Here is a 60,948-nt window from a genome sequence, read left to right on the forward strand (position 1 = left end):
TCTAAGCTAGGTCTGTTCATGGCCAGGGACCGCATAGGACAGCGCAATCATATGTTGTGAAGATGGCGTATGGCGCTATAGATATCGCGTCAGAGTGCCTACGAGAGAGTTCAACTAGACAAAAAATATGGAGGCTTCATAGTTTTGAAGAGATGTCAAATAAATTAGATTCGTTTAATGTAAAATGCCAGTCTGTAGTAAGTGCCACTAAGTCGTTTTGAAGAATGTAAAACGATGGTAAAAGTAACTCAAGTCATGCTACCAGTTTCATGTCTCTTGGCAAAATAAAAGACTTCGAAAAAGTGTAAACGCCATGTTCATCCCCAATCTTGAACCCCAATCTTGATTTCATTTTACATCACGGAAACATTACCAATTTTAGCCAAAAAAGTTAAGGAAACAGACCAAACGTCTGTATGTCAGTTGCTAAGACAACGACAAATGTTGTATACACATAAAGAAGTACTTCCTTGCACGAACAAGGAAATGTTACACAGTTTATCTGTTGTCGTCGCACGTGAGTAGTTGCAGGTTGTACGGCTATTGAACACACTGGAGTACGAGGTACTTTCAAGGGGTAAGCTGATCAGTAGATTTACTTTGTTTTTACACAGTAAGCGGTTTTATTTTACCTTCGGATACAGAATGAATCGCTCCCACTTTCTTGTTCGTTTGGCGGAGCCTGATGAGATTAATTGTGCCCACGAGCAAATATCGCATAGATAGATAGGACAGAAAGCGGATATGGAAAATGTTTGAATTTTATGCATTAGCAGTAGGCATGCCTTTGTTCTCCCTTGGATCGATTTCACCCTGAAAAGAAAATGCAAACTTGCATGTACAGAATGTGTATGCTTCGACCAAACGCTTTTTTATTTTCTATTTCTCCGTCTGCTAATACTGGCTGTTGTATGTATATATATATCTAATACTGGCTGTTATATATATATATATATATATATATATATATATATATATATATATATATATATATATATATTGAAGCGACATAAATTTGTTCTATAAATGAGGCAACACGACCCGCGAACTATTGTGCTATAGAACACCGCCTCCCTTTCGGTTCAGGAATATCAGACACCAAGCTTTATTGGTGTTATATTATAGAACGTTTTTTCATTTCGACTATTGCTGCCAGGTTATGTTACAAGTTTTGGAATTATTTGTGTTTTTGGCGAGATGGACTGTGAGTCAGTGTGAGTGGGAGCGGCACCGCCCATCAAGGCCATTTCCAGACGATGACTTCACCTATAAGGCTGTCCTGGAAGCATGGTTCGCACACACGGTGAAAGTTTGCAAATCACTGAATATTGCGACACTTGAATGGGTTGTCAGAGCTATGTTCATCAGCCTTGCGTCACTTAGGCCGCGATTGCAACACAGCTGGTTGCGTGTCCGAGCAGGTTCAGGAAACTAGAATCCCGTCTGCGGCGCAGGCATGTTCTGATCATGCAAGATTGGAACACAATGACGCAATAAAGACTGATGATTTGCAAATCAAGTTAGACACATTGAGGATAAGTCTGATTTATCAGTGTATAATTCCGAGAGAGTTTTTCCGTGTTCTTCGTGATCGGAGCGATCTTGCACCTATTGTCTTCAGTAGGCAAATATATCAAAGTCCACGCCCCTAATAATGAACTTTGGGTATAAATCCATCAACTTTGAAACGCGAGACCTTGTTTGTCAGCTACCCAGAGTAGCTTAAAATGCTGTGAAAATGTAAACTCCAATATTTCGGTTAGTTTTATTCACACTAAAACATTGTGCGTGTTTCTTTTTGGAACGCAAAGAGCAGTTTATTTTTGCTTTTTTTGCCTTTTTCATCGCCATCAAACCGATGGGCCAATCATATCACGGCCTTGTCTTTGAGGACCAACCACATGTAAGGAAACCGACATCCGTTTGTGCGGCTCCCTGGGTCACGTCAACACCGCTCGGGGCGTTGCATATAAGTCCTTCAATATCCTGTTCTTCCCAAACGTCATCCGCCAAGTACCAGCCAGGTAGAGCGCCTAACAATTTAAATCAACATGGTAACTCGAACCAAAGAAACAACCACGTGCCCATTAGTAAAAACCGCACAGTGTAACAAAATAATAGTTTCCTGGTATTTTACGGACGCACTGCGATCTAGTGCGACGTTAATCTAAATCAATAATATTGACCATAATAATATTGTTAGAAAACGTTTCCTGGTCAGTGATGACAATAAATATGTTAAAGTGATCGATGTACTTACTTAAATGACCTTTGACCCGACAAGCCAATTGTTGATTCATGATATTTGGTTCGAAAATAGTCATGACTGTCGAGGATATTATTTATAGGCTTTATTATAGGCCTCTCAATCTGCAATTTTGTTTGAATAAGAAACGGTCGTTAAATTAATCCAGTGAGTGAATGGCATTCTTCCTGCAGAAATTATAATCATGATGATAATGGCGATGCTGCTGATGCTAATGATGATGATGATGATGATGATGATGATGATGATGATGATGATGATGATGATGTTTATGATGATGATGATGATGATGATGATGATAATAATAATAATAATAATAATGATAGTGATAATAATAATAAGTAATATTATCGTTGTTGTTGTTGTTGTTGCTGCTGTTGTTGTTGTTTTTGTTCATGTTCTTGTTCTTGCTGCTGTTGCTGCCACCGTTGTTGTTATTGTCGTCGTTGTACTGCGACAGTTTGAAAAGACTTTGGGAACTGATTTCGTAAGACCGTCACGTGATTAAAAACTCTCTGTTCATTGCTTCATTTCCTTAGCTTTCTAAAAGCATTAACATTAAACGACAGTTTACCCATAAAGACTTGATGTTCCTCCTTTGTAAGATACCATTTGTAAGATACCATTTGTAAGATACCGTTTCAAGTCCCGGATCCTTAAAGTCGTGTTATACCCGGACTATTTTAGGTGTAACAATGAGTGACAATCGACACGTCACTTATACTTGTGTAATATGCAATCTATTTACAGTGACTTTGTCAATGTATGACTTACGCCTTATGGTTATAAATGCTTGTAAAGATATCACGAAAGAAAACACAAAAAAACAACGCCCTGTTTTATTTATTTATTATCATTGCCAAACGGTAAAGTACTGGGCGTATCCCTCGCTTCAATGGCGGGTCCCTTGGCAAAGTAACTTTCACGTAACGTAACGTCTGTATTTAGCCATGCGTGGCGTCAACACGTCAGAATAGAGCGATCGCCGCGACCATGTTTTGATTTTGCGTATTTCAAAAACATCACGCAAATGTCTGACAAATTGCGAAAAGACGGGAAAACGGAACTCAACTTTTAAAGGCACACAACAAATCAAGAGAACTCAAAACACTATAAAAAGAGTTAAAACAGATTATAAAACATATAAAATAAACGTAATTAGGAAAGTACCGTAAAAACCTTGGCAAATTCGATTTAGAACTGTTAGTCCGGTAAAGTTTCCATACAACGTTTGGAAATATTACCCGAGGGAGTTTATCCGCTCGAACGATCAGAGGTTCTGATAATTACTTTCGTAAAATTTTAAAACTATGAAGTTTGGGAAATTTACATGTTAACTCTTCGCAAGATAGAGAATAGCGTGATCATGTATGTTAGTTGTCCATTTCAGACATGCAGACAGTGTGCTTTCAGTAAGGAACTTATACTTAAAATTTTCAAAATTATCGGATTTAAAGAATGCATTTATGTCGGACAGAATAATAAATTATGATTTTGAGAGTAAAATATGATGTAAATATGTGAAGAACGATCTATTAGATTGTAAAAATCCCCGTTGGTACAAAAAAGGATTGGTACAAACTATTTTGGGGTAATTATTAATTAGAATATACGATGAATGCCCATTCGACTTGTCACACTAAAATGTCACATGATTCTGGGATTTACTGACAGTTTAAATATGTAAAATAAATATTAGAATTATCAAATTATACGACTCTATTTTCCTACAGTCGTTTCCTCGTTGAAACACAGGTCGTCGGCCCCTTTCACGCACAGAGGGCGTTGTTTTTGTACGCCCTCAAACGACATCATAGTGCCGCTCTTTTCACGAGCAGGTCCTGGAGCCATACACTGAAGGTACGCAGCTCCGTGTGTGCAGACATGTATTTAAAAATGCATAAAATACGCCTCGAAACAGTCAGATTTTAATTTTTGCTCAACCACTCCCTCAAAATAAAATTAAACAACTTTCTTTTGATAATCAAGAGTGGAATCAGGGTCACCGTTAAAATGTTTGGAGACACAAAACACCGCGTCGGCCGATATTTGTCATTCAAACCTACCGCTAACTCGTCTAGTAGAGAAACCAAATCATCGACTTTCAATTCAGCGGTGATGATAGGTCAATTTAAAGAGGTTTCAAAATGGGTTCACGCAAGCACTTTCATGAATTATTTTAAAACTATTGAGAGCCCTAATAATTGCCCCTATAGGTGCATTCTACGTTTCGGACTTAATATGGCAAAAGTAGCGGCTGCGGAGAATTTAATACTAATAGAGCGTTCAATAAAAATGGGCCCTTAGGTCATATAATGCCAACAGTGATTATCAAGTATAATCTCAGAGAAGGGCTTTCATCAGTCTGACAGAAGACTCTGTAGCTCGTCACTTTTCCTCTTTGGTAGAAGCCAGTTTTTATGTTTCAGAATTATGTTTCACTGCCTTTATCGATTCTGTCTGTAAGCGGGGCCGAAGCAATGTTTTATCGATAAAGGCTTTTAAAATGGCTCTAAATACCAATCATTGATAAAGACTTGTAAACTCCTCACAAAACTTGATTTCTAGGAAAGTGACTTTATCCATTTTTAAATCCGATAAATGGACCTTATAAACCGTCATTAGTATGTTGAACCGATTTTTGTCCCTAAAACCAAGAAGAGGTAAAGGGCTCACACTTTAGAAAGATCGCCAGAAAGTGCTTATGGTCAAGCGTACATGGAGATCTCTTTGTGCATAGAAAAATCAAATGCTCTCCAGGAAAGAAAACCCTCCATTAAACAGCGTGACTTTGTGTTTGGAGCTTAAACGCCCTTGAAAGGATGATTTAAGTTATGCAATCCTGGTTTTGTACATTTAGAGAAGCCCACATTCATCCCCTCTTGTTCTTCAAAGGGAAGAACAATTAGATAGTTGGAATATTGGTCAGGATGCTGGCAAGCAATTTATTTTTTCTAACTTTGTGAGGCATGCATATTTCTTTTCAAAAGATACACATTGTTAGTGGCCAACCTCTATATGTAAACATGTTTTTAATAAGCGTGACTGCTAAAAACAATTTGTAGCAATTTTCGCTCTACAGATGTGTCTACAATTCTTTGACCATCCCTCCCAATGACCACCCCTAACCCCCCCCCCCCCCCGGATCTAATAGTCCATATTCCTACCCTGCGTCACTTTAGGAATGGCGCTATTCTAAATGTAGATGGTGTGCATATCCCCGTAGATTTTAAAGGACCAGCCGTTGAACACGGCCAATGGTACGGCATACATGGCGTGGATAATGCTTCATCCTGATTCATCCTCATTTGACTTAAATCTGTCGTTTTGAGAGAAGTAACTATTGTGTGTAGGTGTCAACTGATCAATCCGTCAACCTTTAGCGGGAAAAAATCTGTCATTTTCGATGGCAGAACTTGCACTAAATATTTACTTCCTCCAAAGTCAGATTTGTCTGTGCGAAGCCATGCTGGGCGCGGGCGGCCTCTTCAGAGACCACTGGAGAAGTAGCCATTATGTTTTCATACTGGTCATGACAATTGCACTTGAACGCATAGCGAAACGCACATTTCATCTTCTCGTCTTAAGGAATGTTCTTCGTCATAACGATAAACAGCGTTATGAGGGGTTTGGACTATACCTAAACATAAACTTTAAGTAAGTCAGGACACAAGGCATCGTGACTTAGGGTGGAAAGCATCGATGATATATTAATGACTTATCCCCTGGTTCACACAGATAGCACCAGCTATAGTACCGCCAAGCTTCACATTCTATAATGGTGGTGAAAAAATTATTTATTGATCTTTATCTAAATATGATGTCATGTTAGAAAATTTTTGAACACTTTTACATGACCATAATGAAGAAAAAGGGGCTTACGGGCTTCAGGTCCGCAAAAGATTCAGAATCAGATTTGCCAGGACATGAGAATACTAGTCGTAAAATTATTTATGTTCGTTCTTCGTTCTTCGTTCTCTTTCACTATTTTTTTACAGAATTTACAAAACCCTATACACTACAGTGCTGATAGCATATGCATCCTAGACACCGATTTTACGAAACGGGGTAATTTCTGAAAGGTATCTACCCACAGTGTAAAAAAATTAATTTGTAGATTGAACAATATGTTTCACACAGGTTTCTTGCCAATACTCTCGTACAATGCTTTATGTATACAATATTTACTTAAAAATAGTATCTAGACGATAATATATACATATATATATGTATGTATGTATGTATGTATGTATGTCTGTCTGTCTGTCTGTCTGTCTGTCTGTCTGTCTGTCTGTCTGTCTGTCTGTCTGTCTGTCTGTCTGTCTGTCTGTATGTATGTATGTATGTATGTATGTATGTATGTATGTATGTATGTATGTATGTATGTATGTATGTATGTATGTATGTATGTATGTATGTATGTATGTATGTATGTATGTATGTATGTATGTATGTATGTATGTATGTATGTATGTATGTATGTATGTATGCATGCATGCATGCATGCATGCATGCATGCATGCATGCATGCATGCATGCATGCATGCATGCATGCATGCATGCATGCATGCATGCATGCATGCATGCATGTCTGTATGTATGTATGTATGTATGTATGTATGTATGTATGTATGTATGTATGTATGTATGTATGTATGTATGTATGTATGTATGTATGTATGTATGTATGTATGTATTACTGCGCGTTTGGTCAAAACTATTCCATAAATGGTATCAGGATCAGGGTGTTTATTGACTTAGGTGTGCATGTCATACACTGTGATGTTTGTGTGAATCGTTGATAAAATTACGATGATTATGTACAATATAACTTAGGGTTACTTGAACAGTCAAGCAGCTTTCTTTGTATTTCTCTTACGACGTCACAACTACAACTCTTCAAATTATACGTACATTTTAACTCACACCCCAATACTAATTTTGTCCGTTATTATAGTAATCCTTTTTAACGGTCATTTTAAGTATATGGATGACTCGAAACCGCGTAATTTGCTTTCAGTAGTATTGAATATATATGATTCAAGCCGAGTACGGTACTCACTTGCAGCTACGTCACTGTTTAATCTGATCTATTGAGGAAGACCGCCTACATTTGTAATAAGACACTCTGGTTTCTGTAGAGATCCCGTTTTGAAAGTAAAACGCAGGTCTCAGAACGAGGTCACTGAACTTTCGGGGAGCGCAACACATCGCCTGCGCCTTCACCACGCATAGCAATGACGCTCACGGTTTCTGGCCCTGATTTGGGGATGCAAAATTCTCGATCTTCAAAATCACCTGATCTACTTGTGTTACCATGCACCCACTCACTCCATATCGTCACGGGATACCACCAACCGTCTCTAAAACTTCAAGGGGTGAGCTTCGACACGACTAAATCATTATACGGGAACCTATCAGAATATTAAAGGTTATTTTGCATACAAAAATCCTTACCGTTGACGCGACCTATCAAAGTTTACGTCATTTCTAAAGCCAAGAACGTAATTACATGTAACAAAATTAAAACAAACTTTAAAATGAAGAGGCTTTGAAGGAACGAAGGTAGGAAAAAGAATATGTACACCCCCGCAGTGACTCTTCTCCGTGCCGTTTTGAATTGTAATATATTTAACATTTTGTGGGGTGTTACAAGAAATCTATTACATGTCCAAATATAGAATGGTTTATTTATTCCATTTTTGTCATATCCAATCAACTGCGGTGAAAATATGTGTTAACGGACAAAGTCGATCTGTTCTCGGAATCAAATTCCTATAGGGGCATGTTTTGAGCCGGTCGGATTAAAAACTTGAATAATCTTGTTATAAATAATACATTACGAATAATTCAGTAAAAAGTAATGAATTATGGCCGAGCTTGCTTTAAAAGACCCTCGCCTTTCTATCCAATGCGATGCTATTCTTTTGGAACCGGTGAGAGTGACCCGTAAGAACTGTGTTTTGAATCAAGCATTGAGGAGTGTAAGCTGGTGTACTATTGAAACCCCAACACACACTTGATCGTGCGTATACACCCATCGCCTTGAAGGTAAGAAGTTAAACTCCATGCAGAAATAACAATGTATCTGGGAAGTTCGACTAGTATCGTCGAACAAAACAGCAAAAAAACCACACAAAAGTAACCTTGATACCATTTTTAGGTAACGCGTTCCTCTAACTTCTGCTCAGACTTTTCCAAGGGAAATTTTAAACTCTTCCATTTCCTAATCAAGAATAAAAAGCAGGGGTCATCGTGAAAATTCGGTGATTAAATGAATCAATTATTATAAATTCACAAACAGTTGAACTTCAAAAATGGCCGCTAAATCGCCTGTCAACTCCACAGGGAAAATTATTCTAGATTTTCACGAGAACAGAGTTGAAAAAACATTATGACATCTAGTTCACAGGTTTCACAATGGATTCCCACAAGCAGCAGACCAGTTTAGTATTGTAAAAATATATAACTGAAGCGGCGATTTCGGCCAACAGGTAAAAGTTCCGCGCTCGGTGAAAAGGCCAGAATTTTTCCTCAGACAAATGCAAACAAAGGCGTCACACTTGAAATTCAAACACTGTATATAGATCATCTTTAACAAAAGTCTTTTTTGTAATCTTGGAACTCAAATGCAAAGTTAACTTAGCAATGACATGTTTTCGTTCATCGTTCGTTATCCAGTCTTCCAAACCCAGGCATATCAACCTATCCTTTCCTCGCAACAGTATCTATATTGTCTTCCTTTACGGAAAAGGGAACAAAGTTTCGAATTTAAATGACCTTTGCTCAAGACATCATGGCTGATATGGTTATATATCACGCAACAACTTGAATGCCATCATTAACTTGACAAGGACAGGTCCCGCGTACTTTTTAAGGTGTCTGTCCATCTAACAATGCAAAAGTGTGATGCATCGGTATTTATTTGGCCTTTTGAACACATTAATGAAGGCGTTTCAGTCATATATAAGAACAAAGTGCGTCAACACATCATAAACTTTATTCCAAGCGTATAGCTGTGACGCAGCTAAATTGACGTCAACCTATACCGGATGCTCATAATGTCATTATGGTGACTCTCTAAACGGATCGGGTCAAGACAGAACTGAACATTTTACCGTCTGTAAGTTCCATAAACATAGTTGTCGTTTTCTGTTTTTGTTTTACTTGATCTTAGTCTTGATTAGGTATTTTGCCCACAAATCGATCAGCGAGTAGAGGCGCTCTGGGTTTGGTCCACCGCCCCGCCACAAGCCGTGGTTGGTCCGACAGCGCCGATCACCATGTTTTCAGCGGTGAGCAGGACAGCGTAAATTTCTTTTCCTCGGGAAAGCGAGGGTGCAACGTCGAGGTTGTGCGTTATTTCATGATCATGAAGTGCTTCATCACTTAATCGTCATTTTCTATCTAGAGGTGGTTGAGCCTTCTGAAGGTCAAGTACAGCAAGCTTTCTCTCCTTCGTCCTTACCGTTGTCATGTGATCGTAATGTTGACAAAATTGAGTCTGGATGGTTCACGCATGCTACTTAACGTACCTAGTTTCAAATGTCGTATAAAAATCAATTGCTGAAAATAAAATTACATTCACTGGACCAGTTCGCAACAATTAAAGAAATGAAGCCAAAGTATACTTCATGTTAGAAGCCAAAAACTTTAAAGCGAATAGCGATTTGGTTTAAGTGCCGGGGAATAACTCGAACCATTGATAATATTTTCGTCATTTTTGTTCTACATTACAAATACATGTCCTTATTCACCTTCCAAAAGTATGTTGACATGCGAAGTGTTAGCCTTGCAAAGACAATTCATTTATTTTGTACGATACACCGTGTTGTTGTTGTTGACAATTGTGTAGGTAATGACTAGAATGTAGTTGTAAACAACAACGTTGGATATTAGACATGTATTTCTACATGACTCTTGCCTTGAAAAAGAAACGGTATTTCACAAGCTGAGAACCAAAATAGTGAACAATGTGTAAAAAGGTACAGCTAATACAATAGCGATCGGCAGAACACACACCATTCATACATGCTGATGAGATCTTGCGTCCCGGGAGGGAGATAATACATGTTCATAAAATGCTATGTGTTTGCGTGACGTGGCTGTACTTTGTTGTTGTATGGTTAACTCGAAAATCGACAACTGAAAACTTTCACAGTTTCTTTGTCCAAGTGGAACGTCACCAAGACTGGCCAAGGCTGGAACGTCACCCTGACTCAGTGTTCTGGAAATTCCACCATCCACAACTGATTCGTTCAATGCAAATCCTGCACATGGGAGACATGTTGCCCAGACCTGTACGTGCACCTACTGCCAAATCAAAAGGTGGAAATAAAAATTCATCAAAAAAAATGATTTTAACCGTTACTTATGGAGAATAAAACCGCCAATATTTGTATTTTTTCCTTCGAAGCCAAAGTCGGCAGGTTACAGCACTCATGAGAAACTTATTAATATCAAAATTTCACATTCTTAAATCAAATTCTTCAATCTAACTTTTTGTATGGAAAATTTCGTCCAGTCATCGTTACATATAATTTGTGTAGATGACTGTTTTGTAGAGCGGAAGATCGACAGTTGATCAGCAATGTATACGATATGCATCCCTGGAAGTGTGTATTTTATTGCCCGTAGACTGTCCAAAAAAAACCGAATTCACAATTTTGTCATCTCTCACACCCAGCTCTAATTTAAAACACTACGCAACGACCCGCCCAGTACTGCGTCGTGATCGAATTGCTTCCATTCAACAGACTTAGTCAGGACACTCATTTGGCGCATTTGTTTTTTTTAATTGGGCGTGGCGTTGTTATGGTGGCAAACAACGGGAGACGCATTCACTGTAGATAATAGCAACGATGGTATGTAACTGCTTGTGTACGCCATCGCTTAGCAGTTGGCGTATTCTGAGTTCAAGGCTAGTTATTATTCATCTCTCAAGGGCATCCCGAAGTATTGCGTCAACACCTTCAGAATGCAAAGGGAAGCAGAAGGTGTTTTACTTTTGACCAGTACCGTTGTATCCCGAAGGATGTCAGCGCAGTTTCTTTCAACCCTGATTTAGAACATTTTCAAAGATGTGCAATATCATGAACTTCTTAGAAATCGACCAGGCGCTATGATCCCACTCACACACACAGTGGAGCAGAGATCTTCAGTACTACCATGGAGATAGCCTTGAGAGGCGAAATCCAACATTGTATACCCGATTTTAATTCGTTAACACTATACATTTAAATTTTGTCAGTTTGTTTGAGATGCTCGGAAAACACGAACGTCCGCAGCTGTTTATCCTTCTTCCGTTGATGCAAGTAAATACACTCCAGCTATACATCTCGATCCATAAAAAGCATGAACCAAAGATCAACTATATCAACTCGAAAATATTGCACAATGAAAGTCTTAATGACGTGGGTTACGACAAAAACAGAAGAGTGAGAAATCTGTGACCAAGACAAGACAAACTCTATGAAGTAAGCAGGTTCTAGCGGATACTTGACTTTTTCACTTTTCAAATTACCGTGCCATGTTTTTGGTTGGAGTACACGTAACAGAGTAACGACTGTACACTCATGGACGTAGTCAGGGCTACGGCAATAATCGTATGATTGTGCCGGAAGTTAGTTTTGGTTTGTCGTGACAAGGTTCATTTTGTGAGTGATCGATGCTCACCGTTAAAACAAAAACAACACCAAAATTTACTTTATGACTCAGGCAGGATAAAGTCGTACGAGCATCGTCCGATGGTCACGTGTCATCGTAGAGACGCTGATTCACTGATTTTCGTGGTTTTCAATAAGTAATCCCCTTTCAATCGTTACCTGTAGACCTTTCCTTCTCACTCCGTTACAGAACAGTTTATGCATGTTCTGCGTAATATCAACGTTGCTGTTGTTGTTTGAGTGTATTTTGACCTTTGTGGTTTCTGGGTCGTCGTCGAAAGATATAACTCTATTGCTCATAAAATCTACCCACCTGTTGCAGTGTAAATTGACAGTTTGGCCTGAAAAAGAAGTGTAAAGATAAGTTCAAATCACCGACAACTAATGCGAGACCGATTCAGGCCCTATCTTGAACTTGAATTAGTGACGTCACGGCGCTACGGTCATGTGATTTCGTGTCATTGTCCCAGAAACTTTCATATTGTCCGTGGGAGTAACCACCATGCTTCATTACGTGTCCGACATTAACGCGTGGGAAAGAGCTTTCGATTAAAAAACGATCTACAAAGTTCACCGGGGTCAACAGTGTCTATATATGTAGGCGACCTTGAGATTCAGTTCACAGTTAGATCAATCGGTGCACGAAAGCACTGCCCCTACGATGATTAATGTAAGTTCAAGATTTCGGTGAAATTAATAGACGATAAATCCACAGAGGCCAGAACATAGGATAGCATCGAACAGCCCGAGAGAAAAGGTCAGTCACCGTTTCCTGTCAACAACTTTACATTATTTTGTTAACTAAGTTGTTCACGTTCTGGATCGTTAATGTAAGGGTAAGCAATATTCTTGATCTTGTCGCGTTGGAAAATCGCTGACACCGAATCGTTTGGTGGTCGTGGCAAGAATGACGATTGTAAAAATCGTTCTCATCCAGCAAGTCGTCTCTAACTCTCCGGGCAGTCGATGAATATTTCTTGTCAGCTTTTACAACAACAACAAAATGTAAGACGAACATAAATTTCGATATGCATGTACCTACTTAACCATGCAAAGCACTACTACTACATGCTTTGGTCTGATTTGACACATTTAAATGACCTGGAGAGAACGGCGACATGGTGCTTTCACAGGGAACTTGAACGGAAACAACAAATACTGTTAGAACAATAAGCATTGTGATGACCTTAAACTTGCGTTAAAACAGTCTCCCTTCCCTTTTTTTTGAGGACTCTACCTTATAACCCATCGCTAGGCTGCGCGAACTTAATCGTGGTGGGTTTTCTTTTTTGACGTGGCTACAAAAAACGACTGCAGTTCCTATAGTGACGCCTGATGGCGTGGGCAGCCCGCGGAGGGAACGCTGTCCCTCCCGCCGCCATAGCCAGGATTTCTAACCCGTCCAAACAAACCAACCAGATTTACTAAATAGCCAATTCAGTTCGTAGGGATCAATATCTAAATGTTAAGGATTAGAGAAAATTTACCAATAACATCCTCTCATGTATGTTGGATTTTAAGTTTTTGTTGTTTAACGTTAAAGTTTGATTAACAAAGGAAAAAATGGTATTTTTGCTTGACTTTTTGGTAGCTGTACCCGTGCTGCAATATATTTTTATTCTTTTCCTCTATGACTGTGATGATTCAGCAAAAAGTAAATGAGTGAAATGCAAAATCCATCAGCAAGTGTCCAATTGTTGAAATTCAGAACGAATTTGGAAACCAAAAAATACAATTTCTAAATTTTCAGAAAACAGGATTGTGAGAGCTCGGTTTCCCAGACGTAGCCTACGCAGGTAATTCACGAGTATTGCAAGATAGTGCGAAGCAAAACGGTGTCCCCATTGGGCACAGTGGGACTTATATGGGTCACACTAATAGGCCAACTACACATGATCACATCACATGTCGACACGATATCGGTATGCAGAGGAGTATAATAGGCACTTTTTGACAATCTTAGTGACCTTGGAAGGGCCCTATCACATTCGTCATCGTCGATAGGTTGGTTTGGTAACATGAGCTAAAAGGCCGTTCTCGCACATCAACATACGTCACGGTGCGGTAACATTATATTTGCCTGCAACTCCAGTCTATGATTCACCCACTCAAACCGTCACGCTGATGAAATTACATTTCAATGCAAACGTTACAGACGTCATCTATTATTCCCTGTGTCTTGTCGAAAAAGTTGGAGGGTTATTCAGCTTCAGGAAATGTCGACATCCTGGAATGTCGGCCGCGGAATTTGCGATGCTCTGAGAATTTTAGAAAATTCATGCGTTTTTGACTCTGACAGCCATTTCACGGGAACTGGCAGGCAAAAATTCCATTCCTTGCTTCAAGATAGCGTGAGCATCGAGAGTGGAATACATGGACTTTTGCTCAAACTTTCGTCAAGGAATCTTTCAACCCTTCTCTTTCAAAATCAAGAATAAAAATCGGGGGTCACCGTGCAAATTTTGGTACTTGAGACATAAATTACCAAATATCAACCGCTATGTGAAATTCAAAATGGCCGCCATCCCTGTGTTAACTCTATTGTCGATCTTCGAAAAACTAAGACTGTACATTTTTTCTTACACCAAGAGTTTTAAAATGAGCCCACGTAATTGGCAGATCATAAAAGAATTGTGAAAGTTTGAGAGTCCGAATATAGTCTGTCCCCGAGGCGCGTTCTACCTTAATACCTGGATCTTTTGTGCAACTTAGCTCGCCAAATTAATTGTCTATTTTCTCTTTTCTCTTCTTTGTCTGTGGTCTCACCACCCCCGGCATAGGCACTTTATGCAACCTTTCAAAAAGCCCACGTCACACTTTCCATGAAGACTGCAGGGCACAATACGTTCATATATCTACAGCTAGTGTGCCCCTTTTTCGTTGCCCCATATAGGCAATTCCTGGCATTACGTCTACTTTGAGTGGGCTTCACGAAAAGCTATAGATTCGGAGAAATCAAAATCGACAAGTTCTAGGAAATAATTTCAGAGGCCGATTACATTTTGTGTATTTCGACTTTCAAGGTGGAACTTGTTATTGTAAATTGGTCTTGTTATTTATGCATGAGCATTGTGTTTCCACACCGAGATCTTCCTTTGGTTATTCTCGAATTGGAAATAAGATAAGAGAGTCTGATAGGGCAAATCAAAGCGTTTCAAGAGAAAGAATGTATTAAGAACAAAAGATGACTTTTTTCAGTCCAAATGACAACTCAAGCTAAGGCGTAATTTTGTCACCAAAACTATCAATGGAGTCACTGACAGTAGGAAGTGTACAGTGTCACCGTGGGTGGACTTTCAATCGCTTATGGAAAGGACGAGAGAGTTTCTCCATCAACAACACTATTTAAGCACATTCAATTTAAAGTAGTTAATGAAAAATCACTTGTCAAAATAGAAGAGTTGAAAGGTTAAATTCAGCAGAGATTGTGACCATACGTAGATTGATGTCCTTAGGTTGAACTTCGCTTTATACGGTAGTCTACTACACTGTCGACGTGATACATTGGTTCAATTTCGAGCCTTAACACACACGAACACTTCCACTGAAGAGTTACTCTATTCCATGAGTAGACAAACCGTGAATCTCACATGAAAATTTATGTAGAGGTCTTGTCTCGAGTATGCTCCGCTTGTTTGTCTTTTTTTACAGTCGTTTTCTAGTTTACAAACACTCGAGAAGACAGCCCCCCCCCCCCCCCTTTCATTCAGACCGTACGCGTCAAAACAACCTCTAGCTTACAAATATCCATTTCTCGGAAATCGGCAATCGTTGACAAACATAGCGATAACGATAACATTTGTCATCAATGTACAAAAATGGGCGCGCTCTGCTCCTTAAAGAGAACAAACACTTCAACAACCTGCTGTTAGTATGATGAGTGTATTGCACAGATACGGATGAGCGATTCATAACCGATTTGCTGCCCATTTCCGCCGATTGTAGAAATATATAGAGGTGGGTGTTTTTCTGTAGATTCAATAGAGGCAGTGCTACGAACGAGAACACTTATCGTTCAGGTGAACATCACACATATCAAAGCCTTATGTGAGACAGACCAATACCATGTATTCAAGTTTTGGGTGTCGGGGTGAGGGGGGAGGTCAAATGAAGTTGTTGCTCTCCTGGTCGGCCTGGACTAATCGTCATTACTAAGGAAAGCGCAGGTGAAATTGCATGATTATTACCGGAACCATTGATCGAAGTCACGTCATGTCACACGATCACTCCTTGTCACCACCTGCAAAGAACGCCGCGGGAAAGTATGTTGATTTACCGTCATCTTTTTTGTGTAATATCATTGAGAGGGAAGAAATTCAGTTGAAATGTATACGACGAGGTGGACATCATTTAATGGGAAAAATAATTTTGCAGAAAAGCACGACTGGAGGGTCGATTTTGGACGAGTAATCACGTGATCGTGATTCTGTCACGATACGGTCGGTCGCATGCTAATGAATCACCGCATACCTATCTTTGTACATTATAGAATGGTAGACAAAAATCATTGCAGCTTTAGGGTCTTGGGATCATGACTCACTTCGACTTCAAAACCGCAGCGAAAACTGGGCAATGAAGCTTTCGAGCTGCAGCATGATCACGGGGCACAGAAAGCCGAAGCCTCGGTTTTGTCGATGAAGAGAGGGATGGTTAGTTTGCAGGTCTTGCCGAAATAGGCCACCGACACAAAGTGTACACGCATCACTGGATGCGTGGGGAATCCACACATACTCTTACGTCACGACCTGTGGTGTTTTGTTTTGTTTTGTTTTGTTTTCACTTGTTCTATTTACTGAACTTGATGGGCCTCACCTCTACAGGTAGCCTAGGGTAGGGCTAAACCTGAAATAACTTCATGCTTATGGTCTTGCCGTGTATATTTCACCTTACATTTCACGAGGTAATCTTTCTTTTTGCTGAGTGTGTCTCCGCAACTATTGTGATATCTTCAGACACCTATTCAATGCGAGTTTATACATGGGTCCTGCTGGGAATGTTTTGAGTCTCTTAAAATAGTTCCAATTCTTGAGGAGAACATAGTACAAATACTATGCACCTATTCAAAGTACATACAACGCTTTGCACCGGACCACTTCTTATAAAACCTATGCGAGACTCACAAACTATACGCTCAGGTCAAAGTGACACATATTTCGCAGTGAACAAAATGACTGTTCACTGACCAAAAAGATTTCAAACCTACTACTCGCTGCATGTGCATTGTCCGCGGCCTGTGAGGCGTATGTATAAGGCAATGTGATGTTTGTCCACACTCTCTCCACGGTATGATGCTATACTCAAAACTTCGGTTTAAGTTTTGAGTAGTAGCCTAACATACCCAAACTGCGGAGTGATTCTAGACTATGTGTCGTTTGGTTGGTTGGCATATTCCACCGAAGCCCACCTCAAGCTGCTCTGCGAAGGAAGAATTTAGAATTCTCGCTAATAAAATTACAAAAGCCCAATTCGCTTGTGGACTTTCAGGAGTTACGGAAGTGCGGGCAAGACAGTGCGACACAGCACAAAAGCACCCGGAAGACAAACTTTTAACCAACCACATAGTACTTGGAAGTGCTGGGACTTCCATGCGGAAGTGACACGCCTGAACGAGTCCGCAGCACGCAGCGCACAGGCAGGGGCGCGAATACCAGTACGTGTTCAGTCGGCAGACTTGCTTCCAAGGCGCTTTCTGAGTCCCTCGGGTTGCCCGGCCCATCAGTCAAATCTGTCGTGTCAGCATTAACTTAACACCATAACACCAGAAGTGTGCGTTTGGCAACCACAGCTAGGGGGACATCAACGCGATACATGTATATACATGTCTATACATTTGAACGAGTGCCAATCACGACTGTGGGCGGTGTGTTATAGGTCATATGACGTCAGGCAGAGTGAGCGTACTGCACGTGCCCATAGATAGCTCCCTTAACGTGTCTCAGAGCCTAATAAGTCCGCTGAAGTTATCAAGAAAATTGTAGAATGAATCTTGATCGTGCCACTGATACCACGTGACCGAAAATCGGTTCAAACAACTTACTAACAACATAATCGGTTTCCCCAGTCCCTATATAAGGATTGCACACTCAGCCAAATTTCAGGAAATTCCATTTTTGGACAAATGTATTACCTTTAACAGATATCATTTATAAACCAATGCAAGTGACACGTGAGACTCACATAAACAATCACTTTCACTCTTAAAGAATGATAGCTACCTAGATATTAGAGTACATATGTCTTCGTCTGTGGAGGAGTCACATCAACGCTGTTCGTTATGGTAGTCACACAAGCTCTTACTGGTGAGTTACCCCCAAACAAGAGAAGTGCGCATTCCTGTCTTGTCTTTGAACTTGTATTTGCCTGTTTCTGTTGAGTCCACGCTCGAAATTAGTCGCACTGCCGTCAATCTACTTTACTGCTGGCGCAAATAAACTTGGAACACCGAAGTCCCTATATACATAGGAAAACCGTTGGGAATATCCCTATATCGCCAAGTAATCAGCCAACAGCGGTATCGCTAGTGCATTGGGTCATCTTACACTTTGTTTATCGAAAACACTGCGGGGTGCCCATGCTGTGTCTCATAGACAAAACGCCTTAGCAGAGGCCGTTCATTTTGCGTGAACGATGGTACAATAAAGAATTGACGTTTTGAGTAAAGTTACGTTGGTAATTTCAATGACCAGGGAACCTACATCTGATTTTAGTCATATTGGCCCGAAACCAACTCGCCCGTTGTTTGAGATTACACGTTCGGTCGTACCGCGTTCCTTGTGTTAAAATTCACATCCCCCTTGCCGATATAGTCTGTAAATATTAATTGTGGATGGTATAATCGAGACTGTCAATGATTATCACTGGCTGGGCTGCGGGCCATGCCGCGGGAGATCAGAAAATACATTTTCAAACTTTGGGTCAAACTAAGTTTACGTTCTCGATCGGATAACGTTGAGGTCAAAAAACAAACTTTGCCATAGCGATTAAAATCTGCAGCATTTCAGCGTTCTTTGCAATTGATGATATGATTGAAACATTTTATTTAGCCTGTCCTTTTTCATCGTACGTTTCTTGAGAATAGTATGTACCCACTTCAATCGGATACCCCTATGAATAATGATATCATCTGTATGACGCACGCAATAAATGTGATTGAACTATGACTTTCTTGTGTCATGTCAAGGCCGAGACTCAGACACGGTTTACGTCGCCTTTGCCTCTGAGGAGAGGTTTTCAGAAACAAAGCCGAGAAAAGGTCTAGCTTTATCTACGGTTTAGTTTATTCTTCAAAATCACGAAAGCCGTCGATGGCGACCGTAGAGGTTATGGCCGACAGTTGGATGCTTGTAACAGAGATTCCCCGCCACACCACGCCGTGCGCCAGCAGCAACAAGTCGGACCATCCACGCTCGCGCTTTATTTCAACTTGATAATCAGCTGATACACTGAAATTCTCCGAAAACCGAAACCTTGCCAGTATTAGTTCTCACAGAATTTCGCTACGACATGTCGGATAAAAAAACGTCAAAGCCACGAAGTTTTATAGCAACTCGCATCGGTGCACGGCCGATAACGTACCGGTAACGTACCGGTACCATTGGTTATGTTCACAACCGTCTATTCCTCACTTAGAATACGCATCTACTTTACACCGGTCGACAAACCATAGATCCTCGAGAAACGAGGGTCTATGGACAAACCGGTTTCTTCGAAACGAAATTAGAAATTTAGCGACTTTGAATTTCACTCAAGGAAACACTGTCGCTTTGAATGGAAATTGTCGAAGTACATGCTCGAGATATTACATCGCTCGATGGGCGTATTAAAAACGTGAATAAAGGTTCATGTACAACATATAAGAAAGAGACGCACATTTTAAACCTCAACGTAAGCTGATCACTTTATAAAAATGAAAGTTAAAAATACAGATTTAACCGCAATACCGGGAGTAATTTACAATTTTGTGAGATAGTGGAAATGACGGCATTTATGATGACACGCCTGCACAACGAAACGAAGCCAAACGATAGCGAGCTCAATGACAACACCTACCGTTTTCTCACCTACACTCTTTCTTCATTTGAGGGAAAGTCTGTCAAAACGGTTGCTTCAACAGGTTCCCTGCTCATCGAAATTTACCCAAGTAACTTTACTCAAAACGTCAATCCTTTCTTGTACCATCATTCACGCAAATTGAACGGCCTCTGCTATGGCTTTTTGTCTATGAAACACATGCAGTATGGGCACCCCGCAGTGTTTTCGATAAACAAACTGTAAGATGATCTAACTCACTAGCGATACCGCTTTGGCTAATCACTTGGCGACATAGGGATATCGCCAGCGGTTTTCCTATGTATATAGGGACTTCGATGTTCCAAGTTTATTTGCGCCAGCAATAATATTGCATCGATGTTCTCCACGTGCTACGCTATTTCTGGACACCGTAGCGTGATATGGCCAGATTTGTAGGCAGACTGGATCAATGAATGGGATATTGATCTCAAGGTCACATAGCCACTGCCGCTCGTTAGGAGTCGTCAGAGTTTGGAGAGAAAAGAGTGTTGTTATTCGAACTTGTCAGCCCAGCGTATCACTTTACGTCTATTTCCTATTCCATTCTTTGAAAATATCATAATTGACGTCGCGCAGGCGTTTGCATTGCATGCATCGATACCTATCAGAATTCTGACGATTTTGTGTTCATCAAATTACCAGTCTCGCGATTCAGTCGTAAATGCACGAACTTTCCCTATTCTATCAGTGTCGAACAGGAATTTCTTCAGACGCGCAGCTCACAGGCGCTCGTTAACTAGGTAGTCTGCTAAATCGATCGATTTTCGGTCGATCTATCGATCCCGTACTCGATCTGCCCGCCACTGCAACCGAAATACTCACAAGGTGTGCAACAGAATTCCTCAATTTATACACGATTCGGGTTGTCAACTGGCTATGCGCTCACACAAGACATTCAGAACTACACTCTCATTTACCTAGATGGATCACAACCATCTCCTCGAAAAATCACGCCGATGAACGTGTTACTTGCATCGTCTTGAAGAAATCGGTTGTGTTTTGCGGATCGTACATGTGTTTCTTGAGTGATTCTGTAGTACACCTTGTGAGTATTCCGGTTGCAGTGGCGGGCATATCTAGTACGGGATGGATAGATCGAGCGGAAAATCGATCGATTTAGCAGACTTAACGAGCGCCTTTGGCGCTGATGCTTGAAACGGCAAAGTTTGGACAGATACAGTACAGTTATCACAGTTATGGTCACGAGCTCAAGATGGCGTCGTTTCGACCAAGTGCACGGAACACAGTCGATCATGGAATCAATAAATCCACACTTACTGTAGTAGTAATTACCGTGGGATGATAAGTCGTAACTGGTGGGAGGACTCGTACTCTCAAGTTTTTTTTCCTTTTTTTCCCTTTTTTTTTTGGTCGCGATGCTGTTGTCTTTATTATTAAGTTACATTCTCGATGTCGTACTGTAATGTCTCTGTACGGTGACCATCGAGCGTACAAACTATTCCAAACCTGTAAAATACATCAAAGAAGAGCATGAGTAAAGTGTATTTTGCTCAACATAGGTGCTAAAATAGTGCCAATTTATCATGGGTTTGACGGTCCGAACTGTTATTTAGCTATAGGTGGCTGAGTCATACCAAGAATCGCAATACCATCTAATTTAGGATAACACCTCACTAAATATAGGTCAAATAAAGAAATGAATATTATACCATTATATTGTGGCAAAAAATAAAGCGATCTGATTGGTCGAGACGCGAAACTTACTATATTTCCGACGTGGCACAGTTGGAACTTGCGCGAGCTCTTTTTATGTAGTTAAAGGAAAATCTGTATTTAATATTTCGCGTCCGAAATCGAAAATACTGTTGTTATATAATAGCAATAAGCCTCCTCGGCAACGGGTATACCCCTCGGTTTTGAGGCTTGATTTCCTCCGCCGACCAAGCTAACTTTCTTCGGTTTCTTGCGTGACATACAGAGACTGTAGGTCGCGGAGTGATTTGTGCGGCGATTCGCCAGAAAGGGTCGACGATCACTCTTTGTGGAGTGCCTGTGAATCAAAACTGGCAAAGAGAAAATTTAGAAACGCTTTAATTTCATGCAATATGTTCATTTCTTAAAAGGCCCAAATCCTATGAATAAGATCACTACTTTAAGAACTATCTGATCTTCATAAGAAATGATGTCATTTTATCTCCAGGTGTAGAGAAGACTTTTCTTCGTGAATCCACTAAAACCTAAGGTGTTCAAAGCGTGACTGACATGAATGGAATCGTGAATGTCGAGATACCACTGCATGGATCAACCATGGTTAGTAATCAGGCGATCGGCCTAAATCCAGTCGCGGTGTCGGCGCAGTCGTCCTCACCCTTGACCCCGCTTCTCAAGGAAGAAATCAAAAAGTCCATCTTGTCAAGGCGTTCTGTCCAGGAATTAGAAGAACTTGACCAACGAAGGGAACACAGCGATTCCAAACAGGTAAGTGCGAGTGTACCTCCTCCATCGCACGGTGAATGATGTCAACTCATATGGCAACTTTGGGAAGTAATGAGAAAAAAGGGCGGTGCGATTCAGCAAAATGTCTCCGAGTAAGGCAGGCTTTTTCCAAAGCGTGGGACGTGCTTTAGTTCACAACCTGCCGGCAACCGTGCTCGTCCTACAGTTAAACACGTGGGCGGTGGTTCTTAGAAAGTGATTTCAAAGACGCTACAAGTTACAGGTCGACTTAAAAAGGTCAGTGATCTTGAAAGTTAGATGATAATAGTGGCGGATGATGGCATATCATATTCATGTGAGATATTTTGATATTTGACTATTATCTTTTTTAACGAAGACAGCGCGAGAGGCAAATACCACTGTAACGTTTTTTTTATGATGTCGAGGAATAAATTTGGTCTCTTTGGTCGAATATACAGTCTGTCGTATTGCCGAAATCTTAGCAGTCGACCGATGTAAACAGATACAGCAAATCAACGAAATTTATGATTTATGATACAATTTTTTGCGCCACAACATGTATTGTATAACAATATTCATACACAAATCATCTCTCAGCCGTTAAAGTGGACAACAATGGGTAATGCGGCTCAGAGCTGCTATGAATTTCATTTTTATACGTAACATATAACGGAAGACAAACTTGCCCGGGAGTTAAAACTTGACTGAAACATACATTTGATTTATTTTTGAGTCGTTAGGATAAAACACGACGTGTCTGAATTAAAAGCACGAGCAATCTAATGCTGTACCTGGGCCTACCATCGCTCGGGATCGCATTTCGCGAGAGACTTTACAAACAAAATGACAAAATTGCGACGACGAAGTTACAACGCTTCAGTGTTTTGCCAATATTCCGTTTTCTCAGCGTAATATTATAGTGAATTTGGTGAAAAGGTATTTTTGAACGAATAAATACGCAAATAAATATAAATAAACAAACAGTGTCGTAAATCGATTCACGAAAGTCTTCAATATGTCACCTAATGGGCATGCGCGTGAAAGTAGACTACATCGCAGACGGTCGACAACTTCCGTACATTTCATCCGCCTTTCGGGGAAGTTTGCCTCAACGCAGCGCACTTCTTATGAACATGATTCACCCAACCCAAGGCTTTCTGTGACAGTGTCAAAGGAAGCGATGCAAAACATGCGTTTACGATTGTGTTATTATGTAAGTATTGGCGACGTCACGCAATCCCGCTGTTGGTTTGTGACGTGATATCCATGGAATATGTGCCAAAACCGTAGCAAGGATCAACATTGGAATTACCGGACATGGAAAACATTGGAATTACCGGACATGGAAAACAGATTTGACAGTCAGTTGGATCACTCGACCCAATGCCGTTCCCTTTCGACTCCAGGATGGTACAAAAAAGAAACTCAAAAAATCTGCTCTCCCGTCTTTTAGACGTTGTTTGACGCAAGGGACAGATTGAGCAGGGAATACATACTGGAAACTTGGCTTTATCACACTGAGTTTGTGGATGGACTGTGGCTTCCCTAATGTAAAATGTGTTGGAACAATTTTCGGAAAATGTGATCTATAGCGAGAACAGATCCGATCGGAGTAACGCCAAATGAAAACCGGAAAAATGTTAGAGGTATGGTATCAATGCGAATGAACGAAATATTGTGTTGGTATGGGTAAAACAATACAAAAACAGTGACCTTTTCATATTTTGACGGCGGTGATTCAGTGCTCCGCAAATACTTCGAACGCCAACTTTAAAATAGCAGACTCTCCCTCTATTATTACTTCACGGCCTCTAAATCTCAGGAATATTGGGGTGTGTACGTGCCAGAGGAGGACAGCCCGGGGCACCCCTCTTATTATTCTTAAGGGAGACGTTCTTCCTCGTAATGGCACAATTGCTTTTCAAGTAACATTTCAAGATAACGCACAAAGAAAAGAGAGAAATTATACAAGCAGATAAATAGAACAAACTGGTATAGAACAGAGGAAATAACGTATATGACTTTCAGTCACAGCGCGGAAGTCGAACTCCTTGCCCACGCACCACTGATAACAATTGCAACAAATACAGATTTGCCATTATACATGGAGTAGGGACTACCTCTATGGACGTACCCATCTTTATATCACGGTGTCGACCGAGTTTGTATCCAGGTCAGTTGGTTATTCGAATTCTGTTACAGTTTTGAATCGAAAGATCAGTTGACCGTGCTGTTTCTACTTCATCTTAGTCGACTCTAGAATTTTGTCTAAATTTAGGCATCTGTGAAGGGATGAGCATGGCATTTCACCTCTATATACTTACCTCTTTGTTCAGAAAAGATAGCGTCACGTGGCAGGGTTACTGTAACAGGCGAGAGCAGCGAGTTCCAACGGTATATAGGAACCGGACTCCTTGACTGTGCCGTGTGACCAATCCACTGACTGACGGGTGCTCTTTTCAAGGCGTTGCCAATAACAGCTATAGAACGAATGTGAGGTTAAAAGTGCACAAATTACTGTCTGGACTGTCTAGTTGTGCTTTTTGGATTTTATTTTAAACTGCAGATTACATACAAGCGGTCAAAATACCCGAATTTCTTCTTTCCGAGAACAGAGACTTATTACACGTTAACAGAACATACGTATAAGACGCCAACATATGCTCAGCATATGTACATGTGTCGCGATTCGCGAGTCGTTAAGGTGACTTGCCCGATTTCAGCTGCGACTTGTAAAATTTTGGATTGTGTGGCGTTTTCGCGAACTTGTTTGGGATCCTCTCAATTTAAGTGTTTATGAGGGTTTATTTTGAAGTCTGTCGGAGTCAATGACATTGTCACCTTTATTTTCTTGTCAAAAGCAAGAACTGATTACAAGTAACAACATTTTGAATTTGAAACGATCCAAATTGACCTAAGATTTTCCTGGAATTTAAACTCTCGACGCTGTTTTTTTTTTTTTTGAGGCCAAATGGTCGTTTTTAAATTGAGATTAAACCTAATGGATGTAACTGGAATACAGCGTAGGCGTCGGCTGTGTAAAAAGCCTTCCGTGCGCAGTGCAGTGATCAAATACGCTCACTTCAATATTCACACTAGCATCATCAGCCAATTAGTTTGACAGCATGGCGAAATTTTACAGTAAGTCAGTGTGCGTTTACGGTCTTGCACAAGAGAATCCGGTACCTATAATTGCAAATCCCTTTTTTTGGGATTCCCCCTTTCTGGTATACTAAAACACCGTGTAAACAAAACAAAAATTAATAGTATCGCTGCTATCTGTATCCGCGTTACACTCGACAGGACCGCGATTACGTTACCCGATGGCATGGAATCCCTCAGAGTCGTACAACATCATGTTGATAATGAGATACCGTCAATGTCAACAATCAGATTAATCAAAGGAAAAGTCTTGGCACGTTTCTCCGAATCCGTCGCCTTGAGTTTCCAGGCAATCCGAAAATTGCAACCCCACAACGGCATAATATCCGGATATCGCGTTAGCGTCACTGACAATATTACAGCGCTCGCTGTAAGGTCAGTCATTCATCGTACTTACTCGTAGGGATCAACGTTGTTCACTATGCCGCCAGCACATGACCAAGTACGGCTAACATTTATTACTTTTCTCATTTTCTTATTTGAGAGAGAGAGAGAGAGAGAGAGAGAGAGAGAGAGAGAGAGAGAGAGAGAGATTTTGTGGAAAGACGTTTGTTACAGATATAATGAGGTATTGGGTTTACATTTCCATCAGTCTACAGATTTAATTTGTGTGTTTTTATTTTTTACGTCAACATTGCAGATGACGCCAGAAGAAGAGGAGAGACGTCGAGCAAGGAGAGAGAAAAACAGGCTTGCCGCCGCTAAATGTCGAGATCGACAACGGGAGAGAGCTGAATCGCTGTTCAGGGTATGTATAAATTGTTCACATTGTTTTATCATGTTCATGTATGCACAGTCACTTGTGGTCTATTCCCCTCTGCGTCTATGCGCCCCATAGACGTGTGTACATATGGGACGTATGATGACCGTTGTTCGCTTTCAAATTGTTCGGACTGTGCCCTTGCATGTTGACCATCGATTGTCAACAACTGATAAAGCTCGTTGCAATACGCCTTGAGATCTTCTTCATACTCCCCACGGGTTTTTTTTCTCAACAGGACAACGTATGGCCCAAATGTACGGCCGAAAATGATTTCATTGAGTTTTCTATGGTTCGGAATGGAAAATATAAATGAAACTAACACTCAAAAGAACGAATTTACCAATTTGGTTTTGTGCTTTTCGTTTTTTTGAAGGTTGTATACTTGTGTTTTTTATAATATTGTTTTATTTTTGGACCTTTTGCTCTCTATCCCTAACGACAAGGATCAGGTTTGCATGAACGGCGTTGGCGTTTTTGACCCAGTATACCGTTACTGTGTTGAGTTACAACAACTCAGGCGAAAGCGTGCGCCGTAACTATAACGTGTGGAACATTCTCCAAACTTGTTACATATCGATGACAAAACATTGGTGAGGCTTTCAAAGTCACACGGGTGCCCACCTGTTTGCGTCATCATCTTCTGAACGACCAAAACGTTCGCCAACTTTAATTAAAAGCAATTGACAGCTCTGACGCCAGTTCATAAATCTTTGTCACAGTACTCAAAATGAAGTATAAGGTATGCGGGGTGCTGTTTACATTTCGTTTTGCCTCAAACCTCGATCTCAAGGTGTCAACAGCCGTCATAGTTTCCGTTGGTCGGAGGCGAGTCGAATATGGGGAGACAAGGTGGGCATGATTGCTGCAGCATTCATTATGAGTGCTTTATCAACTCACCTTTGGCGAGGATATAAAAATCCGGTGCACACATGCGTGATGAACGCACTTTTTGAACAGCGGGAATTTAAGTTACGAGCCGCTGCCACGCACAAAATCACGGACTGTTAAGGTATTAGACCGCCGGTAAATAACTGGTAATGATTTAGCCCTGATAATAATTCAAATATACCTTGATTGGTCGTTCACCAACGTTTGTCAAATTATATAATACTGTACAAAATGATATCGCTGTGGCGACACGTACGATGTACCCGTCCAATGCAGTTCGCCAGCTATTTTCTATGTTGCCGAACGTTAACGTTACAGCGTAAAATTAATAAAAATAATGAGAAGGGTCTATTCTCAAACTATTGACCAAATATTAACAGAAGCCGATGTATGTTCCTGATCTGAATCTGTTTCTTTACCTCGCAGGAAACCCAGAAACTTGAATCACACAACAACGAGCTGCGGAATGAGATCAGAAAGCTAGCAGAAGAGAAGTCACAGTTGTCATTTGCGTTGAACATACATCAGCTACAGTCTTCCGTCGGGAACCACCCTTGCAAAGTGTTGATGTCTCAAGGCAAACAAGCCCGGCCAGTGGGACATCACCGCACAGTGCACCCCGCAGAAAAGTCGTCGATTCCAGCCGCGCAAGGACTGCTGGGTCACCGATCATCTCACTTCGTAGGGTTCTCGCAGCCGACCGGAATCGCTCGTGAGCAAAGCTGATGACGTCAATCATGCCGCCATGCACTTCAAGAGACTTAGGTCTGAGTTTGTACTCAGTTTCAGAAAACCAGGGTTCCTCTTCTGTTCAAGATTTACTTCCTCGATTTCGTCCAAAACATACAAATACTTGAAGCGTGAATACAGATTGTTTTTGAATCGCATTCGATTGGCTTTGGAATCAAGATGCGATGTCTCCGTCCACTAATGTGAGTGGATGTACACCAGGTTTACCTTTGTCCCTCCCTCTATATTGAAGTAACTAAGTACTAAAATTATTCAGAAATGAGTTCGTCACCAGGAGATTTATACTTAGGCAGCTAGACTCGATTTGCTGAGTAGTACAAAATTCGTGAAGAGGTCACATGATAAGCGTTTTGCTTTAAGATAAAGAAACGGGTACTTTACTCACGCAGTAAAAGTAAAGACGTGTTGAAGTAACGTCACATGATTTTAGTTCAGATTAGCGGGGGGGGGACACAGTTCGCCATACCATTTAATCGAAGGCACGCGAACATATTTTCGTTGGCTGAGATAAACGTTCTTTCCTCATCACAAGATTAGTACTATTTTTGTAACTCTATCGAACCGTAACCAGAGTTTACTCCAGTAGAGGCTCCAATGCCGTGAACACCTAACTCTACCTACTCGTTGGTGGGAATATGTCCGACAGCTTTTATTTCTGAAGCGACCGCGTTATTTTACTATTTCAGTTAAAAATATTACATGTACTACGAATTAATCTTTTTTGACCTTCAATGTATTACTGTAAGGTATCCCAACATTTTTAGTTTACTGCTTTATTTATTAACGTTATAACTAACCTATAGCCTACATTAATATTTCTTCACAACTACGTAAACGTTTATGTGTAAAACATTATAAGTTAAACTCAAGGTATACTTAGAGCTGATAGACAAAATCAACATTTCATAAAGATTTTAAAGTTTCCTAACTTTATATTGTATTCTGTCCGTACTTTCTGCGAAAGATATTTGAACAAAATTGCAGATATTCCATCCGCAAACATTTAAACTCCCTATATACTAGTTGGAGTATCAAATTGACATACATGAATTTCATGTGTCGAGTATTTGGCTTGTAGGCCTGTTTCATGCTATATAATCTGAACCATATATCTGAAGGGACACACTGAGTCGCCATGCTGTGCCATGTTATTCTGCGTTATTTCGTCACGACGTATACGATGCTGCACCTGTGAACTTTGAAGCACTCTGCGGCTTCGGCTGCCGAAGAATATGAATCTCTCGCTACAAGACTACGAACAGTCTGACGGTATGTTTAATATTCGGGGGAAGTACTGAAGTCACAAAGTGCTATCATCTCAACCCATGTGAGGTGTGAGAACTAGAGACCGGTGATTCGGCGAGTTGGCGACTTCACACAATGTATAGTCAGGGATCGGAGCTATGCATACAAGTCCTAAGAATCAATATCTTGTCTATTCAAAAACGAATATTTTTAATCGTGCATGTCCCTCAGAAATTAGGAATAACGGTATACAATTTGGCACACTTGTGCCTACTTCTTAAGATTTTGTTAGACAAGCTAGTATTATCTATTTGACATCTCCATTTGGTTTTGAAACGTGCCTGCCTTTTATTCCACCGACATTCAAAAGAGTGGGAAATTTAATGAAAAAAATGTTTTACTATGGTATCAATATCGAAAATTCACCACCGTTATTATTATAGCTTCGAGATCGGTCATTAGCTCTTAATACGGGGTGGTCAATAGGAAGCTCTGCCCGGGCCCGTTTTTTTTTTTTCGAAAAACTATTCACATGAAGGCCGACGGGAAGAATTGCTGAAATTTTGGGGGCAAAGGAATGCGTGCCATTCAAAGATCTAAATGAAAACATTTGTAATTTTTGAACAAATTTAATGTTGGCATCCTGACCACCCCTACCATGGTCTAATGATCCATACCTTAACCTGATTAAACCTATAGACCGAAAAAATGAAGTATAAGGGTTGAGGGTATTGGAACCGTTTTGTTTTTGTTTGTTTGATTTTTCGACATAATTTTGAGCTGTTTTTGTAAATAGCATTTTTAGCAGTAAAAGCAAATAAATGGACGATTCGTTAATCAGTCAATCACAAAATAAAATATAATAGGCCTAGATCGATACAACATTCTCATTCGTTGTTTTGTTCCTCGGCGCCTTCAATTTTATGCGACTGTCTTGCGACAGTGCGATGCGAAAATCTGACAACGCGCGAACAAAATTTGTTTGTTTTATTTCGTGCCTCTCGCTAATTTATAACGTTTCGCGCCTCTCGCTAATTTATCACTCTTTGTGCTGAATATTTTACAAATTCTTCCTCATTTTGATTTTAAGGTATCTTGGCTTTGCAATTCAAATATAAAATACCCTAAGACAGATTGAGCAGCTTAACTGAACAGCTGCAGTTCTTCGGCAGAGGTGGAATTTCGGCTAATATGAAGTAGATAGACAGATACAGTCGTGTGACAGTGAAGTAGGGTCAGAAATGGCGGAGCACCGCACAAATCAGGTACAAATATGCAAGTTGAAATGATTTCATGGTTTACTACTGACCGCGCCTTCGACAATTGGTCAAAAATTAACTTGTACTATTTGATGCTACCCATACAGAAAAGATTAGTATAATAGGTATTTACGATTGAAACATGGCAACCAGAAGTGCACGAGTTTGCGATACCGTACGTGGGCTTCCCTATTGTCACGAGCTTTGTAAGGACCACCAGGACGGCAACCGACACAATAGCTCCTAAGCGGCCAGGCTAAGACCTCCCTAGCTATGAGCGCGGTCTCTTGACAAACTGTCTATCATTATGGTTTCACGCCTGACAATAGACGTCGATTTTTCATTTGTTTTACCTTGCTTCAACTTTTCGTTATTTAAAACTTGTGAGATTTGTACAAATATAGGTCAAACATTGGCCGAATTTCAGGAGCCGTTGGCTGCGAGTGTAGAGCAACCGAATCAGTTGGGGCGTACGTTCATTTTGATAATACATTTGCTTTGCTTTGGCTTCCCGCCGCACGCTAGGAAAACTGCTATCATATATATATATATATATATATATATATATATATATATATATATATATATATATATATATATATATATATATATATATATATATATATAAACGTATGTCCTTAGGGGTTCAGTGCTCGATTTATTTATTTATTATATCTATATTTTCTTTCTTTCTTTCTTTCTTTCTTTCTTTCTTTCTTTCTTTCTTTCTTTCTTTCTTTCTTTCTTCTTTCTTTCTTTCTTTCTTTCTTCCAGGGCCAGTATCTGTCGAAATTAGATTATTCCTTCAATCATTTAGTTGAAACTCATAAACTTTCATTTCCAGTAAATTTTACACCATCATAACCAATTCAAAAGGTTTTTTGATTTTTTTTGTCACTCCTCTCTGGCCGTCGCTTTTTAATTTTTTTGTCATAGCTCATACACTAGGTATTTACAAGATGTTTAACATCACGCAGAAGTTGGCCCTAAAAATAAAGTCAGATATGGGATATAAAGTGTGATCTGCCATGTGCTCCATGGTGAACACGTGCAAATGGGTATCTTGGTGACTAATCGAGCCACATGATTTTTTTTCCAAGGGAAAAGGAACGTGGTCCATTTTTTCCCCCGAAACATGTCAATAACGTGAAGGGATGTATTGGTATATATGGTGGCGAAGAGGAAGCTAGCCTTAAAAATCAGGCCTAATTTTTTCGTCCGTCGCGTGGGTGACAACATCGAGAGTGCGTGGGAACACTGTACTTCTCAATGGAACCTTAAAATGCCCATGTGCCGGCCTATACATTTCACGAGTGACTACCTCTTTCTAATAATATATCACTTCGTTCTGTTCCGAAAAAGCTGCAATAGCTAGGCTGATATAAAACCCCCATGTTCCGGCAGTTTTTGCCAAGGTTGTCTAACATTATGAATCTGAAGGCTTAACTCTGAGTGTAAAGTGGCAAGATCGTCAGCGGAAGCTTATTAACCAAGTTATCACAGCACATATATGTAAGTTGGAGACCGCCATGCATGATTGTGTGATCCGTTTCTCAATAATTGTGTAGTGTATTTTGATCAACATTTTGACCCGATGGAAGGCATTTCGCATTTGTATTAACTCTAGGCTGCAAAATCGGAAGACTAGAGTTCGATGCTTATTTATAGTACCAAATGTGGATGTTAGTCTCTTTTACCCTATGGTCTTCATGTACATCGTTCTCGTCTGCATTGCCATTCTCTCGTGAGACTATCTAGACCTATAAGCAACGCGATCGGTAGACCTCAATGGCGAAAATACCTGTAGTCGATCTATCAGAAGTTGTAGCTTGTTCCAATTTATGTGTTCAGTAGTCGCCCAACGGGAATATATCATTGACAATTCAATGCTGTTTAATAATCGCACGATTCATTTTTATGAATTCCTGCCTCAGCATCTAAAATACCATCTGAAAGTTTTGCAATCAGAGCGTCAGGCGTTTGCCAGACTATTCCAGGAAGAGCATGGAAACAATGGAAGAAGAATATAACCAAGAAACAAGTAGTAGTAAGGTGAGTGCTGTATCTCCACACTCGACTTTCGTGTGCATGTGGCTGAATTACGTGACTCCACGGGTGATTCTAAATAGTAATAGGACTCACAAATTCAGGGGATTCAGCGTTAATGTTGATAACAGATCAAATGCCCAGTTTTAATTTATTTTGTTATCTATTGTACTTTTATGGTGCAAGGGAACGATTATTACTGCCCAAGCTGTCTAAAATATGGAAGAGAATCAATCCCATTCACAATATTCAACCAACAATGTCAACCCGGTCAGTGGGTGACCTTTAGTTGACACAATGACTTTTGGGTGTCGCTATTAGGCGGAGTATACAATAGTTTCCATCATCATTTTGTGCAATATTACTCTAACTCGTTACTGCAGTAGGTTTATCTTTTTTCGCTATACACCCTGGGTTCGTCTACCCAATAGATAGCTGACGATTACATACAACTAACCCTCGTCGATGCACCCGCTCGACAAACATCTCAGATCACCAGAACGATATATCTATCATTTCGCAAAAATGAAAAACCTTTCTCCGGGTTGCGAACATATGGAGGCGAAATTCTGACTGGTAGAAATAAAAATACGGAAATGTGTGCATACAGAAGGCTAATACGTGAAACAATTTTATTGTCGACTGAAAGTCAAAACGACGTTGCTTCGTTACGAAACGGCTTGTGACAGAATCATATGATCCTCACCACCTGATCACGGGATCACGTGATCAATGATAATTGTTTGGTTCGAGCAAGCAAGAAAGTATGACGGTGCTGCCTTGACCGTGGATAATACGGCGCCCTCATATGACATTCATTGCCAGATAAAAGTGATGCAGAGCTAACTAACTTCTCCCGTGCTCTCTCGTAAGCTGTTACATTTGCCACGGACGGGAAATGTATTTCGAATAACCTGCACACAGGTGTTATATGTTTGCAAGAGCTAGAACTGTCTGTCTCCGGCATCGATAATGTCACACGGTTGGGTTTTTTTTGCAATCTCTCGGCAGAAAGAATATCGATCGCCTGAAATACATCACGGGCGGTCATAGTACATTTTAGTGGCCAGGGGAAACAGGTTGCGTAACAATAAACAATCAAAGCGGAAGCCATTTTCGTTAAATACTCGGTGGGGGGATTTTACTTTATACTGACAAGGAAGTAAAGATGGAACGACCTCCTTAGAACTTATTGTTAATCGGTCGTTTAAATCCCTTGTATTATATATTTATCTACTCATTAATTTCAGTGTTTTTCTTAGAATTGAAGGGTGCGAGTACATATTACAAGTATAAGAAGTTTTATTTACTTGAATCAAGACTTCGTTAAATGGGAAGAAAAGTCTGTTGATTCCTGGAACTCTGTGACAACCCTTGGAGAGGAGGTTGAAATGTAAAATTTTCGACAATCGTGATTTCCAATCGACCTCGTCACTGGAATTTCTCTCTCGAAGTGCCATGCTAAAAAAGCAAGACAGACTGAATGTAAACTTCGAAATACCACAGTGTAGCTGATGTTAATTATCGTGGTTATTTTTTCGTCAGGTCGGGGTTTTTCTGTGTCCTCATCGGAAAAATTATGTTCGTAGGAAGTAAAAACTGAAATGCAGTAATGAGTCTTTGAACGGGCTGGTGTGGTTACGATCGAAGGAAGATGCGTTGTGGACGTAACCTTAAAGCGAGAAGCAGATGACGAAATTCATAACTGCTAATTATCGGGGAAATTCCTTTTTACATATATCACTCTGTCTCTGCCAACGACATTTGACAAACACTCAGACACCCCTAACAATAGTCTGGCTGACACCTTTGTCATATGACGACATCGTGTGTGCTGAGTCGTGAGCCTTTGTCCAGGCACCCAATGACCCGTCGTTCAGGTAAAAATGTACAGCAGTCGGCTACAACGCTGGGAATTCACGGTTACTCATCATGACAGATCCATATAGCCCTGACCGATAAACAGTATTAGTGTGATATTCTTGCTGATAGCTCTAAAGAATAGACACGTTGTTTCGGAAGGAAGTTTCTCTATCGAGAACATCCTAACGTCATGTGCAGGTACATGTGTAAGGTATTGAAGAAAGGAAGTGCATAACTCACAGTCGGATTGGGATTCGGAATCTTGGCGGATGAGCTATAAGACTGACTTGCAAGTTATATTTATATTCATACACCAGTTGATCTGTCGGGTTGTCAAATGTTTGACTCTTTAAATATGTTTATCATCAGATACTTTAATTCAAAACAAAAAGTGAGCAAAACAAAAGTGGCAGAAATATGCAATGGAAATAAACGTATCTTTCTAATGTTTCAAACTCCAAAGACTTTAATAATCTTATTCGCTTTACAGCCCGTGAGTTTTCTACACTTGCAGCTGTCACACGAATGTTGTTGCGTATGTTGTCAATAATTACCGCAGTGCAACCAGCGGTACTAGTACGAAACTGATAGAAGAAGACCCTCATTTATTCTGATTATTTTAGAGCTGTATGGGTTACAGTATTGTTCACGGTTGAGCACGACACTGACGCAAACATCACGAACTGTTCACGGGTCATTGATCGCTCCGATCCCGGAAGCAGGGCTCCGCATGTTGTATTTGCTCTGCCACAAATTAGCCGATGACATACCTCGATTTTGGCAAACTAACACTTCAGTTTTCGAATGCACATCTTTGTATAGGAGCCTCATTCCAGTATGTCGCGTACAAAGCAAAACATGTGTGGAGATGGCCCGGGGACAGCCAGAGTCTGAAGTAGGCATGAGCACTGAAATTTATTTTTGTCGAAATGGTATTTAACTGTTTGTACCCGCTGGTAGCAATGTCATGGAAAATTGGTATTAGGCTATAGGCCGTGTTCCAAAATCACTGAAAAGAGGGCATTTTTGTTCAACATTACGATCCGTGAAAAACGAGAAAAGGGGATACATTCTCCAAATACCTAGCATCATACAATTGGTATACTTAAAACTCACCCAAAAATGTGGTTTGGTTTTTCTATTTTCAGAACTACAGTTCAAACCGGGGAATCCAAATGTAGAACAGTGTTTCCCCGGGATACGACCATTTTCTTCCTAAGTATCCAACTTTTAAGTTTGCTTGTTCCAGCTATGCAGCCTGTTGTGTATAACCCCGAAACGTGCAAGTAATTTTGAAAACAATCCAATTGCTTTATTAAAGATTGACATTGTGTCATTATCCCTCCTTCTCCGAGATATTGAAAATTAGGGGTGTCTTATTTTCTTGTAGAAACATCAATAAAAGCTGTTTTGAAAATTTGCGGAACAAGCATGTATACCCAGCAATCCTGGGAATGCTACTGCTGGAGGGAGGTTTGCGATTTACGATACTGAACCAACTCCTAGACAAAGGGTTTATACCTGTTGTCCGAGCCAGGGACAGTCCCTCCGCATGGTGTGCTAAATGGAGGTTGAAAAGAATGCGGAAACTCCTACGCTCGACCTTTGTGTTATTTCGCTGTCGAATTGTATCGCATTTTTCAACGGCTGGAATTCGCTCCTGTTCATTGTCTTATACTTAGGGTTTCCCCCTAATTATGTCCATCTGACGGTGGTCGTGAGGTGGTACTCTATCCAGACAGTACCTTTTATTGTTTCTGAGAACCTTTGCGAGTAAGTTCCGCAAAAATGTACCAGGATACGGGGACGAGAAGCGATTCGAACCACAGTGAGATATTCGTTGGTCGTAATTTCTCGCGGTACAGACGAATCACACTTCCGGGTACTATCAACAGATTAACTGCCCCGAACTTTGCAAACAGGAGATCTGCAGGCGCGTCGTAAGTGTGCTGTTTGACTCTGAGACCAGACTTGGCCGAATCTCAACTGATCTCAACCTCCGACGACCGGCGGATCTCGCAAGAATCTAACCTGATTCGTGATCAGATCTCGGTTCAGATGACGGATATAGTCTTACAGGGTACCACCACCTCAGTGCGTATCAGTTTTGGTGTGATTGAGTACTTCGAGTTTTTTTAGAAAACATTTGACCCCATAATGCCATGTTTTAGGGGTTACTCTTGAACCAAACCAAAGGCAACGTTATTTTATTTTCCCTCTTTAAAAACCTGCGATTTTGTTCAGTGTTGGTACCAGGCTGTCAATTCATGAAGTATGTACATGTTGAAATGTCACCGCAAGCAAAGATATTGTCATACATCAGTAAAATCCTGCCACCAGAGTGGTTTTAATACAAGGTGTGTCATATAACACCCCTGGGGTGTTTAAAATTGCTCTTCTTGGAATAGCTGACTCAGTCACCTTTCCTTGCATTCCACAGCCAATCCTGAGTGAAGACGACCGCCTTCAGCTTCGAAGATTGAAGAACAGGCAAGCAGCGGCAAAGTGTCGAAACAGAAAGAAAGATAAGATTGAAGCTCTTCTGAAGGTATGTCATAGCGAGATCTCGCGAGGTTTTGATATTCCACTGGTTCCAGCTTTATGGTATAGCTACTTATGGATCAGCATAGTTCAAACATTTATAGTGACCTTTCTGCAGCCTTCGACAGCCCTGTTATTAATCAAGCGCAGTTTGTTACGGTTGCGTTTACAAACACCCCTGGAGGGGCGGGAATTTTTTTGCAGGGGGAGCTAAAAAAATGGGGTAAATTTGGGGACTTGAAAATATTTTAGGACTGAAAGGGGGATTTTAAACAAAATAATGATGCTGCCGATGCTCCCCGCTGCCGGGGTAATTTAATTCTTTTGAGGTTGTCAGGGGCTATTTGAAAAAATAGAGAAAATTTTCTAGATGCTCCCCATCCAAAGGTGTTTTTGAACATAGCAATATATCCTGCTGTAACATCACGGTCATGCAAGAGAATATAAAGCCCCGTGCACCAGAGGAAATAGTCTAATTATACCACTATCTGAGGAACAGACTACCTAGGCCTACTCAATAAATAGTTCATTCTCACCAACGCATAAACCCCTGAATGACAAACTCATGCCGTCCTGTTAAGAAATGGAGGTAGCATCATGGTGCCCATGATCAAACATTGCCACTGCCTTATTAAACCACTTTACCTTGTGTTGGCGCGTTTTTGTGGCGAGAAAACTGTTATCAACATAGTGCACGCACGTCGTTGAAGGAATCAAGTGCCGAAAATAAATTGCGAGGGTGTTGATGTTTGATGATGGCTGGTCGGTGGTGATGTCCACCAAGAGTTCAAAGGGTTATCCACTTCTCCCCCGTTCTTTGTATAAACCATTCAAGGTTTGTGGTCACGATGGAGACTGTTTCTTCTGAAGGCCGCAAAAAACGTTGATGGCTTTCAGCAAATATCGCAGCCAAAAATATATTCTCCCTCCTTCACTGATCTGAAGAAATGTGAGTATATTGATTGTAGTTTCCTTACCAGTAGAGGTAAATTGAACCACTATGTTTATCATTTATTTATTTATTTATTTATTTATTTATTTATTTATTTATTTATTTATTCATTCATTCATTTATTCAATAATCACTACAGTACGTCAATGACACATTAAGTTAAGACTCAGGTGGAATTCAATCGAAGGAAAATAATTACTACACAGCAACAGACAGTCGTCCGCTGTTTGGTTTACACAACAACAGACCGTCGTCCGCTGTTCGGTTTAAAAGGATAAATATCCTTATAAATGATGTGTTTTCCACTTCTCATACAAACGTCATTGATTTTTTATGAGCGTCTGTAGGCTGTAATCTACATGTATATTTATTTGTCGATGCTATTTTTCTCACCGTCGATAATGGCCAAACCCCAAATTTCACAAGACTTGTTCCCTTCAACTTCATAAGTTCCCATTTTCGCTTCCTATTTCACGAAAATTCTCAGTGGCCGTGGAATACAATGGCATGTTTGTCTCCGAGCATATCTGTCTAAACACACTGGTGTGTTCTAGCATCCTATATAGTATACGATGTGCCAGAAAGGCAGAAATGATTGTCTTGCTCGAACCTTTATAGGGTATTGATGAGCTGTTTGATCTTCAGCTTTACCTAAACTTTGTTGGTATTTGCAAATGTTGCAAGCTGTAACTTTCTTTTATCGATATTTTTGTTTTGTACGTCACTTGCAAGTTCTTGTTCTACCCGGCAAAACACATTGAATAGACCACTACTTAGCTTGCCAAGAAAATGTCTACACGTGCAATAGGCACTTATATTTATTGTACTTGGGCCTCAGCCCAAGTACATTTGTTTTCATTCCGTGGGAAAAAACTGTAAGGTATAACCATTTCTGGCTGAGACCAGGGAGGGCAAAATGTATTGGCTTCATCTTTCTTGGCATAATAAATGGCGTAATGATGTTAACTGAATGGAAGTGCTGCTCTCAGCCAGTCTTGAATAAGTGAGATGTGAATATAAATGCTTCTCTATCTGAGTTTTTGCCACAAAATCTTCTGAATATAATCAAAATGTGCATCGAAATGCAACAATTAATGCACCCTCCGTTTACTAGGCGATGGCACGACCCGTGCTACACCCACTGGACGAGCCAAAGTGGGAGGGGTAATTTCGGTTTGGTCGAACAGGAGGGCTCGAGACCAGAATTTAACATTTAAACTTGAAACATGTTTAATCACTGACAAGATGTGGATTAGTGTTAATCAAAGAGAAAGTTTGAAAAGGAAAGGTTTTATATCCCGGACACAATGAAAAACATTACGACTGGAAACTGTAACCCCGGTTGAGAATAGTAACGCCCACAGCGATGGAGAACACTTATCCTTGAGCTGAGAAAACCAGACCATCATTTCGAAATAGAGCTGCAGATTCGAGAAGCTCGTTAAAAATAGCTAGGTACACCCCGTAAGGGGTGGTTTCGAGTCTTGAGGGCAAATTTCGCCTCCTTCATTTAGAAATCGTACGTTTGTTTTTCCAGGGGAACACATCATTTGACACAAAATTGCATGAAAAGGGGTCGCCAGTAAGCACGTGGTCAAATCTGGCATAAGAAACAATATGAAATGTTGGGTAAAGCCAGTCCAAAATAAACTGATTTGAACTTTTGTGTTTTGTAATTTATACCACTGCAGTAACATGACTTTTTTTTGACAACATCACACAATGTAATACGTTTTGAAACTGAATACTCCGACGTATTCTGTGTCCCCTTTGCTAAAAAATACGGTATGCCGATTACCATGTAAGGAGATGATGACGTCAAGACAGATTTGTAGTGCGTTTGGTCTTGGATGGTGCACGAAGTTTTGTCGAGGTAGCTTGTGTATTTATTTCCTAAATGGGAGATATTAGGGTCGATCTAAAAGGCCGAAAAATGTTATGATACTCTAAGCGAGCTGAACTCCAATGCGAATGGTTGGATAATTTGGAGGATGTCTAGACTGATCTCGTCTCATTTATTTGGCGGTCAGTATTGAATTTCAACTGCGTCACAAGTTTGCGTCGAGCGGTCAACGAACGATATTTTAGAAATCTGGAGACATGGCACATCGCAGTTTTATTTTAGTATTTTATATTTTACAAAAGATGTAAGAAGCAATGATTTTGTTGAAAATTCTGAAAAAATATAGGAAGATTTGATCGCGAACACATTTTCACTTGGGGGTCAACTAGCCCTGCGTACGATGCTGTGTGTTCCGCTACAGCTAACCGCCCCGCCCACCACAGCCCTGCAAAGACCCGTACGTTGGGTCGGTGACTTCAAATCCATTTTGGGACTTGACGTAAAAAGCCAAATTACTGCCGAAATTCAGCGTTCTTGGGCCCAAGTCGTATCCCAGCCTACCTCAGCTACTCGATCGCTTCCAAAAATGACAGTCTTTTATTCACTTCTCGTAAATAACCGTCGATGTCGGCAACTCTCTCGCTGGCCCTGCGTACGATGCTGTGTGTTAGCTGTAGCACATAGCATCGTACGCAGGGCCAGGGGTCAACATGGGGTCGCAGCCATGTTGCCTCAATTAGCTCAAAACTTATTTCTGTCTGCACTCAAAACTCAAAAATGTCGCATATGAACCTGAAAAATCGATGTAATTTTGTCAAACTTCGGCGAAATTTCAGCCTATAGACAAAATTTCATCTAGGTAAGGTAAATTTACTGAAATTTGATCGACAAATAATCCTGAGCGTGAACGTGACAGCTCGCCTTCTCCGGGAAGTCATGCATCCGGCCACAGTCGCTCGAGAAGCGAGAAATACCTCGCTTCTGTATACTCGTCTATGGGGCGAATAGTCCCAGAGCTGAATAGCTCTCGAGCGACTGAGATCCGGCCAGCTGCCCATATGGCCGGGTGCATGAGATTGTTTTCAAGCGACGGCGGCAGACCGTCGACCGTACGGGGCTCTGGATATGAACCTACCGCCGGTGTAGCTGTAATAACTGTTGCGTTGTTTTTAATCACCACGGACGAAGTCCGAGGGGACTTATAGGTTTGGTCATGTCCGTGCGTCCGTCCGTCCGTTCACGCCTACAGTACCCAACCCCATACAGATGCACGTCGATTTGTTTCACAATGCTATCAAATTTGGCCGTGTTAGAGGACTTTTTAGTTTACACCTCCATAGACTCCCATGTATAAGGCAGTTCTCCATAGACTCGCATGTATGATGCCAAGAAAAATAAAAATTTAGTTTCTCATCGTATTCATATTGCCTAAAGGATGCAGTGACACAGTTTTTTGTCCCACGGATAAAGTCCAGGGGGTATAGATTGGCTCATATCCGTCAGTGAGTGCATCAGTGAGTCCATCGGTTCACGCAGATATCTCAGACATTTGACAAAATATCATGTGACCTTGGTGACCTTTGACCTCAAATATACATTATTGTCCATAACTCAGTAACCACAAGTGCTACACCCTTCATATTTGGTATGAAAGGACACCTTATGACACCATATATTGTACCTCATTAATTATGTGCATATCTTATTTTGAGCGAGCCAATAGAGCTAGAGGTCTGATTTTTGGTATATAGGAATAACTTAGCAATACAATTATTATGACAAAATGTGACGTGACCTCAATGACCTTTGACCTCAAATATATATATTTGTCCACAACTCAGTAACCACAAGTGCTACATCCTTCATATTTGGTATGATAAGACACCTTATGACACCACATATTGTACCTCATTAATTATGCGCATATATAATTTTGAGCGCGCCAATAGAGCTGGAGGTCTGATTTTTGGTATATAGGAATAACTTAGCAATACAATTATTTTGACAAAATGTGACGTGACCTCGATGACCTTTGACCTCAAATATATATATTTGTCCACAACTCAGTAACCACAAGTGCTACACCCTTCATAAATGGTATGATGGGACACCTTATGACACCACATATTGTACCTCATTAATTATGCGCATATCTAATTCTGAGCAAGCCAATAGAGCTGGATGTCCGATTTTTGGTATATAGGGATAACTATAGGGTAGAAATCTAAATATGCCCATCTAAATATTAGACATCTACCATCGAGAACAAAAGAAATTTGCTGTAATTTGAATATTTAAGGAGTTTAAGCAATTCCCGCTATAAATAAAGAACCCCTGCCTCAAACTCCACAAAAGTTGCTAGACATATTTTGCCGTTGTCATGCCATTGCTTTGTTTAATAACCAGTTAATCAAATGCCTCATTGACAGGAGGAAATTCAAGACATATTTGAATAGTAGTATATATTGTCCTCAAAATTACTCTATCACGGCCCAAGTACTCATTGCCTTCAGCAATACTGCCTTGTTACTTTTGAATTCTCTAATCTTAACCGGCATTCACTTGTCAACAATGACAATGCAGTCTACATATGTACACATTGAGTTGACAAGCTGAGTACTGTGTATCTCAACATGCGTTGGGGTGGGGGTAGAACAAGAAACTGTAGTTGTCATGAAAACAAAATTAGTCAAACAATCATCAAAATTTACAGCTACAGGCCCTTTAAAATTCTGTTTAAGGTCATTTTACCCTCCAGGCATCTATAGCCTCATAGAGGCACCCGTATTGATTCAGAAATGTATTTAAAAAATTAAATTTCGAAGTCACCATTCACTGAACAGAAACGGATAGGTTTTAAGCCTGTCGCACTTTTCTACGCACAAAACACACCCCAACTCGAACCTATAAGTTGAGTGACTATAGGCTGTCTTCGCATGTGACCTCAAGTATTAACAGCGGCGCTGTTCACTTTTCTTGTTGCAGGAAGTTGACAGACTAAGTCTTAAAAACAAAAATCTGCAGAGCCTAGTCCAGCGACTACAGACCGAAGAAGAGGAGTTGGTGCTTCTCCTACGCAGTCACCTAATGCGATGTAAATACGCTACGCACTATGTGAAAGTGTAGCCTGTCCTTTGCATTGATATTTTGAAGAATTTTAACAGACGAGGTTTAAAGTTCGAATTCTTTTCAATTTTACTTAGCAAAATTACCATCTTAGAGACAGAGGTAACAGATTCTGTTTAGGATTAATTATAATGAGATGTTTGCTATTTTAATTTATAAAGTTGTAACTAATTTTTTTGAAAAAAAAACATGCACCATAAATATGCCATCCATCAAAGTTTGGCGCTGTTAAAGATTAATTACCATGGGGTGTACTTAAATGTATATTTGCTATTTAATTTGTCAAGTTGTCACTAAAGTTTTGGAACAAGCATGTACCGTAAATATGCCATCCGTCAAAGTTTGGTGCTAAAGCAAAAGAAAACAAACAACATGAAGATGATCTTCTTTTATTAGTTACGCAGCCCATGGCTAATTCGGATGTCTGGATCTTTGCGTCGAATTTTAGCGCCCTCACGTTTCCCTGAGAGAAATGAGCAGGACAGGTGGCAGATGAATGTACTTCCGTATTTGGCAAATGATATTATAGTCTTGGATAAAATAACTATCAAAGTGCATCAGCTCGCTTGAAATTGTTGTGTGAAAAGCTGGTATAGAAAACTCTAAGTGCGCAATCTATGGTAATCCTTATCATCCTGGGAGGGATTTCCCCTCGATAATTTCGCTTCGTGCATTGCGTCAACTTTGGTCCAGTATTTGAAATTTATGATACAGTTTAGCGTGAAAAGGGTAATCTAAAGCGTAATTAATGATATCCTTCCACAGACAATCCTGACAGAGTTGTTAGTAGCTTATGGCAACAGATAATTGAAATATGTAAATAGGTCATCAATACGGAAGTTCGGCAGGGATATTCGTCCGACGCATAGCAACATGCGATCGATGACTTTGCAAAGGGACGCCACGCATTGTGCAACTGCATCTGAAAATATTGAACGATGCCAATGTAACAACAAGTGGGAAATATTTCTTCTCATTTAAAGTGTTTTCCGTTATTTTTTTGTGCTGTTTGCAAAGTAAAGGTACCGGTTTCTAATCCAATAGTGTTTTCAATTTATCAATGCAGCCTTTGTATGTGTTTAATGTGCAACATTGTTACTAACTGTATCCCGGCGGTCAGGGGTAGAGTAGAGTTCAATGCTAGGCAGTAACACGGCATATCTGTTGTGAGCGATGTGATATTCTTTGCGAGGGCAGCAATTGTGACATCCTTTTGGCCTACCTCTTCTTGGGGCTGATTTTCAAGATTATGGAAGATTATGGACTGAAGATTATGTAAACAAATTTCTCACCGGCTTAGTTCTTTGAAAATCAGGCATTTTATTTCCCCACAGATTTCTAGATATCACACAAGCTTGGCGCCATTTTGAATTTCAATCATCGGTAAATATTGAGTAATTTGTTTGTCTTGTTCCAAAAGTTTCACGGTGAACCCCGATTTTTACTCTGTAACGAAAAATGTTGACGAAAGTTTGCTTTTGGAAAGTTTGAGTAGGGGGTTTATATACTTAGAGGGAAGGATCAAATTTTCTTAATTTTTAAGGAACAAAGGATCAAATTTTCTTAATTTTTAAGGAACAAAGGAACAAAAAAATAAAATATTATCAAACAACACACGTGTAACTTTATGAACTGATCACAGTGTAAGGTCTATCTCTGGAGCGTTTCATGTTCTTTGTTTCAGAAAGTTTAGTCCACATTACAACTCATATAATTATAATTATCAGATCAATTTCAAATGTGACCATGGATGAGAATACGATCAAACCAGTAAAATCACTAGATACAACATTAAATGATTTGCGCCATTTTTTTCCTTTTGGTTCTTTTATTTCAAATCGCATATATGCATCAAGGTCCATGCTTATTTGAGTAAATTGAATGATTCCTGAGATATCGGAGGCAAAAGAGAGACCCTAGAACACTGACGAAGATAAATTATGACATTGGCTCCTATGTGAATACATGCCACATCTGCCTTAGAATATCAGCTATCGTTTAGCGTTGAAATGGGTCGCTTTTGATAACGGGGAGAATGTATAGAACAGCATATATGAGAGAGAGAGAGAGAGAGAGAGAGAGAGAGAGAGAAGAGAGAGAGAGAGAGAGAGAGAGAGAGAGAGAGAGAGAGAGAGTGTGTGTGTGTGTGTGTTGTACAATAACTGGCTTCTCCACAACGCATTTTTACAAGAATCTATGGAGCCTATGAACAGCGGTTAATAGTTCGTTTAACCTGTACGAGAGTTCACAGTTATCACATCCCAAATTTCCAGGGAAAATCCCTTGTGCCTATCTTACCCTACACGTCAATCCTAACAGGTCACATTCATATGAAAGTTCACTTACATTGCTGGTGAGGAGCAGAACTTTACTATTATACAAATGCTGCCCAAACTTTCTAAAATGATAGAACGCTTGAAAAACGGAGTTGGATCTATATCTAGTCCTAGTATTTTTGCATTCGGAGATTTTTTTTGGCAATGTGTATTGGCGAAGGCAAAACAATCCCGAAGGCAAAAATACTCCGGCAAGGGACCTAGACTAAGTTGGATCCGATCGAATTTCAGAACTGGACTTTCACAAAATGCTGTGATTCTGGTGAAGTGACATTTGTGCATAGCTTTTTGAAAAAAAAACGGGAGCTGACTGGTCGTAAACTGTAGGGATGAACTCATATATGAAGCTACTTTGACCCAGACTAGGGGGTATTCTTCCAATATCGGTTTCGTTCGAATAGTCAAGGTACTGAACCAAACCAGTACCGTATTTCGTTTTCCAGACCTAGATTATCAAGTCACACCCTTGCGCAATGTCAAGTTTTCGTAAAATAACTGACTTTTGGAGATTTACGGGGAACACAGCGAATGACGCAAACTGAAAACTGTTACTCAAGGTAGACTTACACGCGGGGTCACTGTTACAATAATAACTCGCATGCGGAAGCGACCTTGTGTATTCCTGTTTTGGACTTTGAAATTTGAGCCGTAAAAGCGACACTGTTTTTTACTTGATTTTAATAATTCCAGATTCAAAGTGAGGCTGAGTGGCGTCCATTGTTCATTCTGATAGAGATGCATCAAGTTCTAATGACGGTCGCACTGGAATATGTAGCCTAATTTGAGTAACTAAATTATCATTTCGGTGGGGGACAACTAATAAATCACTGCAAAAAAGAAACGGATTTAACCAAATATTAACAACATATACCTACTTGGTAAAAATAGAACGACAGCTCTTATGCTTTACTGAGGAAAAAAAAATCATTTCAAAAACTATACTAGCATATCTGAAGTAAAGTTTCCTGTTTGGAGAAGCTGCCTCATAAACAAAGCATGCCGGGTGGTAGCTGTGATGATTAAATTTGAAAATGACACCCAATGTTTACTATACTGGAAGGTCACTTAGGTCAGCATGTCAACACGAAGGAAAGTCACGAGAGAAGTGAGAGTCATAATTGAATGACATTTCGTGAACAAAACATGGCATAAAGAAGCCGCCATTTTATACCTAAGGGAAGCAGGTGATAAATCACCTTGAACCGCAAGTTCACATTCCCGTCTTCCCTTGCGTCCAGTCGCCGTTTCCGTTCTCGTCTTCCCTTGCGTTAAGTCGTCATTTCTGTTCCCGTCTTCCCTTGCGTTCAGTTGCTGTTTCTGTTCCCGTTTTCCCCATAGTTCAGACCCTGGATTTAATATCCCATGTGTTCACTGAAGAACAAGTAGCTGCTCTGCGGTTCCTCATCATCAGACAATGAGGAATATCAAAAGGACACCCAGAGGTAAAAGTTTGAAACAGGCCTATATCTCACCAAGAATGCATGGTCTGATTGAAAATAAAAATTGTCGCCATCTTTGACCACTTTCGAGTTAAAAATCTGATAAAATTGAGGCCTGTTTTTGGTGTTGTTACTTTGTCGTTTCAATTCAACAGAAAATATAAGTTTGCTGTACCAGCGTTCCAAATGTTCGTCCTTACGACGTAAAACCACCATATATGCCGTAAAGAAGTCCGATTTACGACAGATGTGTGCATGCGCTTTGCCGTTGTCAAATCAAGGTACAGCATTTGCTATTGTACCACACAAACCGAAGAACTCTTTGCTCCCTGGGCATTCCGGAGAGACTGAGGTAAATTTGTCTTGCGGTTCATCTGTAATTTTTCAATGACCTGCGGGGAAGTAACGATACACATGCGTATTAGGATTATAACAGAGGGATCAGGCAAAGAAATGAATGTTTCATTTGAGATTTTCTGTGAAACTTCTTGTAAAAGTTGTAGCGAGACTGACAGTTACGAAATGTCATTCAACTCTCTGTTACTCTTACCATTCCTACCAAATACCATACATAAAGGCAAGTCTTTTGTTCGAAAATGATATTTGAGTTGTTTGTTTTCATGTATTCAGCAATATATGATAATATTAGGTCATACTGAACTCTTGGAGAGGGAAACTAAATTTTGGTTACGAAGCTGCCATTTCACTCTAACACAGAGATTCACCATCAGTCTTTCTTTAATCTGATAGCTTTTAAACTTGTTTTTGACAAGATACAATCAACTTTCGAACTGTAGATTTAAACGAAGTCGCCACATAAACAATGACGAAGGGTGAAATTACTGTACTGTTGTGCACTGCAGTGGGTCAGAATTCAACGTTACGTTTTCACATTAATTTCTCAAGAGGGCGCTGTGACTGGTCTTTCCGGCCTGGGGAAATCGTCTTCAACAACGGTGACGCATGATAATATCATCATCCGCCGGAATCTTGGATTCACAAGAATGCAACGTTTGAAATGACCAAGGTCTTCCCCTCTACGTCATGTGCGATTAAGTCTGAGATTTAGGGGAAAATAAGGGAAATTTTGAAAGGTATTTTGAGCAGACGTCGACTTTTCACCTTAACATTCACAATCTAAAGGAACGTTACTCACAGTGAGACATTCGAAGAAGTCTAAATCTTCGGAATTATCACGATCGACTTCTCTCAGAATTTCTTGAATCTGTTGCTTGGTGAACATGAAATCATTCCTATCAAAAAGTTTCTCCAGCTCATCTGCATCGATTGTCTGCAAAGTTACGAGGAAAAATAATGAGATCATGGCAATGTAAATGCTTACAAATGTACGTGTGCGTGCGCGTGTGTCTGTCCATATTCTTGATACATGTATTCATAATAAATGTATTTGTCTGTCTATAAACAGTCGCTTGTGCTTACATACACGGCGAGACATTTCTCCCGCGTCAGAGGGCGTTCGCCGTGTATCTAGCCACAGGCGACTCTGTGTCTATATGTGGAACTGAGCGTTCGTGTACACGTCGACGAATAAGTGTTTAAGTAATATAACTGGTTAAAAGGTCAATCCTTTCACAGTGACTATGTTCTAAGTAGCCGTCACATTCCCTGTATCAAAGTGTTATGACACTGTATTACGAAAAGAGTACCTACGCCGTTCCCATTGACGTCAGCTTCTACGAACTTCTTTTCGGCCGAGATTACCGTTGATAACTTGATATTCGGGAACTTCTCTGCGATTTCCTGGAAGATGTTTAAAGAAACGTTACGTGATTCTTTATCATTAGAGTACTTTCTAGGTTAAACTCCTGGCTATTTTGTCAGCATATCGCTCAAATCGCCTTTTCATGTTTAATTGAATACCGACGACTTTGTGACCATTGCAAACAGATAAATAAACTTATTATGTCTTTATCCGAACGTAAATAGAACCCAACGAAAGTTCAAAATTCGCGAAGAGCCAAAATGTATACTTGGGGGTGTTCCATTTTAATAATAGTGAATTGCATCATTCATTGACAGTGTGGGATTACATCATTTTCCAACGGCCCCTCCACAAATTCCTCAGCACTTTGGTGCTTCGCCTCGTGAACAACCATGAGGGCGCTGCAGGTAACTCTCTCGATAGATGTACATGTACTTTGGTTTCAAATATGCTGACCTATGAAAATGAGAAAGCTTCAAAAGATAAGGCAACACATTCTACTTCATATGATGGTGATTTCAACGGCGTTGTTGATACTTTCAAAGATAATATATCCTCAAAAATGTTATGTGTGAGAAAGATTAAAACCATGATGCAACTGGGAGTGCTGTTTGTCTTCATGGACGATGATGGACAGAGTCGATTTTGTAGGTATATTTTGACGTCTTGTGAGACGTACAGGTAAAGGATGCGCCTTGAGCCCATTCTGGTGATAGTAATTAGAATCGTGATTGACGTCTTTTTGCTCTTCTTTCAGTCTACTTTCCGTGCATTTTTCGCCCCAGAGTCTGCTTATTTCAAGTTTAATGTACAGACATGACGCTTCATGCATGTTTACGGTGATCATATCTGCTATCAAAATTTTATTCGTTAATATTTAACCTCCAAAAAATGCATAGTCTGGTTACTTGCATGCTTCATGATAATACAGTAAACTAAGTTTTGGGACTCACTGTGTAATACTTGTAGGTATCTCTTTCATCAGACTTGCTTCCGCCTTTTTTGACACTGGTGGCTGGTTTCGTTGTTGCAGTTGTCGGTTTTCGCGGGTTCTGTCTCGGTACTGGGTGTTTCCTGGTGTCCTTTTGGCGGACACCCGTCGTGGTAGCCTTCTTCTTCTCCGCCTGCTGTGAAATGAAACTCTATACGTTTTAGTAACAGGCTGTCGACTTCAGGGCGACCATTCGAATGCAAGTACACTTTTTTGAGCAAACCACTATCTACGTGCAAAACACAAAGAAGCCGTAGAGGGCAGTATTGATATTCTGATGGTGCACAAAGCTCACGCATATAGACACACACAGCATGTCCAGTGGAAGGAGTGCTGCACACCACCAAAACGGAAATCCCACCTAGGCACATGCAAGGTGGATGACGGGGAAATTCGTATAAGTTAGGCCACTATGAAATTAAAGCGGGGCACATGCGCAAGACTCCTGGAGTACCTTGCTCTTGTGAGTTTCGTTGAACTGCAGCAGTCCTATGTCGCATCTTTTGTCATCGGCGTCGAGCAACTTATCGACATCAACTGCGACTTTCTTCAAAAGGTTGTATTCGTCAAGCTAAGGGTGGCAGAACCGAAGTTTTAAAGAAATCAAAGCGAATGTTACAATTCTGATATCCTGTCAGCTGGCAGATTTTGGACAGAGTTAATTTAGTCTTTTCACTACGGACTTGAAGATCCGTTGCACTTACTCGGTCGTGAATTTTTGCCAATTCACGACAACCGTCAGTCCAATCTACCTTGGCTCGCATTACTTTTTGTGTGATTTTGTAAAGTTTGAGTCATCGCCTTCCCGCGTGCGCAATCGGACGGGACTTGATGTATTTTCCAGTATTTTTGATCTGTTTTATAAAATACAGTTTTCGTTGTATCCTGAAGTCATATTGAAATGCTTAGTATTCATCTTGTTAATATACAGCCTGTCTGTCTGAACTGTCCAATATTATTCTTGACGACTTAATTTAAGTCCGGACTACAATCATTTGTTAATAACAACATTGCATAATATTGCTGTGTTTGCAATGTTTATACTTTGCATGTAACATATTTCCGAGAAAAGAAGATGAAAATGTATTGTTTTATGGAAGAAAGCAATTACATTATAAAGTTACGGCTATTGTCCCTTGAAGGCGACTTTTCCCCTTTCTGTAACGACAAGATTTTCAGTTGGGTTCTTGTCCTGTTTTGTTTGTTGTTTGTTTTGGTTTGTTTTGTTTTTTTTGTCCACAAAATCGAGTGTGAAAAAATCGATAAAACCGAATATGCATTCTAAATTTCTATGACAATACAGAATCAAGCACGTGTGATTCCGAAGTGTTAAATTTAAGCTTAACTCATCTCTTTGCTAACTACGTACTTTTGACGAATTTGAAGCAAACATGTTATGGGAACAATATTAATCTTAAAAGCCATGGCAACAAATTTAAAATTTCAATTTACTCATTTACTGTGTTTTATTTCTGTTATTCAATCGCTGGAAACGATCGGCTGTGTTAATTTCCTGTCCGAGCGCTTTAATTTTATCTGTGAGGATGATATATGCACGGGGCCTTCTAAGACATCGATCGATCCGACCAGATACAAATATCCTAAGATCGAGAAACCATGAAAGTTTTTTTACTCTTTAAAATTAATGTGGTCCGTGATGACACGTTACGCATAAGTGTATATATATATATATATATATATATATATATTATATATATATATATATATATATATATATATATAATATATATATATATATATAAAACACTGTAATTCAAGCCAATCGTCTTTCAAAGCCTGATATACGATCGATTAGTTGTGCTACAGTGATAGCCAGCTGAGAATGAACGATGAAATGGATGAACATTTTATCACACTTCAAATAGTTTTGTTTTGTGCGAAGGGGCAGGACTACATATTGAAATGCACTGTGGGTAAAAAGTCGACTTCTCACCACATGCAGCAAGAGTTTGAGATAGCGACCTCATGAATACTTTTAACACAAATGTAACCTCTGTTACGGCAAAAAATTCTTTTCGTTTGTGACACCATTCATCTTTTAGGCAACATTTGCTTCTGTAATCTTATGTGTTTCATCAGTAGAGATCAGCTATACTGAAAATACGGTTGACCAACTTAGACTTTATGGCTCACTTAGGTGGCAAAATCGTATTTGACGTACTCAGAATTGCTTTGAGAACTTGTTTCTGAATTTGCCACACAGTGTACGCGTGACACTGACCAAATGACTGCATTTGACTTGTAATAAAACACACAGATACTGGGAAGTGATAATGTCTGGCAAACTTTAGGTATAACATTGCTATACCGCCCATGTCACATTATATAGCAGCTGAGTCAGAGTCAAGCTGTACTTTTGTCTTTGCCTTGGCATTTCTTGAAAGTGTTCGCCTAAAAAACTTGAAGTTGGAAAGAGCCACAATTATTTTACGAACGGTCGAATATTTTGAACCAGTTTCATTCCCTCCAGAAAACCACACGCCCACACCACTAATCATTTCCTACTAGCTGACTAGTTTTATTGCTATATACAAACAGATACAGTGGGAGCCTACTTTGAAACAACACTATCACCCATCTGTTGTTCGTCGCAACTTAAGGTTTGGTGCGCCTTTTGTTTCTCACCAATAGATTTCAATTAAAATTTCTGGAAGTACCAAGAGCCCCATATATAGATTAATATTGTCAACAAAAATTAAGGTGTCACCATGAAAATTTTTGAGATATCCAATCATTAAATTTTATGATTTTCATATTTATGCATAGGAAAACAATGGACTGGATAATTACGAAATAAACATGGCAGAATTAGTATTTTTTTTTTGAGCTTGACTTCGCCTTATTATATTATTGATTTTCTGGAAACAAATTTTCCCTGCCGTCGCGGACCCGGACTGTTGCATAACGCTGCCATCTTGACTGGCCTCTATATAGTGCGCAGAATACGTTGCGCACTATAAAAGGCGCACCAAACCTTAAGTGCAAGTACTTGTTCTCTGAAATATATTTGAAACAAATTGCATACAAAAGTGGGATAACATTTAAATCAATTTCATCGTTTTTTCTCAGCTAGTTTTCACTATAAACCATTCGGTTAGATTTGGATGTTTTCCTCTTCGGCCCTTGAAATAATAATATCGAAGAAGAATTGATAAGTCACCATTATACAGTTTACTAGGGGAGGCGATTTCTAATGATAACCCATTGGTTTTTTTGCTTTTGTTTCTCTGTGTGAGTGTGTGTGTGTGTGTGTGTCTGTGTTTTTTGTATGTTTTTTAACTCTATCATTGATATAGAGATACATTAATATATACAAAAACATTACGATTAGAGTTGAATGGAAAGCTGATATAACAAGGCCTAAGTAGCATTGTTGTCGTCCATTGCATTTTGCTCCCTTTACAGGTAAACTCATTCTAAATCGGCATAAAATATTAAGGTACAGAAAGGTCACCTTGACATACATGATCGCTATGGCATCATACCATGTATTGTTTTTTTTGATTTAAAATTTTACATGTATACTGGTTAAATATTACTGACATTCAAATAATCATACTATGATTTTGCCCAGATAACGTTGATGACTAAATTGTAAAAAAACCTTCACTTTGTTCTTAATAACAGTACTAACCCGGGGAATTGGTTATCTTCCATCATAATATACAACCTGTGCGAAGCAGCTGCACGTGTCTAATTTTGGCACATGAAAGTACGCGTGTTAGCGAGTTTGACGTACGACTGAAAGCAATCCAATATCCTGTTTTATTCTAGTCACGCTCGGAAGTTGACAACGAACATAACATAATGAATCAACAGTTTTAGAATTATAACTCTGAGACAAAACTAAAATTATAACGTATATTGCTGGTTTCGGGAGATAACATTAAACGCCATTTGACCCTCTGTGCAGGACACACGTTTCAAACCTTCAGTTAGTAATGGTAATTGCAAGATACCAAGTACGCTGCAAAACAAAAACGCGTTGTAGAATATTGGGACAGTATGAATTCTTTTATTACATGCCTCATATATCATGTCGAGCGTCGCGCGCCTCATTAAATTGTAACTTGTTGATGACGTAGCTGGCCGCGTAGTCATCATTTGATTGAAAGTGACCCGGAACTATTTTCAACTCGACAACTTTGGAATTTAAAATGATAAAATAACATTTTTTTACATAGGAACCAACATTTTCAAAGAATCGAGCATAAAAATAGATAAGCCGAATTACAATGATTTAAATATGTCTATGCGCCTTTTGATGGTGAAAATCGTTTTATCTTTTAACGGATTTCATCTGACGAGAAAATAATGGATTGTCATTATAGATAAAGCCCAACATTAAGTGTGGCATGTAAGAACATTGTAGCCCAAACAAGGGACTATATGTCCTCGAGGCAGGAGACCGATTTGCTCTCCTGACGTTGAGGAAATGGTCGCCTACCCTAGGGCACATAGTCCATTGTTTGGGATATAATACATAATATTCTTTCCTTATGACAACGTCCTCGTCATTTCATAAATTTATGAAATGTGTTCGATTGCCCAACCCATTGTACTGTGGGCCTATATCTCCATGTATGATTGTGAAAATGTGGGAACTGTAAACTGTCTTCATCACAAATGCGAATTTGTCAGAACCAGTCATATCATATTGAAATTCCTTGATTGTATGATAAACAGCATTTGTTAATTGTGGTAGTCGTGCAATACTGTCCATAGACGTGTGGTCGCCATACAATATGCAATATATAAAACTGTCGATTTTGGCTGTAGAATAACCTTCAAACTATCATGATTTTTATTTGAGATCTGTTTGTGTGCTACCTCCACAATCGAAAAAAGCCATCAGTGTGGGGCAACCGAGCAGTTTGGTTTCAATGAAGAAATTGGGTTGTAACAGGCTATCCCTAATGACAGTGTAGGTTGCGACAATCAAATTTTTATCAAAGTCACCAAGTGGACTACGTATAAGCAGACAATAAATTCATGTCATCTATTTCGTGTAAACACGTTGAACGACAACCAGATTGTTTTGATCTTTCCCGTCGTTGAGGAGACGCTCTTCCTTTGGTTTGACTCATTCAAAAGTAAGGATATCCGTCGTCGAGATCTGCGGAAATTTGACTCGTTCACACAAAGGAAGACAAAGGAAAGCATTTGAAATGTGAAGCAAAGCGACATTTCTGCTCTCAACAACACATTATCATATGTAAAATCATAACCGCATAACGGGGTATCCTCGCTGTAAGAATGCCGATATCGCGAAAGGCATGTATGTGCGATATGAGTCGGCTGAATACTTCACATTAGAAGGGAGAATTTCAAACCTTGAAATTATGAAATATGAAAAATATGCATTCTTTCTTATTTCTAAATATGATACGCAGTTACACAAACCTCCAAAACCCGGTCTATCCACTCAACGGCTTTACTTTTAATAACGTTGTCCTATATCTATCACAACAAGAAATGATATTAGAATAGTGTTTTACAAAACAGACAGATGAATTAATATAACTATACAAAATGCCATTATTCCGTGTACCTTATACAAAGTCAAGAGACACTATCTACCATAGAGTTGTACTTTTTATCAATGATATGTCAGGATGTCAAGGCCACTCACAACCATCCTTGTATGCTGATGACTCCAAGTTGTTCATGTCAGTGCAAGGTGAATCAGACAGTGCCAATTTGCAACATGACGTCACCCGAGTTGATAAGTAGACAAGGAAATGGAAATTATCACTGAATTTTATTGTTATAAGTATTCTGTCATCTCATTTACAACGAAAAGAAATGCCATCGGAATTCCTTACAGATTTGATAAGCGAACAGCCGTTTTGCTTACACATTCTGCAAAGGATGTCCGTAAAGAGTGATCCTGCCCTCCCCTTCCCAGTCCTTGTGGGTATCACCAAGGCTAAAAAGAATATGAAGTCTATATAATGAGTGACGCGAATGATATATTTTCGTAACTGGATTTCTACCGTTGTTGTTTATGCTTGCCTTGTTTACGTTGTTTGTGAGAGTGTGTTTACTAAGTTACACGTGACGTCAATCTCCGGACAATGTCAATGGCAAATCATTCGAAACAAGACAAACCGCATTGTAACTCTTTCCTTTTGAAAATGAGACGATGCATTTACCGTCGTCAACTTGCCTGCTAATTCTTTTTTGTTTCTATTAATGAGCATTTGGGAGTCCTTTGGAGAAAAGAAAAGCTCAAACTACGGGGTTTGAGTGTGAAAATAATGGGATTACGATAATTGGCGCTGACTTTTAGTCTATAATGGACGCTTATTAAGACAGTAGCGACACCAGCGAGACTATCACTATAAACCCCGTCACGAAGTAAACTACGACTTGTTTTGTCTATCAGGAGGAAAAAGTGTGTGATGTGTGAGTTGAGTAAACAAATGTCGGAAAATGCTGCGATGGTGTTTCAGTAAAAGTAGTCAGCTGAGCTAAAACAAGATCTGTTTGTGGTCGCATGCATTAATTCAACGCCTTGATGACATGTTCATCTCCCCTTCATCAATGTATTCAACAACACGGTATTTTAAAACGAATAGCTAACTAAATATGTACGAGTCACTATGTCCAGTCAATAAAATCATGGAAGTACAAGTTGGTACCTAAATGCTAAAATTAAAAGAGTTGATAGGTGGAGAGATTCCTTTCCTTCTTACAAACGCTACTTGGAATAGATAATGTTTACTGTGATAGTAAAAGGACACTGAAAATCACGCGGTAATAGTCTCAAATTTGAAGTAGTAAGGAAAGGAATTGAGAAAACGAAAATGCCATAGCGCTTGCCAAATATCAAGGACCAGATCTATGTTTCTTCCTCATAAATACTAAAGACCTCTAGCTTTAGCTTCTGTCAGCTTTTCGACGTAGACGCGCTACACATCCGTGTCAGCCAAATGCTTTCTCTGATCAACTTGAAATGTGCTCGAAAATAGGCTCACGATGTATAATTCCAAACGAAAATAAAGAATATTTATAGACAAATAAATGTACATGCATTACGAAGAAATAGAATCATTTGGCAATTTGAATCATCTAGTCGCCATGGTTGCAATCATAAACTTTCCACGTGAGCAGAACCGCCTAATTTATCAATTGTCTTAGTATGTTTGGCTTCGGGTCATACTTGTCTACCAGAGGGCTCCTGCTTTTGTTACGCAAAAACACAATAGACCGTTTAAGAAATTCGCTGCCAGCCTGTAAGATGTATCAAAGGAATGAATACACGTTGCTACCAAAGTCCGGCCAGCAAAACAACAAACGATGCGGTTTTGTGTTAACGACTTACCTCAGATTCCAGTTTTTCAACTTCTTTTAATAGATCATAGTTCTTGCTCTTCAGAGATCTCAGTTCCTTGTCTTTTGATTCTATCTCCCGTTTCAAGGCTTCTTTTTCCTTCAGCAGAAATATAAACTGCGCGTTGGTTTCGTTTCTCTGCGCTCGCTCCTGTTCGTCGATTTCGCTAGTCTCAAGATCAGTGACCCTCTCCGAAGACATCATGTACGTTCCTGCTGACATTGAAACCAGGAACTAATATCCTTCTATTAAATTACTTCAAAAAATTCGTCCTCAGGAATGACAAGCCGTTACTCTTTATGCTTGAGTTCTGGTGTTTAGCGTCAACCCATGAAATTATCGCATTACATGCCACATGTAAGGGCGAACGATTGAACAAATATCTCATTCAACTGCGCAATGGAACAGCCAACTTGCTCACGGGGGTGTGGTGATAGTTACGCCGGAGGGGGTTTCTTGCTTAAGCGGATTTTAATCACGTCTCCCCCTCTCTTCAGAACACCTGCGATAGATTCCTTGCAACAGCGAAAAGACACCTGTCCTAACGACCTCACGGTGGTGGAGGAGCCGTTGCGATCTCAAAGGATATAGTCTAACTACCATCACAATCTCGGGCATTTTTACGTGCTCGTGAACAAAACCAAGCAGTCACCTGGAGAATGGACACCACCTTCGGCTATTACCGGTAATCATGGGTAACAACACATTCTTCAAAGGCTGACATAATTCAAATTACATGTAGAGACTACTTCCAAACACACATGGTAACTATCGATATACGTTATTCTGAACCGTTGCCTTGCCACACAGAGTTGAACCGTTGCCCAACATTGTTGTGTAAATTTTAATTGTAAGAATTCAACCTGTCTGTACTTGTATGAAATCTGGTTGCAAAAAGTTTGATAAATAAATAATAACATTAATACATTAATCCCCATGAGAATTGTACACGTCGTGGTTGTATATATATATATATATATATATATATATATATATATATATATATATATATATATATATATATATATACATATAAGATATGCTTTCGTGTGTTTTGTTTTTACACTGTACTTTTGTTGACCGTGGTTCATCTTGCATATTTGTTTTGTTTGTTTTTTGTTTGTTTTGTGCATGAAACGATTAACACAATCTGTTTTTCTGACAACGATTTCGAGAGTAACCGTTTCCATAAACTGACAAGCATTAGACCGACTAACAATCTTCAGTGAGGTCCGCAACGAACGTACCCCTTCCTTGCGAAGATCAGTGCCAGTGGTAGTCAGGTAACTAAAGAGCGTTCTGTGGCAATTTTTAACTTGGTGTTCTTCGCGTTGATAAATATATGCCCACTTTTACAACATTAGGTCAGAGGATTTCATCGTGCTAACGACTACGGAATACTATCGTCAGTCGAATGAAATAGTGTATATATCGAAATGACAGCTTATTGAACAAAGTAAACTGAAAGTTTTCAGCTAACGTACGGAAAAACATGGTCAGATTTTACAGAAAGACGGATTATTTATTTTTGTTATATTTCCGTTGTTGACTTTGGAGTCACGGTACAGTTTTGTCAGCATTCCTGGTCATTTTGCTCACAAAGTTAACGATGTTCGCGGATATAATGAATATGCAATACTATTCAGTAATAAGGGGGCATGTTCAACCCGGAACTTTTTCGGAATGACTGCGATATGTAAGTTCGAGTCCTCATTGTCCAGACAGAACACAAATTATATAACTTAAAGCACAGTCCCTCCACCCATGGAGAGACTGTGCTTTAAGTCATGTTTCGGGCAGTTTTCCACTGTTGATTATATCGTGGAGGAAGGGTCTTTATAAAGTTATCCACAAATTTACTTTCTTCATCTGCTTCATGGCTATTCTGCATTTTTCCCGGAAATTAAACATTTTTCTCAAAACAGCATAGTAAGCAGGGCCAAAGTCGCATGCCTTTTCGAATTGATTCTTCAATGAAATTTGTAATGCTTAAGAAGTCAGCTATCTAAGTCTGAACCTTGACCTATTCTGAAAGCGTGGTCGGCAAAACACAAAGTCGTCACCTCTTACGGACAGTAGATAAACCGAACGATGACGTAATTCCTGGTTACCAACCAGAAATACAAATGAGCTACTTCAGGCTTCTCTCACACATTGGTAGCCTCGTACGATACATTTATGTTTTGGTTACATTCATATGGTGCATCATTAACGTTATATCCATGGCATCGTTAGAGAAGGTATATCATCACAAACAAACAGCCTCTTTGCACTCGTTTTCACCCGACCGCATTCTTTGGAATTGATCCAACACCATTCTTACATAGTTGCATTGTGGAAGGCCGCCTTTTCCCCTTCTTGTTTATACAATTTGTAAATTCGAAAGATTGATGAGCATGTCTGACGGTAAGCTATATAAATATGAAATGGACCTCTAAACGTAATTTTATGATGCATTCTCCTTTTTCAGATGGAATTTACATCTGTGTCTAAGAGAAAACAAACCGTCATTATGCGTAAACTTTTCACAGGTACATAAGTAAAGTTTAGATCGTTTTAAAAAGCACTTAGTGGTCATGTAAGATTGGAAATTTATTGCAGTTGGCTTCTTGTTCATCAAAATCTGGACAGTTCTTTTACATTGCTCGATTTGCCCGAGAAACTGAAATTGTTAAACATGTTGTGATATGAAAATTCTAAAGATTTGTGAAATTGTAACGAGAAAGAGTCGTTCAACAGACCTTTTGTAGACAAAAAAGAAACCGCGATATAAGTAAAAATGAAAATTTTTGTCGGGTCTTAAAAGATATGCAAATAACAGATATTTCAGAGACGTAAGTGATTTCAATAGGAAGCTGAAAGAAGAGGGTATATTATGAATAGATAATGAGATACATGTATACAAACTTTACCGTATGTAAAACAGATCACCTGAAGTGAGGTTGCAAACAAATGACGGTGAAGAAGGGTCCCTTGTTGCACCAATATGTTTGGACATGGCTTTGCGAATGAAACTGTATTGTGGTCTCTTTAAGCTTTCTTGATACAAGATGTCGATTGACATTTTATCCAAGACAGAAAACCTGGTTAGCATAGATGCTAATCTTCCACAGGGCACTCTAGACAAAAAAATACAACTAAGATATACAGAATACAAAATACAAAACTATACACTATACAAAACACATGCGTATAGAACTTTAAATGAATGAATGAATGAATGAATGAATAGACCTCAGTGTCACAGAGTATAAATAGTTATTAAACATGTATTTTACTCTAAAATGTTTGGATAGTCGCGAACAGATCCCGAACAACTTCACGTTGAAGGTCAGTTCGTTTGCAACTACTGTGGGCCTACTCTCAGACTGTTAAGGTAGCGGTAAAGGCTATTTTTGAACCAATTCTTTTCTCAGAGTTAATGTCAAGTTTCAAGTGTTAGAATCAAGATATTTAGTTCAAATTTTCAGGATAACTCCCTTAGTTAATACTTTCTCAAAAGAATACAAAAATTGTATATTTCTAGCCATGATTTTGAAATATGACACCAATCAATATTAAAATTTAATTTTTCATATTTTTTTACATCTTTGAATTTATTAATAAATTAATATTACCAAATTAGTTATAAATATGTTGACACTATTAATTGTAAGATTTGTACGGCAGGATTTGTAAATAAAATTTGTTTTTATGATTTTACATGGGTTTACATATCAAAAAATTATTAAAAATTCTTTCAAATTTCAAAATGTGATTTTTCAAAAAGTACTTCAAATACAGGAAAATTGTGCCGTACAAATCTTATCTGTAACCTTGTTAATAGGCTGTAAAAATTCCATGTCCATATCTCATTTCAAAGGTTGGATTTAATTGGTATAAAATTATGTAGGAAAACTGTTATTCTGTCAAAATTGTTGAAAACAAGCCATATTTGCACCCCTCTTTTGAAGTCAAAGAGCAGTCTTTTTGGTTAATCTCACTTTTGACACCTCTTGACACTCAAAGAATCTAAAAATGCATTTATAATAGCAGTCACGCATTCTGAATGCAAGCACTGCCTTGTCAAACTTTCCTAAAAAACAGTAAAAAATGACATTCCCTTTTCAAACGTTTTTTTAAAAGCTAGGGGACCTCTACCATAGTTAATACACTAAGGACTCCCCAACTTCCTCTTATTTGGTCAGTTTTTCAGAAGTTTCAACGGGCTATAACTCTGCAATGCCTTGTGCCCAAATGTCTAGT

The 60,948-nt window shown here is 39.6% G+C and overlaps 3 protein-coding genes across 7 annotated transcripts; 2 read left to right on the top strand and 1 right to left on the bottom strand.

Moving 5' to 3' along the window:
- Window positions 1-9,303: 9,303 nt before the first annotated feature.
- LOC139149945 (cyclic AMP-dependent transcription factor ATF-3-like) lies at window positions 9,304-30,109 on the top strand. 2 transcript variants are annotated; one of them, XM_070722013.1, is made up of 4 exons: window positions 9,304-9,389; window positions 22,163-22,440; window positions 26,222-26,329; window positions 27,659-30,109. In XM_070722013.1, exons 2-4 carry the CDS (start codon window positions 22,225-22,227, stop codon window positions 27,956-27,958), a joined length of 624 nt encoding a protein of 207 aa, XP_070578114.1. In that variant the 5' UTR covers window positions 9,304-9,389; window positions 22,163-22,224; the 3' UTR covers window positions 27,959-30,109. The 2 variants fall into 2 exon arrangements, with proteins under 2 accessions (XP_070578114.1, XP_070578113.1); XM_070722012.1 differs by lacking the exon at window positions 9,304-9,389 and adding an exon at window positions 11,753-12,688.
- A 1,535-nt stretch (window positions 30,110-31,644) lies between these two features.
- On the top strand, window positions 31,645-44,415 carry LOC139149947 (jun dimerization protein 2-like). 3 transcript variants are annotated; one of them, XM_070722017.1, is made up of 4 exons: window positions 31,645-31,998; window positions 32,421-32,538; window positions 36,836-36,943; window positions 42,717-44,415. In XM_070722017.1, exons 2-4 carry the CDS (start codon window positions 32,491-32,493, stop codon window positions 42,855-42,857), a joined length of 297 nt encoding a protein of 98 aa, XP_070578118.1. In that variant the 5' UTR covers window positions 31,645-31,998; window positions 32,421-32,490; the 3' UTR covers window positions 42,858-44,415. The 3 variants fall into 3 exon arrangements, 2 of the variants coding, with proteins under 2 accessions (XP_070578118.1, XP_070578119.1); XM_070722018.1 differs by lacking the exons at window positions 31,645-31,998; window positions 32,421-32,538 and adding an exon at window positions 35,996-36,489; XR_011556174.1 differs by lacking the exons at window positions 31,645-31,998; window positions 32,421-32,538 and adding an exon at window positions 36,004-36,335.
- Window positions 44,416-46,068: 1,653 nt separating this feature from the next.
- LOC139149946 (DNA ligase 1-like) lies at window positions 46,069-57,094 on the bottom strand. Of its 2 annotated transcripts, none has more exons than XM_070722016.1 (5): window positions 56,695-57,094; window positions 49,309-49,479; window positions 48,304-48,393; window positions 47,789-47,923; window positions 46,069-47,024 (listed from the first exon to the last, which is right to left on the bottom strand). In XM_070722016.1, exons 1-5 carry the CDS (start codon window positions 56,923-56,925, stop codon window positions 46,926-46,928), a joined length of 726 nt encoding a protein of 241 aa, XP_070578117.1. In that variant the 5' UTR covers window positions 56,926-57,094; the 3' UTR covers window positions 46,069-46,925. The 2 variants fall into 2 exon arrangements, with proteins under 2 accessions (XP_070578117.1, XP_070578116.1); XM_070722015.1 differs by having other exon boundaries at window positions 49,309-49,482; window positions 56,695-57,092.
- Between the last annotated feature and the right edge of the window lie 3,854 nt (window positions 57,095-60,948).

Source organism: Ptychodera flava, chromosome 14 (assembly GCF_041260155.1).
Source record: "Ptychodera flava strain L36383 chromosome 14, AS_Pfla_20210202, whole genome shotgun sequence".
NCBI classification, from domain to species: Eukaryota; Metazoa; Hemichordata; class Enteropneusta; family Ptychoderidae; genus Ptychodera; species Ptychodera flava.

Coding starts and splice junctions, on each gene's coding strand:
- LOC139149947 (XM_070722017.1), top strand. CDS start 32,491: ATGGAAACAATGGAAGAAGAATATAACCAAGAAACAAGTAGTAGTAAG. Junction 32,539..36,835: donor AAGAAACAAGTAGTAGTAAG/GTGAGTGCTGTA, acceptor TGCATTCCACAG/CCAATCCTGAGTGAAGACGA. Junction 36,944..42,716: donor AGATTGAAGCTCTTCTGAAG/GTATGTCATAGC, acceptor TTCTTGTTGCAG/GAAGTTGACAGACTAAGTCT.
- LOC139149946 (XM_070722015.1), bottom strand. CDS start 56,925: ATGTCAGCAGGAACGTACATGATGTCTTCGGAGAGGGTCACTGATCTT. Junction 49,483..56,694: donor TTGAAAAACTGGAATCTGAG/GTAAGTCGTTAA, acceptor TTCATTTCACAG/CAGGCGGAGAAGAAGAAGGC. Junction 47,924..48,303: donor CTGACGTCAATGGGAACGGC/GTAGGTACTCTT, acceptor GTAACTTTGCAG/ACAATCGATGCAGATGAGCT.
- LOC139149945 (XM_070722013.1), top strand. CDS start 22,225: ATGAATGGAATCGTGAATGTCGAGATACCACTGCATGGATCAACCATG. Junction 22,441..26,221: donor AACACAGCGATTCCAAACAG/GTAAGTGCGAGT, acceptor TCAACATTGCAG/ATGACGCCAGAAGAAGAGGA. Junction 26,330..27,658: donor GAGCTGAATCGCTGTTCAGG/GTATGTATAAAT, acceptor TTTACCTCGCAG/GAAACCCAGAAACTTGAATC.